The 63,237-nt window shown below is 31.3% G+C and overlaps 1 protein-coding gene and 1 long non-coding RNA gene across 2 annotated transcripts in view; both read right to left on the bottom strand.

Moving 5' to 3' along the window:
• Positions 1-2,489: 2,489 nt before the first annotated feature.
• On the bottom strand, positions 2,490-21,757 carry LOC132741483 (atrial natriuretic peptide receptor 1-like; the record flags this gene model as incomplete). Its single annotated transcript, XM_060729651.1, is given in 10 exon segments — positions 2,490-2,592; positions 3,985-4,066; positions 5,163-5,298; positions 7,200-7,291; positions 11,278-11,413; positions 12,081-12,218; positions 13,096-13,259; positions 13,739-13,859; positions 14,384-14,634; positions 21,457-21,757. Coding segments are annotated over 10 exon segments (1,524 nt in total), but the record flags the coding sequence as incomplete, so codon positions are not given.
• A 40,132-nt stretch (positions 21,758-61,889) lies between these two features.
• Positions 61,890-63,237, bottom strand: part of LOC132741484 (uncharacterized) — a 6,612-nt gene continuing 5,264 nt past the window's right edge. The window contains exon 3 of the long non-coding RNA XR_009627284.1: positions 61,890-62,765. This is a non-coding gene — a long non-coding RNA (uncharacterized LOC132741484). The remainder of the gene's footprint in view (positions 62,766-63,237) is intronic.

Here is a 63,237-nt window from a genome sequence, read left to right as displayed (position 1 = left end):
AATGGTTGATTTCTTACATAGGGATGGAAACGAGAAAAGGGAGCGTTGGCCTAGTGGTTAAGGTATTTGCCCCTCAACCTGTAGATCATTGGTTCGAGCCCTAATCGGGTAACGACCATGGGTCTTCATATGACTTCAGTACTGGTTGGTTTCAAGAATCGGACTTGAAAGTGATAAATATAAGTTTCAAGAACTTGTTTCGCAATCAAGCTTAAATAAATATGTTGTTCCCAAACGAAAAACAATGTGTAAACAGTATAATCACTAAACACAATCACAAAGACATTAAATGATTGCGTACGAAGCCGAAGTCTTCTATTAGGAACTCTTTTGCTGATATAAAAACTTATAATATTAATAATATCATTCATATCAATATATAGTATAAGAGATTATATATGTCTGAGATACATTTCAAATAAATACTTTTTACGACGAACACATGATCATGACCACACTAAAATCCATAAAGAGAAACATGAATTATGTTGCTCATACCCATACTCATATAACTACTCAAAACGATCGATTGAAGCTACAAACTACTGAAAACAATGGATTTTAGGCTACAAAACCGCTGAAAACAATTGATTTTAGGCTACGAAACCACTGAAAACAATTGATTTTAGGCTATGAAACCACTGAAAACAATTGATTGATGCTACAAAAGCACTGAAAACAATTGATTTTAGGCTACGAAACCACTGAAACAATTGATTTTGGGCTACAAAATCATGGAAAAAAGAATCAACTGTTGATACTTAAAATCACTTTAAACAATCAATTATTATTACCAAACCACTTAAAACATTCGACTATTGATATGCATAACGATTTAAAACATTTAATAATTATTACAAAACCACTTAAAACAATTGATTGTAGGCTACAAACAAATTAAAGTAATCGACTGTTGTTATATGTAACTTCTTTAAGCCTTCAATTATTATCATATATCCATTTTGAAATATAGATTATATCTACAACTATGGAATTTCATTAATACACCACAAGACATCAAATAATTCTGGCAATCAATTTTGAAAGTGATATTTCTACAAGCTAACTAATAATAGTATTGGCGTTTATGTGCATCTTTATCCACTGATCTCTGTTCAGCAGCTATTCGTTGGTAGGCAAGCGATAATATAAAATCAAAATCTAATGTAGTAGAGATTTGTGTTTGATATGAAGACTGACATGTGATACGACCTATCCTGAAAAAAAAAACTTAATTAGTCCCCTACCGGTTTACCGGAGGGGACTTTAGGTTTACCCTCCGTCCGTCTGTCCGTCTGTCCGTCCGTCCACAAAACTGGATCCCGCGATAACGCAAAAAGTACTGAAAATATTTTAATGAAACTTGAAATATGGATAGATGGCAGTATGGAGATTATGCACGTCTTTTTCTTTTCTTCTTATGTTGAAAATTCTGGATGCTATGGCAACAAATAGACTGAAAATATGGCAAATTTTACACATAACCTGGATCCAGTGATAACACAAAAAGTACTGAAAATATGTTAATGAAACTTGACATATGGGTAGATGGCAGTATGGAAATTATGCACATCCTTTCCTTATCTTCCTATGTTGAAAATTCTGGTTGCTATGGCAACAAATAGACTGAATTTCAAGATTTCTTATTCTTATTTTTTAAGTTTTTTCAATATAAGTTCTTTATTTCTTAAAGTATTTTCTTCAAACTTTAAATATAAGTTGTTTGTCATCAATCATATCATATGTGACAAGGTTTACAACTCTAGCACAAAATTTATCAGAATTACCTCCCTTGAACTTAAAATTTTCATGAAAAAAACATTGTTTTTTTTAATAACTTCTTTTTCTGAATGTATCTACTTCAAACTTCATATAAATGTTTCTTATTATCACTCAACATTTGTGAGTGTTCAATACTCTAGCAAGACTATTTCCAGAATTATGCCCCTTTTGAACTTAGACTTTTTTTATGAGAAATTGGTAATTTTCGTTCTACATACACGGTACGAGCTTTTCGTGTCAAATTCAATATCACAGCTTTTAAAACAAATTTATAGTACATTTACTTAATGGTTACGAGGAACGTTAAATGTCTGCTTCAATCATTATAGAATTTTAAAAATGTTATATTTTGATAACAGGGATGTTTAAAAAATAACTTTAGAGTGTCCTTCAGTCCGTCTGTCTGTACAAAAAACACATAAAAACTGTTTCCTGTGATCACTTTTAAAGAACTTTTTCAACAAATTTACTTAAAATAGGAACATAAGTGAATGGCCAATGGCCCTTCAGAATGTTGCTTGGGCTCTTACCGGTAGGGGACTTATGGATTGCTTGCAATACTATGATAATTGCTTGTTTACCTTGCTACGACTGGAGAAGAAAGATGAGTGCGTCTGTATCATAATATATAGCCCGCATTTTTAAGCCACCTTATATAAAAAGATTGTCACGTGATACGAACTATCCTAAAAAAAGTTGTAATTTACCTTACTACGACTGGAGAAGAAAGACGAGTGCGTCTGTATCATAATATCGTCCGCATTTATACGCCACCACTGACTGTATATTTCCGCTTCCGCTTTGAGACGCCTTGAAAAAACAATATTTTACATTTGTAATATAGTCTAACTTTTTATTATTCTTTAGGTTTTTTTGTATCATTTTGATGAATTTACACAAAAGCTAAAATAATTCAAATATTTTATGGTGAAAACAGATCTATGACAGTACGTACACACGTATGCTTGTTTTTGCATTATTTGCAGACATTTCTAAGCTAGCCAGAAATGTTCTATTAACCCGACGGAATAAGAACCAGACCGCCTAAGTCATGGCAATTTGCTCATTAAAAGTGCGTTACAACTTTTTTCTCATTAAAAACCTTTCACCTCATTATCTTGTCAGTCTTGTTCATGTTCTGTCCGCATAAGCTGTGCGCATAGGGCTGTTGCGTATGCCACAACCAATTAAACTTTTACATTAAACTATGATACTTAACTTCAATGGTCTGGTTACAATGACGAAAGGATATGTGATTATTATCTAAGGAACGAGTGGGTACCTTGGCTGTGTGCAGCAGGACAATTTGGCTGAATATCATTCTTTCACGACTGCTATTTCAGCAATGCTAGCAACTTAACTCTAAGTATGATACATACAAATTTTGTTTTAAGAACACGAGGTGTTTTCAATTTTGTTATTTTTAAAACAAGTGAATTTGGATGATAAATATATGTCAATTTAGATGATAAATTTAAAATTCACCTATGCCGTTTTGTATAATGAAGAGGAAAAAAATATTCATATCATCCTTAGACAGAAATTCATATTTACACAGAGTTACGTTTATTTATTCATTAAAGAGGAAACATGGACGTGCAATAAGGGATCCACCTGAATAAGCACCTTAAAACCTATTTATCTACCAGGGCTTTTGATTTACTTGTTTATTATATTAACAATTTCCAGCAAATCAGGATTTTTAGAAACGTGTTGATCGTTTACCAACTCTTTTACCATAGTTAAACGATAACTGTCGAGCATTCAAATATCAGAAAAAGAAAAAAGTAACAATGAGTGCTAGGGAAGCGTTCAACGTATCGCCTTCCATGAAAGACTTTTCCCCATGAGATTTATCATTTGATTGGAAGACCCGTGGGATTCTATTACAAGTCCTTTTGCCCGCAAATATATGTAAAAGAACCTATGAGCAATTTCTTTGCTATATATTAAACTTATTTACATACCACATTCAAGAGCCTATGGCCACGAAAATGTTATATTCAACTTGCAAGCTTTGGGCATGCTTAGTTGCAGTCCACTTTGTGTGTGTTTATGTTTTATTAATGATTAGTGTATTGTTTTATTTAATAATAGAAATTCATTTTGATATAGTTTCATAAGGCAGAAAGTTAAACTTTAATGAAAATCTAATTAATTTTGTTAACGAACTCTAAATAATTAAATTTAATATATTCAAACCTATACACAAAGAATCCCACACCGATGACGAGGACGATTACAGAACACAGGCAAATAGCGACAATAGCCGACTGTGGTAAATCTGTAAATATATATAAATCCATTGTTTGAAATATTGACAGAAACAATATTGATTGAAACAAGTGTATAATTAAACTGTTAAAATTACCGGCGTAAATCATGGCTTGAGAAACAACACAATTGAAATATAAGATAAGATTGTCATGGAAATAATTGTTATTTAACATAACTTTTTTCTCAGAAATGACAAAAGATAGTTGTTAATTCTATTGTATCATTATTTTACAATGTATTGTCAATAATCTGTAAACTTGTCAAACAACAAAAACTACAACGACGACGGTGACAAAACCTGTATCTATCTAGTTATTTTACATTTATAAAATTACTTATAGCATAAATTAATGAGAAGACGTTTATTATCAAAGTCAAATTGCAAATGCATCTCTTAAAACTTTGCTATAATGATATCGGTTTTTTGCTTTTCATATTTGTCATTGCTCTAAAGTTATTTAGATTTGACGCGAACCTTGACACCTGACATGGTACTTATTAATTAAAAATGCATTAGTCATTTGTTGTAAAAAAATGTTTGGAATACTTAATATGTTTAAATTATTTTAACAGTCCATAAAATGTGATGAAACGCAAAATGTGTTAGTTTCTGATGGCATTCCATGAATAAAAGGGACTGCACTGAGGTTTTTCCGACACGACGAGACTGGCGACGGGATTGGAAATATTTTTCTGAAATTTGTTTATCTACTGATTAAGGTCTGGACTAATAACTTGTGTCCCTCATCCCGTTTTGCCGGAATAATATTTTTATTGTAGATAATGACAACGCCGTCCACTTAAATCCGGTTAAGAATAGCATTCAAACGAATTTTCAATTACTTCAGAGTATATTTCTTAGTTATCCTTTGCAAGGTTTCCCATTTTCAAGTGCTTGATTTACATAATAATTGTTAGGTCTTCAATTTTTGTTATTATGGCTTTTGGTCTCAATGGCGTTCTCTTAACAATAAAACTTCCTTTCGTTTACTTCTTCAAAAAATAAAAGTTAAAATTAAATTTCAAAATTAACTAGAGCCGTCAGTGATGACCCGCAACTGGGTACTTATAAAATAATTTGAAACTAAAAATACTTTACATACTGTAAACAACACAGAGCTCTCCGTTAAATCCACAAGCTGGAACGTTTGGTGGAGGGTCACCAGAGCCTGGCCAATGTATTGGAACCCCGGGGATAAACTCAAACTTATGTGTCCATCCTAAATATTGTGCAACCACCTGTAAGTTATTATAGAAATGAATTTGAAGAACAAATTAAACAAATAAGAAGGTAAAGCAGTGAAACTCAACAAATGCTTTTATATATTGAAGCGTGTGTTACGAAAATATCAAATAGTTCAATTCTAAATCTTAATAGGTTATAAAAAGTTCTTGCTTAATTTACTAAGAAAAACATATAAAAGAAGTGTTGATTTAAGGTAGTACACCCCTAATGCATTGTCTCCACTTTGAAGAGTATTCAAATAGGATAAAATCACTGTAAAGTGTATTGAAACTGAGGGGGCGTGGGTTCAAACCCCAGAAGGGGCATTTTTTTTTCTTTCTTTTTTTTCTTTTTAACATTTTTTATTAATCTCTCAGACCCCCTATGGAAGAAAAAAGTGTTTTATTTTAATTATATAATTATTGTAGGTATATATTTACTAAATAATGCCAAATTTAATAGCAAATATGATACCAGATATTTTCAAAGTTCAATAAAATAAAAACTAAACGGTAAAAGTATTTTATATTTTGCAAGATCAACCAATATACATTAAAGAAAATTTAGGCAAACTTTGAAAATAGCCCCTCATTTTGAAAAATTTTAGGGATATTTTAAATAAGGCTTTTTACATAGGGAGATGGTCAAATTAGTGTTTTAAGTGGGTGGAGTAGGGTTACATTTTTATACATATTAAAAACATTTCGTTTAAAAACAATCATTTTGCTTGTTTAATATGTTACCTAAATGTCATTATTTATTTCTTAACAATGAGCAAAAGGAATACATTTTTCATAATGATGATATTATAGATTTTTTTAGAGTTTCCTCATTTCTGAAAAAATCCCTTCTAATGGCAAAGTTTTAGTTCATAAAAATGTCCATAACTCATAAACCACACGGTAAATTTTGTTTAAATTTTGCATACAGGTGACATTTAAGGCATATAACTGTCCTATGTTGTCAAATTTACAATTCCTTATAGTGCCCATTAGGGGTGTACTACCTTAAATGCATATTGACAATGCATTTTCTGCTTGCCTTTTTGTTACAATTTTCTTTAAAGTGGATTTTTACATAAAATATTTATAATCGGGCAATCTTTCACATTTTAGTTATATATTTTTCTCTTCATATATAAAAGACCTATATAATTATACATGATGAATATTGTTTCTAGCGACAAACAAATTTGTATTAGCTAAGGACATAGTACAAATGTATATAATATAGAGCTAGATAAAAGGCTGAATTAAATTGAAATTTAATATCTGTACATAACAATTTTGTAAGTGCTAAAATTTGTAATAATGTTAAAAGCAGACTTTTAATGTTCCTCGTAACCATTAAGTTAATGTACTAAAAATTTGTTTTAAAAGCTGTGATATTGAATTTGACACGAAAAGCTCGTACCGTGTATGTAAAACGAGATTCCTTCATTTATATGAGCTTACGAAAGATATTTTTTTCGTTTAAAATTACAGCAATGCATTAGGCGCTTTAAACAAATTCAGAAGTATTCAAGCGTCTTCAGTTGTTAGGAAATCGTTATACGGTTTCAGGGAAAAGGTGAATATAAAATATCATTGAAACAAAAAAGACATAGTAAATTTCAAAACAAATGTTAACAAACAATGTACGTATTTCACGCCATAATCATTGTTGAATTAAAGCTTATATCTATAACGAGTACCTAGCTTGAAGGGTTTTGTTGTTGTTGTTGTTTTTTGTTGTTGTTATTTTTGTTGTTGTTTTGGTTGTTGTTTTATCATTCTTGTTTTAATTTTGCACAAATTGAATATATTCGCCTATGCAATCTTGTTGTCAATGTAAAAGATAAAAATCAAAATTCTAAAAATGTACCAGAATTGACATTCTCAAAATACATATAAATAAATTAAAATAAATTATTGACCTGGAACTCGCCGGTGTTTGGATTAAGGTCAAGTAGGGTAAAGTCTGTATCTCTGTCACCATTCTCATTAACAAACACTGGTCCACCTATACCTGTTGAGACAAATGTGACACATATAATGAAGGAATAACCACTATTGTGATAAAGGAAAAATTGGAAAACATATCATGTAGGAATAACCACTATTGTTATAAAGGAAATATTTGAAAATATATAATGAAGGAATAACCACTATTGTAATAAATGAAATATTGGAAAACATATAATGAAGGAATAACCACTATTGTGATAAAAGAAATGTTGGAAAACATATAATGAAGGAATTAAAAATTATTGGGATAAAGGAAAAAAATTAATGCATATAATGAAGGAATAACCACTATTGTAATAAAGGAAATATTTAAAAAAAACATACGATGAAGAAATAACCACTATTGTAATAAAGGAAATATTTAAAAAAAACATACGATGAAGAAATAACCACTATTGTGATAAAGGAAATATTGGAAAACATATCATAAAGGAATAACCACGATTGTGATAAAGGAACTATTGAAAAACATATAATGAAGGAATAACCACTATTGTAATAAAGGAAATATTGTCAATCATATAATGAAGAAATAACCACTATTGTTATAAAGGAAATATTATAAAACATATCATGTAGGAATAACCATTATTGTAATAAGGGAAATATTGGAAAACATATAATGAAGGAATAACCACTATTGTAATAAGAGAAATATTGGAAAACATATAATGAAGGAATAACCACTATTGTGATAAAGGAAATATTGGAAAACATATAATGAAGAAATAACCACTATTGTAATAAAGGAAATATTGGAAAACATATAATGAAGGAATAACCACTATTGTAATAAGGGAAATATTGGAAAACATATCAAAAAGGAATAACCACGATTGTGATAAAGGAACTATTGAAAAGCATATCATGTAGGAATAACCACTATTGTAATAAGGGAAATATTATAAAACATACGATGACGAAATACCCACTATTGTGATAAAGGAAATTTTGGAAAACATATCATGAAGAAATAAATACTATTGTAATAAGGGAAATATTAGAAAACATATAATGAAGGAATAACCACTATTGTTATAAGGGAAATATTGGAAAACATATAATGAAGGAATAACCACTATTGTAATAAAGGAAATATTGGAAAACATATAATGAAGGAATAACCACTATTGTGATAAGGGAAATATTGAAAAACATATAATGAAGAAATAACCACTAGTGTGATAAAGGAATATTGAAAAACATAAAATGAAGAAATAACCACCAGTGTGATAAAGGAATATTGAAAAACATATCATGAAGGAATAACCATTATTGTAATAAAGGAAATATTGAAAAACAAATAATGAAGAAATTACCTATATTGTGATAAAGGAAATATTGTTAAACATCTCATGAAGGAATAACCATTATTATAATAAAGGAAATATTGTTAAACATCTCATGAAGGAATAACCATTATTATAATAAAGGAAATATTGAAAAACATATAATGAAGAAATAACCACTATTGTGATAAAGGGAATATTGTAAAACATATAATGAAGGAATAATCATTATTGTAATAAAGGAAATATTGTAAAACATATCATGTAGGAATAACCACTATTATGATATAGAGGATATTTGTTTAGTTCAGTGTATGATCGTAATATATTTCACCGAGTGAGGACCAAAAGGTATATTTCACGAGTGGCGCAGCCACGAGTGAAATATGAACTTTTGGTGTTCACAAGGTGAAATATATTACGATCTTACACTAAACTAAACAGATTTTCTTTTTATTGTATGCAAAGAAAAGTTTTAAAAAGACATTAAACCTAATACTGAATGAAAAGCGCGCCAAATAATAATACAACGTGACGTCATTTACGACGTCACGTCATTAAGTTGGTACCCAGTACTGTGCACGCTGGTATTTCACTGAAACAACGTAAGGGGTTTAAATTCAAAACAGTGAAATTATCAATTTGGTAATTATACTGTTTCAAACAGTGAAACTACCAGTTTTATATCACTGCTATATAGAGGATATTTGTTTGTTTTGTATGTAAGATTGAAATATAATTTCACTGAGTGAACACCAGATGCAATATTTTCACAAGTGGCGTAGCCACGAGTAAAAATATAATAACTGGTGTTCACGAATGAAATATATTTCAATCTTATATGTAAAACAAACAAATTTTCTTTTTATTTTATGCTTTTTAAGTTATTTTAAGTAATGTTTTACTGATTTTGCCGCGCATTCTCCTTAGTGACGTCATTATATCATGACGTCACATCATCATTTTAAAATCTAGTTCCGTTAGATTTCTCTAATTTTGTTATATTTCTAACATGATGTATGATAACATTGACTTTCTTTTCCAAAATAAGCAAAATTTACGTATGACGGCATTTATTTCTGCCAGTTATTCCATTTATTTATGATTTTCTGTTCATCCGCATTCAGATATATAGTCCGGCTACAGTGAAAATTATATTTTATAAATTTCACTAGTGGTTTATCAGAATATAATCATCTGATATATTACAATAAAACACTGGAAAGCATGAAATAAATTTCTATAAACCACCGAAAAGCATGTAATAAAAAGGAAATATTGGAAAACATATTCATTTAATTTTTTAAATTGATTCTATATCTAAACTTACCGACAAATGGTTATGTTGTTCTTGTATTTTGATTCGACAAGAACAGCATATACATACTCAAGCAAATATGAATATAAACTTATATGATGCATTATATTATAAACATGTATCTTATTAAATTAATTCAATACAATGTATGAAGTTCACTTATCTGTAAGTTTTACTAGACAGTGGTAATTTATTTAACATTATGTAAATTTGATTGTCCTTTTGTTCTGATGTTCATTTTAATTGATGATATACATTTTTTTGTATACCTTCTCCATTTACACATGTTATTGTATGTATATGCTTTACACTGTCTTGTCATTTATCATGTATCTGTTTATCCTCATGGGCCATTTGGTCCAATGGAATATTGAAATAAACTTATCAAACTTATCAAACTTATCATGATGGATTAACCATTATTGTAATAAAGGAAATATTTTAAAACATATCATGAAGGAATAACCATTATTATGATAAAGGAAATATTGGAAAACATATCATGATGGAATAACCATTATTGTAATAAAGGAAATATTGTAAAACTTATCATGTAGGAATAACCACTATTGTGATAAAGGAAATATTGTAAAACATACCATGAAGGAATAACCACTATTGTTATAAAGGAAATATTGGAAAACATACCATGAAGGAATAACCATTATTATGATAAAGGAAATATTGGAAAACATATCATGATGGAATAACCATTATTGTAATAAAGGAAATATTGTAAAACTTATCATGTAGGAATAACCACTATTGTGATAAAGAAAATATTGTAAAACATATGTAGGAATAAACACTATTGTGATAAAGGAAATAAAGGAAAACATATCATGTAGGAATTACAACTACTTTGATAACGGAAATTTAGGAATTTCAACTTTAATTGTTATAATGAAAATATCGTTTAACATATCATGTAGGAATAACCACTATTATGATAAAGGAAATATTGGAAAACATATCTCGTAGAAAAAAAACATAATTGTGATAAAGATAGAGGAAATATTGGAAAACATATTTCATAGAAAAAAAAATTATTGTGATAAAGGAAATATTGGAAAACATTTCATAAACATATCACATTATAGTGCAATCATTCCTGGCCATTTTTAAATTAAATTTTGAACAAATACGTAAATATCACAATATAACACCTCTAGTCTATTCTCATAACATTTAATTTATGATATACAGTTAAAATAATTGCTCTTGGTATTGTGCTATAGATAATGTCTTTCTTATAATGTGAGATTGTTTAAAGAGAACTCTTGTGCACATGCAAAGACCACAAAGGACCAGAATAGAAAAACAAATGCGGGACACCGGACGAAAGCACGAAATTACGACACAATGCACGCATCTACTAACCTGGAAACGTTCTATTCCACATCCTTTTAACAACTTGTGCTCCGTCTCTAGGATCTTCTCCTTCAGATAATGTCTCATTTAGCGCATGCGCATACAAGATGAATGAGTCATAGTGGCCGATGTTATAAATACTTACCTGAAAGACAGAACAACTAGAATATATAAAATGGTCTCAGAAAATATCTAAAGTCATGCTTCCATGGGAACTTGCCTTCTCTAAAGTTTAAAAGTGAAGTTTAAACATAGCCATTTTTATATATACTAAGCCATTTTTATATATACTATGATTTTAGGGGTATTGTGATGCATATTCAATACCGACCAACGCTGATGCCATGTCAGAAAACTTTATCGTGACGTTAAAAAAAGTTCAAACCATTGACAAATGATATATGACATTGTTTATTGTGTGCATGAAATATTATTGTGGAAGTTGGGGTGGGGGTGAGGAGTGGGGGGGAATAAAAGTAAAAATATCGCCATTCGTTCATTCTTTTGGGCCTGAAATGCAGATGAAATCATATGAAAATATGAGTCCAAGACAGTTACATAACTGTCGATTGAGTATAAGGTATAATTTCATACTATACTTCGTGACCTTGCCTCCATGTGTAGTAATACTCGGTTTATATATATTCCATACAATACCCCGTGACCATCCCTACATGTGAAGTTATACTAGGTTAATATAATTTCATAAAATACCTCGTGACCTACCCTCCATGTGTAATTATACTCAGTTAATATAATTTCTTGCATATCGTGCCCTCAACTAAATTTGTAGTTATAATTATATACCATACCTCATGACCTTCCCTCCATGTATAGTTATACTCGGTTAATGCCCTTGCTTTCACATCTTGTTCAAATTCAAAGAATTCTTGCGTAATTGGTCGACGAGGTCTGATGACCATGACTGACTGATAAGCCAATCTGGCTTCCTGGAATAAACGAAAATTTCAGCTTGAACGTTGCAGTGTGTTCTATAAAGATTTGACGAAATCATTTTAAATAAACATACACATAAAAAATAAATTAGTTTTTACAAAGATCATAATTTGCCTGTTGATGAACTTTAAATTACAGTACGCTAAGGCTTGTGCTTTAGAATTTGTTAACCATTAATAAATTTAAAGAGAACTGTCTCTTCAAATATCTCGACAATTTATTAAAATAATTTTGCAATAAAACAATCTGTATATCAAAAAATAAAAAGTTGGTCGTCTTTAATTACACTATATTTTTCATCTTTAATTTCCTTCATACATTTTATAACAGTGATGAGAAAACATGTAGAAAGAATTGGCTCAGGCAATTTGAAATTTGAAAATAAAGAGATGTCTTTTAAAAGTGGTTTAGACCTTTTTACGACGCTTTGTTGCATTGTTTTTCAGCTGGAAGTTTTACTTTCTCTCGTATATGTCATCTGCTTATTGCAAGAAAAACATTCATCTACTTAGAAGATTTCTCTTTATATTAGTTATGTCAAAAACGTGAACATTCTGAAATTTATGTATTGTTTTTTTTTTTTCTTTTTTGTTTTTTTTCTATTTATTTATTTTTATATATTTTTTTTCTTTTTTTTTTTTTTTTTGAAAAAGAAATGCAAAAATAGATAAGACCAAATAAATTCCGCTCGGTTTACATGGTTTAAATTCGTTGATTTGCCTATCCTCGAAAATCACGAAAATTAATGCCTAACGAATAATGATGATTTTGCAGTAGGCAACATATTTTGATATGAATTAGAGGTATACAAACTTCAGCAAAACAATGCAAGTAATAAATCTTTTCTTCCATACAATTACCAAAACTCACCGTGTCTAAATCATCATCTCTTCGCCATGTATATTTGCCGACCGGGGGATCTCCGTGAAGTTGAAAATAAAATATAAAAACGTATTCTCCATCCACCAGGCCAGACTGTCGTGCTTTAAGAACCATCTTCCTAAACACATCCCCATGACAAGATACTATGAACACTGAAATAATGAATTCATCGATGGTATGAAATTTTAAATTGAAAAAGAAAACTGAAATAAATAGAGAAAAAATAACAATGGAAACCTTTAATGTCGCGTAATAGGACTTGTGTGATACGAAGAACCAGAATGACTCAAATCCACGGTCACTGGGTCGAAAGACAGGCATTTTAACATCTAGGCTACATCTTCTACATGTATGTGGTCATCAGCGGAAATATTTGATTGAATGCTTTGGAATATACATGTTTAGGCAACGTGCACTGTACGAACCAAGTAATATTTTAAGCAAAAAATATATAACATGCGTTTGTTAACTCATTTGTAATAAACACATTTTACTGTGATATAACTACTTTGGCTAACCTGGAGGCAAACTAGAAGCAAATTAATATAATGTATACTTCAAGTCTAGAAAATGCTATAACGAACTTTAACCGTAATCTATATTATTTTTTTCAAATAGCGAAACATCAAACCTCTAGCTTTCGAAGCAGCCGTCGCTATCGTCCTGGATAATTCTGTTGTCAAATCATCTGAATGTCCGTTAAATGGTACAGGATATGACCTAATATGAGGGGATTCCTCGGAAAAACTTCGCTATAAATTAAATAATAACATCTAAGATCTTTACTTTTCTTGAGTCTAATATACATTTATATACATTTTCACAAAACATAGATCAAAAAAGAAGGGGAAACGGGCTCCTGTTTAAACACTCTGTCCCTTAACAATATATAACTAAATCATAAATCTTAAAATCTGCAGACCAGTGCCAACAAAATATATTATTATATTATTCACATAGGAACTGAATTATTAAGGTTGACACTAGTGTCAACAAGATAAAATTATTATATCATTTACTTGGATACGAGTACCAACAAGATACAATACTATATAAAATACCTGGACACTTATGTCAACAAGATATATAACTTATATTATTCATAAAGAAACTCTATCATATTGTTTACTTGGAGATAAGTGCCAACAAGACGCATAAACCTGGACGCTGTGTTATAACGATACTATAAACAGGTGAGCCAATAAGATATATAGCGCTTTCATCTATCTGTAAAATATTTCCAACAAGGTATATTGCTACATTATAATTTAAATACCTGGAGACTTGTCCCAACAAGGTTTGGTAAATACGTATTTGAATCGTAAATATTGGCTATATAAGTCCACTCAAACGCGTTGAACACCTCAATATAGAACAAGGCGAACACGTTCATCGTGAATGAGAGTCTTGACAACGTGGAAAATTCTTGTTTGTCTCCAAGTGACTCGTCCGTGCCAACATACGTGATATGAGGAATGTTCCATGAGGCCGCCATTCTCGACACCGTTTGTACTGACGGTGTGCAACCTGTAAAATTGTGAATTATATAACGTGGTAATTTTACGCTTTTATGCAAACTACGGAAAGAAAGAAATTATTCAATTACTCACAATTTGAGATACTAACAGTTAAAGGGTGCTAAGATTGCATAGAAATGCTGGATGCACTGGCGCAATTCATGTGAAGCTTAGATTGATCACTAGTGGCGCAGAATCGGTCAAACAACATAATCGACAATCGAATTGTATCAAACATAATCAACCGATTAAAATCGGTAAACAATCGAAACTATTTGTGCATATGCTTATGTGCATCTGCCAGTTGGTTATAGCCACGAAATACTACACTAGTACACTTCTTTTCAAATAAGTATTCTTTTACTTGCTTATAAAATATAATAATACATTACAAACTTAAGACTAGATATGCATATTAATTGTTTGTAAAACCATTTAAAGATCATGTAACTCATTTTTTAAGGTTTTATATCATAAATCTGATGCTCAAATGAAGATTTATCAATATTGTAAGTTCCAAAAAGCATTAATTGTAATTAACATTTCAAAATAATAAAGGGGGGTTATCAGAAATTCATTTTCTATAAAGACTAAGTCAAGTTTTTCAATAAGAAATGAATGCATATATTTTAATGATTACATATAATGTGAACACATATTTGCAATACATGTCTTACATATTCTTCGATGTTTGAAAATTGTGTTAGAAGTTTATATACATATATAAAATATAACTCAAGTGTGGTAACAACCTCAATTACAACATACAGGATCTTTAAAAAAATGAAACCTTTTGGCAAAGCATATACTCGTATTGTGATCACTTTCGGTTTCAGTTAGGGTAAATCTTCTGTAAGTATAATATCTTGGTTTTGTATTTAATATACCTTAGTATTGTATATATAATATCTTTTTAAGAAAACCTGATCAATATCGCACATTTCTGATCATGATAGCAATGTTAAAATATTCCCTACGTATGAGAATAGAAACCCCTTCATAATTACATTTTATTAAAAGTGCCTATATAAGCTCTGTATTGACCAAATAAATGGTTTTATTATATGATCTAAAAATAGCTGCAATCTCATTGGTCCAAACTGTAGTCAACATAACTTTTTATAAAATCATATTCACTGGGTGTAGTATCATATTAACTGGCTGAATTGGATTTTCCAAGTCTAAATATAGATTGAGACTCATATTCAATGATCACACATCGTAGACTGTTAATTACACGTGTAAATTAAAAAATAAATGTCGCGTTTTGTTCTTTATGGCATATTTCTCGATTGAAGTATCATAACTTTACTGTTATACTTAAAGGCTAAACCGCATCGATGAGTATAAACTTGAATTACTTTTGTATGCGCAGCGTTTGCGTAGTCGTTGCACGCCTAACACGTGCGTCTTTTTTCCCGCGCTTCAACGAGGCAAAAATTGTACATGTACATAAGGATGTACTTTTTCGTGATTTTTTTTTATTCTTAGCTAATCATATAATAAAACAATTATTGACTAGTGAGCCATTGAATATGATGTGATATTCAACGGCAGAAAGTCAAATTGACCTCGGCTATCGCCTCGGTCAATATGTCATCTGCCGGTGAATATCACATCATATTCAATGGCTCACTAGTCAATAATTGTATATTATGCCACAATCAAACACAATTCTGCCAAACAAATTATCAAATCACAAATTTCTGACTCTGTTTTTTTTAAATATTCAAACTAAGAAACACTGTAAATAATGTTTTTCAAGAAAATGTTGTTTTATTTCGTTCAAATATTGTTGACGTTTTATTTTTGATTTTTTAAAATGACATAAAACTATATTGTTAAGCAAACTAATAACAATATAAACACTGTTGTGCAGCGGCCTCCTGTAGAGTAATAATCTATTAACAACAAGATAATAAAATCTTTAATTGATATTAACCACCAAATTTCACCTCTCTATAGACCTCTCAGTAACAACCGACATATTTGTCTCAACAGAAGTTGTATTATACATGACAAAAGCATAGTGAAGCTTCCCCCATAAATATTTAAATTGTACCTAATTCTTTGCAAGGTTAGTGTATCTTTGAGGACTTATTTGAGAGATTTATTTCGACTTATTCCATGCATTTTTTTCATGCTGCAGAAAAAGAACGTACTTTAAACCTATTTTACAACAACTGGTAATGATAAAGATTATTTATGAAACAATACAAAAACAAACAGCAATAAGAACTATTCACGATCAATATCTTTAACTTGAATGCCTTTCAGAAATCTGAGATTCACCTACACTTACCTATTATTTACATGTAATATAAACTATATGATAGTTATATAAGTGCACTATCTAGTAAAGAAATATTAACAGAGATTTGATGAAATGCAATAAATGTAATACAATCTTTATTGAAAACGAATTTCATTTCAATTGTGTATGTACTATGTTATAAACAGAATATGCTGGAAACATTTACTAAATTGTTGTCACTGCCCACCCCCCCCCCCGCGCATACACACACTTACAACCCTAAATGAACGCATCTTCATTGCTCTCTGGACAAAACCATTCATTATTATAATGGGAAATTACGAAATATTCCATGCGTCAATAGTGGACTTAGAAGCGGTATACCTGTTTCGATTTCAGCAAGTTCAGAGCAAATGAAAACAATCTTGTACATGCATAGTGATGCATCCGCTAAATTACCGTGTAATATTTTATCTTAATATATATATTATGATATGCCTTAAAGGCACATTATGCCAATGAAATTATTTGTCCTTCTATAGAAATAGCAAACATGTATATTGTAATGTTATTTTTAAGGATATAACATGTGCGATGCAAATCACTTGAAAAAGTATAGCGTTGAACGTGAAAAATGCGGTACAAGTTAACAAAATATAAACAAGATGACCTCAATACCAAATTCTAAATGACTGTAATTAATTAACCAATTAATTAGTTAATTAATTAATAAATTAATTAAAAAGCAAAAGATGCTCATATATGTGGCCAAAGAGAAATTATTGGAAGCTATAACAGAACACCAAACAATAGAAAGCATTTGGGCCTTTAATTCTAATATAAAATATAAATGACAATCAATAATTAATTAATATCTCAAAGCAAAAATCTTTTTCTCAATAATGAAAGATAATATATAAATGTATTATATTCTTTGTAATTTAAGTCTTAATGAAGAATGGTCAAAAATAGCAAACTTATTTGTGCTGTTTTCATAATAACCGGCTTTTAACGTGATATATAACAAAGAAAACATTATCACATCCAGCGCTATTTAGATTTAGAAACAGTCATTTAGGTAAATATCTTATTGACTATCCAATTGTTTTCTTATGAATAATATAGTTATGATTTGACAAGTTCTATAATTACTACATATAATTATAAACAGTAGCGCGTATTCTATATTACATAGAAAATTTCTTTTATCGTGCATTGAATGCCTCACTTTGATAGAATATTTGCACGGAGTGCTCAAGTTCAGTTAGATTCGATATAAATACAAAGGTACTGGTGCAAAGAATTAATTCATTAGGTACATATCATAGTCTAGTAAGCAGTAGCCCTACACCAACCCATCCCATAGGAAAAGAAAAAAAAAACGGGGTAAAGTTGTTACATTCCGTATGTCCCCGAACTTTCGGATCAATGCGGTGGGGCTTGTTTGTGTTTTTTTCCCGAGGAATGACCAATTTGAAGTGTTCGGACTTCGGATTATACGGAAAAAAACGGGTCTTTTCAAGGACATTGAAAATCCAAATGACATGTCGATAATGGGTCTGTATTATAATTTACTAGTGCATTTCCAACTGAGAAAAAGGACAATTCGTTTAAAGAAGACATGCACACTGACAAATTAGACTTCGGACTGACAAATATACACGTGTTAGTTTCGTATATTTCTTCCATGTTAAATATCTTCCATAGACTTCCCAATCTTTCAATATCTAGACAAAACTATTCATCATTTTTTAGGAAATATATCAAAATATCTACTGACTGATTAGCTAACAGTGTAGACCATGCAGATCTCTGCTAATTGCGGCCTGCACTTGTCGTATGATTTGTCGCTGACAGGCTGAGTGTTGAAAATATTCATAAACGAGGCTGATTTAGATATACATCGTTTATACCAGCAATAAGAAGAAACATTTCACTATTTGTTAAAGAATATAAATGTCATCTCTTAAAACGATCTTCATAAAATTTATATTACTATTAGTTTGTTTTCTGTTGGGAGAACCACCGACTTTCGTTAAGCTTGCGGGGTAGCATACTTATATAAAATGATACAGTCCCTGACGGGATTCGAACCAACAGTGGTGATCGAGAAGATGCGAAGTCGTCTGTCTCTCATACAACGCATGCTAGTTGGTGTGCATACGATTGATGAGCTAAAATAAATTCAAGGTCAGCGACTTTTAATATTTGGCCATTTCAAATCATATTAAAATAACTTATAATTGATTGATTGATCGATTGATGATTTAGTTATTTATTAATTTATTTATCGATTAATTAATTGATAACTGGTTCATAATTATGATATTCAAATGAACTTCATTAGTTGTTAATACCGACCAACTGATAAGTGACCTAACTTTATTTTGATGAGATGATAATATTGTGTTTTGAATGACACTTAGATAAAAGAACTATACTAGACGTGTAATTTATACATCGGTCACATATAGGGCACATATCAAAAGTAGTGTAAAATTGTGAATGTCCTGTGAACTCATGTCATTATGAAAATACTAATTAGTCAACTTTCTACAAATTCATAACACAAACATTGTACAATGTTATTGTAGTGCGATATCTGTGAATGACCTAGCACATTTTCTGGCGTTTCCTTTGGAGACCATATAAATTATTTTAGAAAAAAAAAACATGATGTGTCGTTAGCCAGTATCACGTCATAGTCATATCCGTGAATTGCTTTATTCCAGTAAAGTATTGTGTGAAATTCTTATTTCACGACAGTGAACAGTGTTTGACATTAATTAGTTCATGGTGTTTATTTTTGTGTTTCAAGTTTTCATCCCCTAAAAAATCAATGTTATAACTACTTAGAAAATTGACGATAAAATTTTGGAAACAACATTTATTTTACTGTTCATCAGTTTTTTATAAATATCTTAAGATATATATTTTTACCTTTTTATCCTTACAACGGTAAACATCTTAAAATAAATTTGTCCAAATATTAATCTGGACAAAATAACTCACCACCATTAAGGAAAGTTTTAATATATGTACTGACAAATTGAAAACAGTACATATCTTGTTCAGACTGATTTGAGAGCTAATCTTGCCCTGTACTGGTTCCATGGGAAAAGCCAGTCAACGTTTATGATTAAAGTTGTTATGTTCATTATTATTATTTTAAAGCTTACGTATGTGCAAAGGTTAAGAATGTTGTTTTACAATGAATCCATTTCTTCTCGGGGGCAAGATTACAAAAAAAAATACATAATTCTGTTATCAAATGATAAAAATGAATTGATCTGATTCGACTTGCTTAAAATCTAAAAGACTCACTCTTACTAAATATGGAAGAAAACACTTTTCTAACAAAAACTTTGCATTATAACTAATGTATAGATTAAATCGGATATTGTATTATACAATATAATGCGTAAATATACAGATATTTCGATTTTCGCATATTTGTTATAAAGTTAAAATCTTATTCCGTTTAAATGGTGCGTGTAGAATACTAGTTTTATTCAAATTCTATAATTATATCTTAGACTACAGCTGAAGAATTGGATGTGAGGGCATAAAATCAAACAATTTTTAACCTATAATAAAATCATAATTCATTCTGTCTAGAAGACTTTAAGTCTATCCGGCAATTCTTACTTCTGCCCTTATTACTGAAGGGCATAATTTTTTTTCGGTTTGTAATGCAATGATTTCTTCCCATGAGAAGTATTTCTCGTGAAAAGTCTTTGCAATTAGAGTTTTTTTCCATACAAGACCAAACAACATGTTTCATATTCCCGACTATATATCTCATCACTTAGGTTCAGTTTGAAGAATAATACAAAAGTTTCAGAGGATATTTCATTTTTGTTACTGTATATGTTTTCCAAATTGCCTTAAAAGTTGAGGCATCCGATTAAATATGTTCCTGCTTCCACAACTTTATATCTGTGCCGCTAATTAACATTTCTTGTGTCAACATTTGCGGCATTTCTGTCACAGTATTAAAAACGGGAACGCTGATTTGAAGACAGTATTCTAGATTTGAAAAGTGATTAACATTTAAATTAAACTATGTTCAAGAAAGAACTGATATTGCTTCACAGACGTTTTAAAATACAAGATAAACATGTTTTCACTTCACACAAGTCTTTGCTTAACATTATATAGTCATTTGTGGGCACAATATAAATGTATAGTATCATTAAAATTTAAGAAAAGATCAATTTACTTTAGCTGAAACAGGGCACGCAGCTTCCCATACATAGTTTATTAGTTATTAATTTTTTATTCGAATAACACATATTCAGTTAGAATTTCATAGATTTAAATAAATCTTTCATTTTATGGGCTTCAAAAACTTTTTTAACAGCAGCTTTTTTACATTTTCTTTTTCATCTGATGCGGCATTCACGTCATGTAATAGTATATTTAAACGGAAACGCCGAAGACCTTAAGCTATGCAAGGATGAGCATAATATGTCTTTAAAATATCAGATATAAAGCATTTAAATAAAAGCAAGCTAAAGAACAAAGTTACCGTAATTCGCAAAGCTTGAAATCAAAATTAATAATCTAAAATCTTACCTGGACCAATAACCGCATGTGGGTGATATTTGTGGTACAATTCAGAAAACAAAGCTCCCCATTTGGTCGCCACACATGTTGGAACATCACACGGTGTAATCACATACTTTAGATTTGCGAGATCCTTTAACATATATCGCGTTTTATTTATAGCAATGTCTATGAGACCCTTTGTCCTGTTGATAGAAAAAGGGAAATCCAAAATATCCGAACGCTCAACAAGGACGCCGATTGTGATGTTGACACCGGATGCACGAGCCAGCAGAAGTGCACCTGTTACTATAAATAAACACCGTGTCATGATTTTTATTTTTGAAATTTTCAAAATCATAAATGTCTTAAACTTTGTCTTAGATCCGGTACATATAACAAAAACTTGAGATTGTCGTCTGCGTCGTGATCTTTCAGTATTTAATACAAGGTGTACGCAGACTTCAGCAGAATACAGATATTGACAGATATGTATTTTACCTAAGTTATAGAAAGCCACTGTCATTTAATGTATTGGAAAAATAACTTTTCAACAGAAATCATGGCATTTGTATTCACGGGGACGTGAGGACTGTAAATTTTATTTTTTCGCCTTCTTTCAAATGCCATTGTTTCATAATTTAATTAGATTTTATGGTAAACCAGTATCTTATTTCAAAATTAAATTAGCTTTCCATATAGTTTTTAATCATTGTAAACCACTATCTTATGTACAAGGCAATACATTACTTCGGGTTTGTTTTTCCACCAGCAAACACAGAGCAATCGTATATTTATAAAAAAGTCAAAGTATCTCAAACTCTTAAAATGTCTCTTCAAATTAGTAATGAAAGTATTTATAAGTGAAATGTAGACTTTATTAAAGTGAATTGAATTCGGTGTTTCAAATATCGATATATCATTTGAATATTCTGATACATGTAGAGTTCTTTATATGATTTAGAATGGTCGTTTATATAAAAAAATAAAAATGTTTTGCTCTATAACAATTTATTATCTGCACATTAGTTTGGTTAGGTTTAGTCTTTTTGGGTTTTACGTCACATCGACACAGTATAGGTCATATCGCGAAGTTCAAGCTTTACTGGTAGAGGAAGACCTCATGTGCCTTTCCGTGCATTATTTCAGGCACGAATGGGCACCTGAGTAGAACCACCGACGTCCCGTAAGCTAGCTGGATAGCTTCCTCACATGAAAGAATCCAAATTCCCTGTCGGGATTCGAACCCACAGCGGTGAGGGGCAAGTGGTCCACGACCTTAACCACTCGGCCACGGACGCCCTATCTGCACATTAAAGCTGCATGAACAAATATTTCAGACAAATCAAACATTAGAAAAATAAACTAAGATTAAAAAAAAAAGTAAAAAGAAAAAAAAAATATATATATATATAATTAAGATGATAGGTGCGATTTACTTGCCCGTTATCCCTCATGTACAGACTCAATAAATCGAGTCTGCAATATTCATGTAATTTTGTTGTGATTAATGCTTCCGAGGGTCACTTTGTTTCTAGATTTTTATCATCGATTTTGCAATATCCATTTCTTCTTCGTGACTTTTAAAGCAATGAGGGCCTTTTGCATGTTTTGACCTCTTGTAAGTAATTCACGTTATGTGGATTGTAAGTACTGTTTGCAATTAACAGCCACCGGAAAATCTTTGCACCACAGGGATAGTGGCAAACTTCACTACCATTTATACATGTCCTAAACACTTAAAATCATTTCATCCGATAAATTTATGTTAATTATAAATAATTGATTTAATTTGAAGCTATTTTATATTTTTTTCTTATCAAAAATTGTATTTTAAAAAAATTGTCCCGGTGGAAATTCATGTATTCCGCCCGGAATTATGCTGTCCGGCCGGAATTTACTTATATTCCAATTGCAATTTTTTTCCAACATTTTTATTTATTCCAACGGGAATTTCAATTTTTAAAGTATAAAATAACCGATCATACATCCTTTAATGACTTTCTGACTAGTTTTGAAGAACTTATTCTCTAAAATAAAAAAAAATCCCATTTTGAAAGCTGGAAAAAAATCCGACAGGAGTTTTACAGAAAAATTTTAATAAGTATAAAATCGATAATAATTATAGGCAAATGAAAGTTTTTGATAGAAATTAACATAATTATACACGCTGAATTACCAATCCGATTGGATTTATTTCCAATTATTTTTGTTGGAAAACATTCTAACTGGACTTTTTTCCAATAAAAGTTATCTGGATTTTCATCAAATGATTCATTTTCAAATCATTTTACAGTTATCCATTTGATTTCCTTTTAATAAGAGATTACAAATATTTTACAACTATGATGATAAATAATAATAATAATAATAATAATAATAATAATAATAATAATAATAAAAATAATAATAATAATAATAATAATGATTATAATAATGTTATCATAATGATTATTTTTAGCATTAAAATTATTTTAATTATGATTATTATGATAATTATTATTATTATTATTATTATTATCATTATTTTTATTATTATTATTATTATAATTATTATCATTTATTATTGTTATTATTATTAATTTTAATTCTATTATTATTAACATTATAACCATTATTATTATCATCATCATTATTATTACTATTATTATTATTATCAATATTATTTTATTATTATCATTTTAATTATTATTATTAATATTATTATTATTATTGTTATTATAATTATAATCATATATTATGATAATCATCATTATTATTATTATTTTTATCTTTATTACTGTTATTATTATTATTTTTATCATTATTATTATTATAATTATTATTGACGATGATGGTGGTAGTGCTGTTATGACAGGGATGATTATTCTTCTTACTCTTATTATCACTTTTATTATTATTATTATTATTATTATCATTATTATTATTATTATTATTATTATTATTATTATTATTATTATTATTATTATAGTGATTATTTTTTATTTTTAGTATTAAAATTATTATAATTATTATTATTATTATCTTTGTTATTATTATTTTATTTTTATTTTTTTATTATTGTTATTATTATTATTTTATAAATATTGGTATTATTATTATTACTATGTTATGATATTTATGATTATAATTATCATTATAATCATTTTCATTATTATTATCATTATTATTATTATATTATTATTATTATATTATTATTATTTTAATCATTAATTTAATTTTTATTATTATTATTTCTTTTTTATCATTAATAAAATTATTATTATCATTATTATTATTATCATTATAATCATATAGTATGATAATCATTATTATTATTATTGTCATTTTTTAATAATAATTATTATTATTATTATTATAATCATATATTGTGATAATCATTATTATTGTTATCATCATTTTTTTAATTATTATTATTATTATTATTATTGCTGATGGTGGTAGTGCTGTTGCGACAGGGAAGATGATCATGACGATGATTACTCTTATTACTCTTATTATTATTACTTTTGTTATTAGTATTATTATTTTTATTATTATAATTGTTATTATTTTCATATTATTATTATTATTATTATTATTATTACTATTATTATTATTATTATTATTATCATTATTATTTTTTTTATTGTTGTTGTTCTTGTTGTTGTTATTGCTGTTGTTATTATTCCATTCTTATGAAAAAATGTTTGCGAAGCTTCTTTTATAATATTTATATTCTACCAATATCTCATATGTGGTTGCAAAAAAACAATTTATATTGATCAACAAATTATGAAATTATAATAATTATTATCTTATTTAACAATGTATTTCTATACACTATCATAGAAAAGCGGGAATGTATCATTTATCGTAATGTATATACGCCGTATGTTTCCCTACAATAGGATTTATGTTTAATGAAGATACTTTTCTGAATAAATCAACACATAAAAATTAAAAATTATGAAAAACACCGATTTGCTTGTATTGTCCGAAAAATCCCTGCATTTCTGAGGTATAGCATAGAACAACGGACAGATATATCTATAGTCGCGTTTATTTATCTTAAAGAATACATGTGTCCCTAAAATATGGAATGTGTTTCAAAAAGACAACTTTACAAATAAAGTCAAACTTGATTATTGAAAATTATGAAATACACCGATTTTGTCTGAATTTGTCCGACTTTTCTAAAATTATAACTTTTCTCTCCATATATAACTGGTCAGCATTTTCAACATATTATGTAATAATATATTTGAGACTATTCTGTTTATTGTATTTTGTTCGCTGCCATATGAATGCATCTGCGTTTATAATAGACAAATTAAGTAATAACACGTGTGTAAATTGTTACGACATTGGGGCAAGTCAGTCTCTATATTGTGTATTTTGTAGGTGCGAAAAGATAACAAGGAAGTTTTATGCGCAATTTTCATTTATTTTCCAGTCAGACTTCCTAATGGACAGTGAACACACACAAACAAAATAGTTTAAAATAATTTGCAATTATTCCATTAAATAATTAATTTTCCGGCTCATCACAATTGATGAAAAAGATAAAAGAACCAAAACAGACTGGCTGCATTATGTAAAATCCTAAATAAGAACAACCAAAATAAATAACCTGGTTGCATCATAAATAATGCATAAGAAGCTGATCACATGACGAAGTACCTAGATAGAAGATCCGAAATAAAGCCGGTTAAAATATGTATGTACCTTGATATAAGAACAAAATCGAGCTGACCTCTTAAAAGCACCTAAAAATAACAACCAAAGTAAACAAACTGGCTGTGAATGAGAGAAGATTTGAGAACAATGACAAGATGGCCGCATTTTGAAAGAACCGAGATATAAGATCCGAAAAGAAGCTTGTCACGATATAAACAAACCTAGTTACAGGAACCAAGACAAATAAACAGACTGCATTATGAATGGACTTTTACTCTTAAATATTCAGCATGTTACACTTTCTTTTCTTTTGCAGAAATATTGATAGGTATATTGACCACAGGTCAAAAGGTCGCTTGTGAGGTTCTCCCATTCATATGACATTTACAAATCTTCCAAAGCTCTGGCTACACATACAAAATAAATAAAAATAAATGCATGCATGAATGCATCTGCGTTTATAATAGACAAATTAAGTAATAACACGTGTGTAAATTGTTACGACATTGGGGCAAGTCAGTCTCTATATTGTGTATTTTGTAGGTGCGAAAAGATAACAAGGAAGTTTTATGCGCAATTTTCATTTATTTTCCAGTCAGACTTCCTAATGGACAGTGAACACACACAAACAAAATAGTTTAAAATAATTTGCAATTATTCCATTAAATAATTAATTTTCCGGCTCATCACAATTGATGAAAAAGATATATTGTTATACTATACATTACCATATATGTATATATTCTAACTAAAATGCATTTGAAACAAATAATGATATCCTTTTTATGTAAGATCACAATATTATGACTACATTCTCTAAATTTTATCAAATATATATCACATATACGACAATGTGTCTGAGTTAATGTACAGAGGGTCACCTGGTGTTTTATCCTCCACCAGTAAAGTTGGAAAGTCGACATAGGACATCTACCGTGTTGTGAACACCCAATCTATAGACAACTGTACTTACATACAATAAACATATAAGTTCAAGGCAATTACACAATCATAATAAGAAAAGATATGATGAACTACCTGACATATAGTGTTAAATGTAACTTACAGTTCACACATGTACATTTCCTTAGTTGATGTTAAAAACATGATCAAATGGGGTTTTTAGTACATCGCAAATTTTTACGGTATTTCTTGGGTTTTTTTTGAAGAGTTATTTTATTTGTTTGGTCATATACTCTTAGATTTGTTAGTAAAACAGTTATGCCAACATTTGTATTCATATATTTTTATTTATTTTGTATGTGTAGCCAGAGCTTTGGAAGATTTGTAAATGTCATATGAATGGGAGAACCTCACAAGCGACCTTTTGACCTGTGGTCAATATACCTATCAATATTTCTGCAAAAGAAAAGAAAGTGTAACATGCTGAATATTTAAGAGTAAAAGTCCATTCATAATGCAGTCTGTTTATTTGTCTTGGTTCCTGTAACTAGGTTTGTTTATATCGTGACAAGCTTCTTTTCGGATCTTATATCTCGGTTCTTTCAAAATGCGGCCATCTTGTCATTGTTCTCAAATCTTCTCTCATTCACAGCCAGTTTGTTTACTTTGGTTGTTATTTTTAGGTGCTTTTTAAGAGGTCAGCTCGATTTTGTTCTTATATCAAGGTACATACATATTTTAACCGGCTTTATTTCGGATCTTCTATCTAGGTACTTCGTCATGTGATCAGCTTCTTATGCATTATTTATGATGCAACCAGGTTATTTATTTTGGTTGTTCTTATATAGGATTTTACATAATGCAGCCAGTCTGTTTTGGTTCTTTTATCTAGGTTATCTCACAATGCATCAACGTTGAATTTTTTTATCTAGGTTCTTTCATAATTCGACTAGCTCATTTTGGTTCTTTTATCAAGACTCTTTTATAAAAAGACCACGTTACAGTGGTTATTGTATCTTATGTTTTATAATGCGCCCGAGTTTTGTTATAACTAGAAGTGTTTTTAGGTACCTTTATGATAAGGTCAGAATTTGATTTGTATATCTTTACAATCTGTAGTGCACAGCTGTTTTTTTTTTTTTTTTTGCTTTGTTTTAATTTTTCTTTCCAGACACATGCCATACAACATTAATCAAAAGGTTTCTATCATTGTCGTTCTTGTTCATTATATTTTAAATTGAAACCACTCTAATTTTTGGACTAACCAATACTGGTGACTTTTAATGATTATTTGCCCAAAAGGACCCAACATCCAGGCTATAGACCCAAAGTTTACCTTTCAACAAAACTGATTTACGAACAGTTTTGTACATAGTAACTAAAACATCTTTTACATCTTTTACAATTTTATTTCTATTAAGTAAGTATAAAAACTATTTAAACAAGCAATTAATAATAAATTGGTCAATAAGGTTATATTTGAAATCAGATGGGCAATTTTATTTGGAAATATCGTAACAATTGCAAGAACAATATTAACCTTTTGTATCAACGCAGTTAAAGCTTCAGAATTCTTTGAAAACATGACTCAATTTCATTAATCTTATTTTGTCAGAATCAAATATAAATGATAGGAGAATGCTCCTCGACCACTATCATGCCAATGACGGAGAAAAATAAATGGGGTTACCCTTAACTGGGCGCCCGAATTAAAAGTATAATGACTATGATATTATATACATAAAAACCATTAATTCATAAAAATAAAATTATCGTAAACATATATACATGTAATCAGTGCTGACAGTATAATTAAGTAAACACCCTCCTCAATTAACACCATCATCGGTACTTGAGCAAAATTGTCAAATTTTAAATCATCTTTAATCACAAGCGGTTTGTTACAAGTTTCTAAAGTTTCTAAAGGTATGTGTGTATTTCACAATTTTTTTCTGTATGAACTATTCAATATTTAACAGCGGCCTTCAAGTAAGAACTTCCTTTTAAGATGAATATTCTTTTTTAAGAAAACAAATTTAATGTACAAACAATGCAAAAGTTTGCTTTTTTGTTTCAACCAGAAACTAGAATATTGTACAAGGTATTGGTGATGCACTATTTTTAAACAATTCTTTTGGATATGTTTCTGTAAAGCCAGGAACCAGGTGTTAAGTCTTAATATTATACTCTGGTAGAAGCATTGTCAACTTAATAACTGTTTATAAACTCAAACTGATTTTCTGAAAAAAGAAGTAGAAAATACAAAATGTAGAATAAATGAGAAAGCGAAACGTAACATTGTGTAGCAGTGTAGTTAACAAGATTTATTCAGTAAGATAACATATAATAGGGATGTCATTCGGAGTCTGGATATCCGAACGTTCGCATCATGATTCGGATATTCGTATAAAATATTACAGAATAATGAGATCAGTATGTGTAAATTATGAAACACACACATTTAAGGTGAATCGTTGACAGTTCAGGTTAACCTATTGTAAAAAACCCTTGATGTCTCGTTATCATAACATTTCAGACTCGAGTTGATTGCCATAGTAAATCCAAATAATAAACTTCCGTCAGCCGGGTAATTTGAATTCACAGTAAGGAACTAAGTAATTTATGTATAATAGTGGCAATTTTGTACACATATTTTATAAAATAAACTATATAATATTAGGACTTAACGGACATTCCTTAAGCAAATTGAACTGATTTATTTTGGCGCTAGCTCATATCTATATTGAATAATATAGGCATGAGCTAACAAATTCTGAAAAGAACCTCGGACCAGCCGTACAAAATACACCTTTCTTTCCCAAGCCAAATGAAATGTCAATTATTTAAGTATAAGTTTGTATTCGAGTAGAACCACATACCTTATGCTTAAGAGGTCTTAAGTTCAGATGGTATTGAAACTTAGCTTATGGACCTTGGTGTAGTAGTCAATAGGTTTTCAGCAATTTCCCTAAAAATCGTTTGTTCATGAGTCAATTGTCCCTTGCATATTTTAATGGAAGCCTTCTTCGATATTCTATTTTACTATCTTCATTAGGATTTTATTGAGCTGTCAACCTGAAACAAAGGACTTACCTTGTTGAGAAAGGAACAGTATATTTTGTTTGCAAAACATATTTGCTCGAACTGATCTATCATCACGCAATTCTAAAAGTAAAACTCGCCATGAGAAATCCTGCATCACAAAGATTGTTATCAAAGGCCGCTAAAACGAGAAATAAGATACTGAATGAAGGCATATATCTTTTTTATGGAGGAATTTTGCAGAACAATGTTTTATTATTATTAGTTTAATGGTTGTGAACAAAATGATCATGATGACCCTTATATCACCGGATAACAAAGGCCCTAATTGACATGGTGCAAATACAATTGCAAGTTATAAATGAACACAGATATAGATTCTAATTATAAATAAATAATTATTACAAAGTTCATATTTGCAAAACAGTGTAAATTGAAATAAGAGTCACCGCTAGGTTTAAACACATTGAAGAAAGATTATTGCAGTAAAGAAAATTCCTAGAAAACATAATTATCTTGAGCAAATCATATTCAAATTTCATTCTTTCATTCTTGACATTGACGGTCAAGGTAACATGCGTATAATACACTTGAATCCCATTTGAAGAAAGAATAATTGCCAGTTGTGAAGAAATCGTTCTTTTGTCCACCAACAGAAAAATCCATAAATACATAACAAAATTATGTAAATAAAAGAAAATTTCAATAATTTCACATTGATGGTCAAATAATGGTCAAGGTCCTATCAGAATTGATTATATCGCTTTTGTTATAATGGTTCATTTGTCTAAGTATAAATCAAGTCCGTAAAAGAAAAATAAGGGCTGTTTTGTCTACGTCAAGTCCGTAAAAGAAAAAATGTTATGACAATCTATGCTAAATTCGAAAATTCATATTTGATTTTTTTTTCATCAGTCTTGTTACAACTGTTCGTTTGCCCAAGTATAAATAAAATCCATAAATAAATTACAGTAGTTCTTAAAATTAGAAGTTGCAAAGAAAGTCACAGGTTGCTATGGAAAGTCAATTGTTGCTATGAAAAGATAATTTTTGCTTTGTAATACAATGTAATACAATTCTTGCTACTTAAAGTCAATGGTTACTTTGGATGTCACCGGCTGCTATGAAATGTAATTAATTGCTATGGAAATCAAAAGATGATTAAGAAAATCAACAGCTGGTTTGGAAGTCACTGGCTGCTATACAAAATCTATATTTGCTACTGAAGTCAGTAGTTGTTATTAAAGTCAATGTAATATTTAGTGGTTGTAATAGAAAGCCAAAAATTGTTATGGAATTCAAAAGTTGCTAGGTAAAATGTCTATGGAAGTCGCTGGTGGCTATGGAGAGTCAATGTTGCTATGGAAAGTCAATAGCTGCTATTGGATATCTATGATTGCTGTGGAAATAAACAGTTTGCTGAGGAAAATCAATGGTTGCTATTTCAATGGAAGTCAGGGATTGCTAAAGAATTAACTGGTTTCTAAGGGAAGTCACTTGTTGTTATGGATTTGACTTGTTCATACGGAATTTTTTGTCAAGGCTTGTAAAATTACATGTTCCTATGTAAATCAAATGAATGATTTGGAAAGTCATGGTTGCTCTGGTTATTAAACAATTCAATGTTTGCTATAGAAAGGGAAACTGCTATGAAATATAACAATGGCAATGTAAAGTAAATATTTCCAATGGTTGCAATGGAAATTATATGGTTGCTATGAAAGTCACTAGTTGCCAAGGAAAGTCCAAATTTTGCTAAGGTTATCACTGGTTGTCAAAATTTGCTATAGAAATCAATGGATGCTATGAAAAGTCAGAATGCAAATAGCTGTTATGAAACTCATTTGTTGCTTTGGACAGTAAATGGTTGTTATAGAAGTCATTGGTTGCTATAGAAGTTAAGGCTTGCTTAGTAAATATCAATGGTCGTTTGGAAAGTTTAATAACAAATTATCATAATCCATCATCCTTGAGGAGGGGCAATATAAAGACCACGGTTTTATAATTTGAACCTGCTAGAAATTATAAAGTTAAAGTTCATGACAAAAAAAAACATAAGCTTTAGCTTCAACGGATTTACAGAAGTTGATTATTTTAGTTTTTACGATAAACATGTATATGGGTACGCATAAGAAAAAACCCAAGACCCCTAGGCCCCGGTCGAGTTGAGACCGCCAGGGCTATAATTCAAACAAACTTAATATAGGTCCACAGGACAATATTTCATGAACAATTCTGAGTATCTAAGCCTATATGACTTTAGAGATTAAAATTTTATTAAGGTCCCCCAACCCCCCGAGGCAGAACTAACTTTGACTCCAAGGCTTTAAATTGTTTAAACTTGTTACAGGTACACTAGACATTGTTTCATGCAAAATACCTAGGCTTCAGCCCTTATGAATTGAAGTTAAAATTTGCTTGTGACTACAAAGTAATTGTTATATACACTCATGTATAAGGATAAATCCATGACCCTCTTTGAACATATACTAGTAATTGGACAAATTTCAACTTTAACACATATCTAAAATTTAGCCTTAATTGTATTAGGGAAGAAGATATCTAACATGTTAACCATCTACATTTAAGGAAAATATATGACCTCCGGGATGGGGCCAACATAGACACCAGGGCTATAGTTTAAACAAACTTGGTTAAGGTACAATAGATAATATTTAATGCAAAATCCCTCAGCTTTAGCCTTGATTGTTTTATAGAATATAACATTTTAGTTTAATTTTTCCTTTATACTTTCCAGAAAAATATATGACCACCCCTATACCATATACATATATGGAAAAAGGTATGACCTATTTCTCCAGCCCACGGACCTGGCCAATTTAGACCCCAGGTCTATACTGGTATAAACGTATTCACTGCACGATGTGTCATGACAAATATCAAATATTAAGTATTTATAATTTTAGAGGGACTAGTGGACAGGTAATCTTAAATTATAATTTTATGATATTCTTGTTATTAAAGAAGGCGCATTATAATTTAAAAAGTCTAGCAATTAATGTAACAAAAAACAAAATCTTACAAGAAAAGACTTCCGAATATACGAAAGGAAAAACAAACTTGATTTTTAAATTAACACATTTAAAAAGTATTACAGATAATGTAGAGTTATTTAATAACCGGTGTTCACGTATGTATATAGCCTATGTTTAAAAAACACTTTTCTGTTTCGGGAATAAACAATTCATGGACAATATTATAAAGTGGATTTAATTGTATCATTTTTTCATGTTAAAGTAAATATAAGAGTATTGTTCACGTAAATAATCTATTTCAATGCCTATATATACATGTATAACAAAAATAATAAACATAAAATATTCAATATAAAATCGCCTACCTGTGAAAGATTACCATATCCTAATCCAACTTTTATATCCAGTTAGTTCCGTCAAAACTTTCTTAAATTACTTCTATCACTTAGATTTTTTTGTAAGTATAAACAATTAAACTTAATTTATTAATTCAAAACGAAATTACATGTATGTCCTAAATAATGACTAAAGTGTATTTTGCAGAATCGCCATTTGGTGTTCATATTTTTATTGTATTGTTAATTCATAATTATTGATGTAATTTCTTCAGTTTATTTCACATTACTTTCTTGCTTCTTCTTTGCTTGGTTTTATTGTTTTGAACCCAAATGCCACCCGCAACCTGTCGCCGTCATGTATCACATGAAAAGTTTGTGATTTACGAATATTTTCTCTAACACGTTTATATTCTGTTTCCGGTTTAATGTCGTCCATCATTACTGTCACTGACTGTGGCAGATTTTCGAGCACGGTAATAAAGTTCTGTAAACTTCCTGCAGACATTTCTATCTCCCTCAACTCCACACGTTCAATATTCAACATGTCACGTGACAGTAACAATGTATTTTCATCTAGATTGATGTCCCGCAATGTTACATTAACTAATGACGGTGTTGTTATTTTTAAATGTAGCCTCCAAGATAACTCCAGCAATTGTAACTTTGTAAGAGTTAAATGTTGAGACAAGTCCAAGTCCCATCCCTTAGAAAAATGGCGGCAATGTTCTTCACAATCTATTTCCCTCAATGTTAACCCTTTCATTGATCTTTGACCGGAGATAAAATTAAAAATTATTTCCAGTATTTTGTGAGATAACGTGAAGTATTCAATATATAAATATTGTAAGTTTTGTACTCGCGCCAAAATTTCACTCAGATTTTCTTCATCATTTGTCCATGTACCATTACACAAAGTTACGGCCTGTAAACTGGGAAATAATATCCGATTTATTTCGGCCTCTTTCTCCTCATCACCATAATAGTAAAGTTTCTGTATATGACTGAGATCTGTGAGAGAAAATAAATCTATTATTTTACGTAAACTGCTAGAAGTAATGATGGTGTCTATATAAAGTGATTTTATGTTTGTTTTGTTTTGTTTTAACAAACGTTGTAAATGCTTATTGTATACGGCGCGCCAGTCAATGAAGAAATCCTGTAAACAAACTTGATTATTTTCACTTTCAGGCATTTCTTGTAAACACGACATGAACATTTTCTGTATGTTATACAATGGTTTATTGTACATGTACTCGTTACCTGTCCTAGTTCTATAGACGCTTGTTTCCTCGTCTTCATTTACCACAGACATCAAATCATTGGATATTGCACACATCCGGTCAACATTCATTTTACTTATAAATTCACAAATGTTTGACATGTCAAGAATATCTTGAACATTTTTGCATTTTTCTATAAAAGTTTTCTGAGCGCCACTTTGAGAACTTATAAATATGGCAGCAAAGAATTCTTGAACTGTTTTGTGAGAAAAAGATACTATGATCATTTCTTTGATTAAAGTTTTACTTTTACTTTCTGAAAGTATACCCGAGAGAAGACTTAATTTCATGTCGTCTTCTTTGAGATATTTTTCAGCAACCGTTCTATCAAATACCAGCGTGTTTTCTCTGTTTTTGTTTAATAATGTTTGAAAAGCTAGTTCTGCTAATGATGTTATAAGACTGTTAAATCTTTTAAAAAATTCATGACTTTTAAAGTATTCTGGAATTTCACTGGCAGACGATTCGCGAGATGGTTGAACTTCCGGGTGCTTCTTTGACGTTCTGGATAATAGAAAGTCAATGATATTGGTGTAAATTTCATGTTTTGAATTTCCTATAGGAATGTTGTTGCACCATAAGGAAATTATATACATGAGGAGGAGTGGAATCATTTGCATGTGCTTTAGGCCAAGGTCATGTATAGCTTTATTAAAATTCCGTGTTTTACGCTTCAGAACTCTATCATCATGGACACAGGTCATTTCTCTTATAGCATTTTCTTCTAGTTGCTGAGTAGAATCTGCACTTAATTGAACCAATTCTACTTTTTTGTTTATTTGACTTGTTTTGAGATTTGCCACTCCAAGCTTCCACGGTCGAGTTGTCGTTAGGATAACACAATTATCACGTACGTAACGATGTGGGATTTTTTCTGTTACTTCGCTACAGCTTTTATCAGGGTGGGTCCATTCATCAAGACCGTCTAGTATAATTAAACATTTTTCTCTTCGTAAAACTTCATCTAGTATTGCAGAATTAGGAAGTTTTTTAGTAATTTGCTGTTCAATCATATCGTCAATGTGACAAACAGAGGTACAGTCTCTCAATAAAACCAAAAAAATGAACTCAAAGTCAAATAACGTTTTTAACTCGTCATATTTAAAACAGTTGAAGTTGTCATCGTTACAATGAGCTTGACACCAGGCAATTGCAAGATATTTTGAGTAAGCAGTTTTTCCAAAGCCTGCGTCAGCTAATAGATAAATTTCTTGTTGTTCTCCACTTCTGGTTGAAAACAGGTCTTTCAAAGACTTGATCGGTGTTTTCTCCTCTTCATGACAAGTTGGGGACTTCTGTTTTACGACAACTATATCTGGTATCACGTAGAACCCAATTAAAGGTGTCTCTACTTCTTCAAGGAGTGGAGAGAGAGGTACTGAACTACACCTTTTTCTGTAGAATTTAATCAGGTCGCCTTGAAGTTCTAAAAAGAGTTGAAAAAATTTTAATCAAGGACAAAATTTCTGTATAATATATAGGTTACTGAGAATATAAATCTTCAATTTTGAATTGTGAGATTAAGATAATACATACGGCATGGAATAATTAGATATGTAATATTATATTTATCTGGTATGTTTAAAGTGACATTATGCCCATCTAAAGGTATATATTGAGTGAAAAGGTTTTTCATTTTGCCATAATTCCTTTTGATTTAATAATTTACTTCGCATAAACAATAAGTAACAGCTGGATTCAAACGAAATTTCAGTAAATATCATTTACAATTTACCTGTAATGTTCATTTTATAAAAAAGATCGGGGCATTATTTTTATATTTTAGGCAGCTTTCAAATTTTATCATAAACATTTTCCAAAAATACCTGTTGGTCAAACATCATTTTAACAGTCAATCGTTTGAAATATAAAGTCAATTCAGCTAAACTTCACAATGCAAATATGAGCATAATGTCACTTGAACTAAAACAATGCATTTAGCGAAAGCATGTTTTGATAATTGAATAAATTCGTATTCATATTCACGCTTGAAAATATATTTTTTCATCTTCATTCATGTGATCAAAACATAAGAATTTATTTGATAATGTAAATGTAGAATTTCAAAAATGCACAAGGTATCCGTACTATGCACATGTCAATTGTATATATGCGTTAATATAGTTTGGGAATGAATAGACAAATGTTCGCAAATGCATTAGGGGGGAGGTTTGGGAGCTTTAAAGTGAATGTCTAAGTATTGTGAATTATTTTGTCGAATGCTAATCAAAAAGTAAATCCTTATATATACTTGGCATACTAGCAAATTAATAAAATGCTTGTGTAAAAAAAACTGATTTAAAACATGTTATATGCAGGTCGAATCATTTATATGTGGCATTATTACTTTCTTTATATGTCAGTATAAAGCGATATGGCATTGATAGTGTTGTTTTGTTGTTCACTTTTAGGAAATGGGTCTGGTCCCAGGAATATGGGAGTGCGATTGTGAGTGTTTTAACAAGCTAAAGAAGAATTTGTTTCTTCTATAGTTCAATGCATAAACAAACACTTAGAGCGACATTTGGTATATGTTTAACATGTATCAAACAATAAGGTAACTATTTATTATTACGGAGGTGGAATCATTACTCGATAGAGGAAGTTATTCGTTAGATATCAGTGTTTATTCAATGACCTTTACGAAAGTTAATGAAGTACCTGGTCAATATTGGACAATCACATTTATCAATAATATTAAAGATATCATTATCACGGAGGGAAATAAGAAGGGGAAAATTATTTCTCGAAATATGAAGCAATTCCTTCTGATTTGTCCATCATAATAGTTAATTCTAATCAAATTACCAAAACTACGGTTTAATGTTTGATTTAATTAACCAGTAATTTGCATACTGATTATATAAATCTTCTATAGACCTTTGAGGAAAGATCGTGAGATGCACGTCTAAATATGTTTGTTTATGTAAAATAGTTTTACTTAGCATTATAGCGCAATAGAGAAAACTACTGGTCTGTTTTATGTGTTGTAATGTCGAGACCACATAGGTCTATTTTCTTTTAATTTACATTTTCAACATAATGAACTTATAACTGATTTTCTTTTGTTTTTGTTTTGTATGCTTTGCACTTGTTTTGGTAAAGTCTATAGTATTTTAAAAAACATAAAATAATTTATTCAGTCGGATTAAAAACAATATGTGTAAAATAAATACATTTAAACTCAAGGGCCATTAGTAATGGCATGTGTCGCCTCATGATAGCCATACTACAAAAATCATTCAACCTAAAAAATCTGTGGAATTAGCACAATAATTTGAGCTATAGATCAATCCTGTAAAGTTTCATTGAAATTGCATAAGAGGTATAACAGGAGAAGTCCTGACAATTTTCAAACTTTAAATCATGAAAGGAAAAACTCTGACAAAAATCAATGAACCGAAAAATGTTGATGTATTGCACAACTAGACATGATATTGATCATTCCCCTGAAGTTTAGATGACATTGCAACTTCTGTGTAGCTGGCAACACAAAAAAGCACCTTTTTATTTCAAGAACAATAACTCAGCCATAAATAATTTAAGCCAAAAACCCCTGTAATATGCGCAAGTGCTTGACCTACCAATCAATCTTGTAAAGTTCAATTGAAATTGCATAAGCGGTATTAGAGGAGTTTTCCGGACAAACTTAAAAAATAGAAATAATTAAAGGGCCATAATTTGAACAAAATTCATTGAAACATAAAATGCCCAAGCTCTGCACAACTAGACTTAGTACTGATCATTCCTGTAAAGTTTCGATGAAATTGCACCAGTAGTTTTTAAGAAGAAGTCTGGACAACCTTTTGTGTATCTGGCAACAAAAAACAACCTTTTATTGAAGGGCCATAACTCGGCCAAAAATTATTCAATCGGGAAATCCGTGCAATATCCTCAAGGACGTGAGCTACAAATCAATCCTCCTGTAAAGTTTCATTGAAATTGCATTAGTGGTTTAAGAGGAGAAGTCCGGACAAACTTTTAAAATAAAAATTATTAAAGGGCCATAACTCGGACAAAATTCCTTGCACAGGAACATGCTGAAAATATGCACAACTAGACTTGTTACTGATTATTCCTGTAAAGTTTGGATGAAATTGCACAAGTACTTTATGGGGAGTAGTCCTGACAAGTTTTGTGACGGACAGACAGACGGACGGACGGACAGACAGACAGACGGACAAACAGACAATGGAGAAATGATCCCTATATGTCGCCACTACTCCGTAGATGCGACACAAAAATGAGACAAATATTCAAACAATGTTTCGAGTTGCTTCAACCCGTGTCTACATTTTTGTGAACACAATTTGCTGTCAAAATATGCAAAAAGTGATGGAAGAGAAAAAATATGACAACAGTAAGCCTTAGTCTCGGAGCACAGACCTTTCTTATATAAGGCACTCATTTTACCGACTGTAATTTTGCTGATGTGATGACGACTTATGTACTCGTATTGTGCTTATGTGACTTCTCAAAACTTGATGTGTATCTCGTAAATTACACAGAACCGAATTACATCGAATATTTAAATTAAAATTATACTGTATTGATAACTAACAGCTTGATAAAATCAGACTATCAAAGTAGTTCTAACACGACGTGGTTTTCAGTGTAAACAAAAACAGAGAGTGTAATTTTTGATAATGTGAAACGGATATAATATTTGACATCCAAAGAAAAAAAGTCTAGTTTCGGTACAATTTTGTTTGAAAATAATCATTATGTCTGACAACAACGTTTTATTTCAAAATTATCACCGGTGTACAATTATAAACATATTTGACTCTTTGTCAGCAGGTTAGCATTTTGTCTGCTTCTTCAACCATAACAGTATTTAAATAATGTAATTTTTTATTTTATTTCTATGAGTTTACTTAATTTCGGTAGACTTTTAATTGATATATTGAAAAAAAGTCATTAAATGTCTATTTGTTTACATGTTTACTTTCTAAGCGTAGGTTAGACCGAAATACCTTATCAGTTCTGTTCTATTCTAACTGCAGTGTTCGAGGACCAGTATTTCCTTACTCTTATTATTTGATATAGAAATGCAGCAATATTTGCTTACCCTTCTTGCTTTTTTGATACTTTTCCTCCTCTGTCTTCATAGAAGAGACACCTTCGTTATTTTTCTCTGTAATCAAATACATACACATGCAATGTCCGAATAATAGTTTTATAATATTACAATTTTCGAGTCGGTTATAAAATAAACAACAAAATAGTAAAGCATTTCTTATATAAATGTAAGATATTGAAAGCTAAACATGATTTTCTATAGATTAAGATTTACAGATATATAGATGTCTGATTGCTATTTTTCAATCTTTAGCGTTAAAATGCAACTTGTAATAAGCAAAACTAAATTTCATAACGTATGAAGAAAGAGAATCTTTGGATATCTTTATGTCATTTGTATCATTCATAACAATTATAAGTAATGTTATAAATATACGAAACTATAAAAACTGTATTTTTCCGCCTTGCTAAAAGGTACATGTGTGTAATCTGCAATAATCATTGTGTATTTTATTTATTAATTCATCAACACAAATTTACATCTCTCTCTCTTTGATTGTATGATATGGATTGTTCTTTCACCACGCCAGACTGTCATATATTCCAACACCTGCTCCAACATCACGTTCTTCTTACCATTATCATTCAACATTCTAATACTGTATAATCATAATTTCATTCTGGTATGCGAGCAAAAATATCAATAACATACCGTCATTAAGTCGTCTTTTTATCTCCTCTTGTGTCTTCTCAACTTCCGCAACCTTTACTTTTACATCTTTCATTTCTTCTTTCAGACGATCAACATCAGTTTCATAGTCCTTCCATTTTTCTATTTCTTCTTGAACCCTTTTCTCTTTTTCAAGGTCTAGAGGACAGGTTTTGAAATCAGTAATTGTTTGCTGAATATTCAGAGGTGGAGAACTTCGTCGAACAAGTATCTAAGAAGGTGAATTAAACAGCAATCATAACATTGTAATTTAACACCCACAAATTCAATAAGTAAGCTTTTGTGTTTGTTAATTCATTTATTGGTAAATGATTGATTTATCATTAAAAAGTTTACTAAAATGAAAGACAAAAATAAATGATCATAAAGTAAATAAATGCATTGGTTTAAATATATTTAATTAAGCTCGATTAGGCTTCCTGGAACCAACCAGTTTTGGTGTCATATGATGAATCATGGACATGACCCGATTAGGGTTCGAACCCATGATCCACGGGTTGAGAGACAGACCCATCAACCTAAAGGCCACCGCTCCCCTCCAATAAATACATTTTCCATGTACACTATCATGACACTAGCTGATTTTAAAGACAGATTATTATACACAGGTGCACCATTTAAACAGACAAGTTAAGAAAGGATAATTATTTATATCTAAGAAAATACCAAATATATTTTGTAAATGCTTTTATCATATACTAATAAATGAAATGTTGAAAATACATGTATTGATAAAATAAAATGCGTATTTTTTTGTGTATTTTCAATGTAAAAAATATTTTTCACTTGCGTCTTTCCGGACTATTTTTTTTCTTAATTCAGCCAATACAAACAATTCAAAAAGGAATTCTTCCAATTCATAAGATTGAAAAGAGAAAAATAACATCATTAACAGAAAATTCAGTATTTTTTCTATTCAAACAGGATTTATTTTTGTCTTGACAATTTCATTACCCCTCACTTTTTTCGTAATGCTCATTTCCCATAGGCATCTGGGAATTATTTTTACTGTTAATGCAAGTGTACCACGTGACTAAGAATTTTTTTACTGTTACATAGGTAACAGTATTTTTAACAGTATAAAATCTGGTCACGTGGTCTATTTTCTAAATAAAATGGCCGCTATTTTTATCTCGATTCATTCTTATTTTCGACGTTAAACTCCGATAGGACATCAATTTCTTCTCTGGAGTAACAATGACACTCATAAAATTTAGCTGTTAACACCCTGGTGTGCTTTTCGCGTATACAATATCTTTTTGTTGAATAGTGCATTAAGCATGCACTTATGACATATATTTATTTCGAATGCAAGAAATACAGTTAACTTATTACTGATGCATACACCCGTTCTACCTTAACAATATGCTCATCTTTGATTTTTTTAATAGTTTAATTTTTTGCAGAAATTAATTGGAGCTTGGACATTCTTTCTGAACTGTTTAATTTGAACAAGGGAAGGCACAAAAAATATTTTTGTGAGACTTCATACTGTGTTTACCTAAAATGTATAGAGATTGAAACTTATTATTATTATAGATCTTTTCTATTTGTACTAAAAACGTGTTTATTTCACATTTAAAAAAGACTGTATCGCAATATCAGTCTATTTTCTTTCATAAAAGTTGAACACAGTATAGCTTTAAGCAAATCACATGTTGATTAATTAAAGATGTTCTTGAAATGTGAACAGAGACTATGCATGTATTATTATTAAAAATGACATCTAATGACATATTTTATAACTGCATACTGTAGAATATTGTAATCTTTGGGGATGTTGGTCCAAAACATTTCGCAAAACATGTGCTTACCTGTTCGATGTCATTCCACAAAGTTACAAATTCGTTTGCTTGTATATCAGTTGTTTGTGCTTTATGGCTTATCTAAAATATATATCAAATTTTGGCAGTGTTTAAGTGAGAATACTAACGGCAGCTCTCGTGCTTGGAAGGCATTGACCGTTTCAAACATGACTTACCAAAGGAAAATTACAAATGACACAATCTTACAAAAACTACGTATATATTCTGATGAATGTATTTCTACTCAGTTACATCTAATAAATAATGTTAAAACAGGTTTTAGAACAATGTCAATATGGCTTGCTGAGATATAGTTATAGAGCATTTAAATCATTTGACTTATAGTCCAGTAAAAGTATATCATTTCTTTTTTAACTTTGTAAGCTTCTATATAATAATGACTAATAACGTACTAACTTCATTTCGATAAGCTTTTAACCGACATATATCTGCCTCAATTGATACATCGGTTGTTATAGGTGTTGCCTTCCAGTCAAATTTCTTATTGAGTCCAAAATGTCTCAAGCATCTCAGAAGAAAAATGATCATCGTTAAATCCATCTCTGACGTATTTGGAACTTGACCACCCGTTGGAAACAATATGTCATATTGTTCCTGTGTTATTATGCCACGGCTTTTCAAACGTGTTATTGTTGCCTTTTCCTGATTCAAACATGCACTTAGAGTAATGCCTTGAGCAATTAGGGTCTGGTCAATTAAATTCCTCAAGACAAGGAGGCCTCCATCTATAATGAGAATTTGTAAACGGAATAGATGGACACGATTGTCTGGCTTCTGTGACATTTTTGTTCTTCTTGTTTTTATAGCATCATCTGTTGAAAAATAAACAATTAGCTTGACATTTTGGACAAATAAAACTTTCGGATAAATTTCCAATATATTTGGATCAAAACAATAGTCATTAGAGTGTTAACAAAATGTTCTAATTTTAGCTCATGTGACCTCATTTTTCATCCGAGATGACCCATGTTCGAAGTCGTCTGTGCAATTACCTAAACAAGCACCATGGCTAATTTTAAGTACAACTGAGTCATAGATATGACCACAAAAGTGTTTTTATTTTCAGCGCTTGTGACCTAGTTTTTCATCCGAGATGATCCATATCGAACTCATATTGCCTTTGTGCATTATTTCAGGCAAAATGTTGCACCTGCATTTGAAACTAGCTTGATAGGTTTCCCACATGAAAGAATTAGAAGTCCCCGGTGGTTTTTGAATTCATAGCAGTTCAGTTCAAGTGATTTGAATTCAGTAAACATAAACAACTCGGCCTCTGTCGGACACACCTGTCTGATTTGTTTTTTCAACAAAATTTGTTAACGTCAGCTGTACAAATAAGCAGTTTGTTTATTAACATCTGGCGTGAAGCTTTTAAGATTATAAATATTTGAATTAACAAGATATGTTTGTAAAACATGTATGCCCTCTATCAGCAGCCAATTAGTCATGTGATAAGGTTATTATGCATGACTTCTGACCCAGTGATCAAACAATTAATAAGGGTTATAAAGTATCTACTGGTCATGACCTTGACCTTTGACCCCTTGACCCAAAACTCAATAGGGGTCATCTGCTGGTCACGACCAATCATCATACAAAGTTTGAAGATCCTAGGCCTAGGCGTTTTTAGTAAATTGATCAGAAACCGTTTTTACCTACAAGGTCAATGTGACCTTGACCTTTGACCCCTTGACCCCAAAATCAATAGGGGTCATCTGCTGGTCATGACCAATCACCATGCCAAGTTTGAAGTTCCTAGGCCTAAGGGTTCTCTTATTATTGATCGGAAACCATTTTAACATACAAGGTCAATGTGACCTTGACTTTTGACCCCAAAATCAATAGGGGTCATCTGCTGGTCATGACCAATCACCATGTCAAGTTTGAAGTTCCTAGGCCGAAGCGTTCTTTAGTTATTGATCAGAAACTGTTTTTATTTACAAGTTTATTGTGACCTTGACCTTTGACACCTTGATCACAAAATCAATAGGAGTAATCTGCTGGTCATGACAAATCACCATACCAAGTTTGAAGTTCCTAGGCATAAGCCTTCTTGAGTTATTGATCAGAAACCGATTTTACTTACAAGGTAAATGTGACCTTGACCTTTGACCCCTTGACCCAAAACTCAATAGGGGTCATCTGCTGGTCATGACCAATCATCACACAAAGATTGAAGTTCCTATGCCTAAGCGTTTTTAGTTAATTAATCGGAAACCGTTTTTACCTACAAGGTCAATGTGACCTTGACCTTTGACCCCTTGACCTAAAAATCAATAGGTCATTTGCTGGTCATGACCAATCACCATACCAAGTTTGAAGTTCCTAGGCATAACGGTTCTTAAGTTATTGATCGGAAAGCATTTTTACCTGCAAGGTCAATGTGACCTTGCCCTTTAATCCCTTAACCCCAAAATCAATAGGGGTCATCTGCTGGTCATGACCAATCACCATACCAAGTTTGAAGTTCCTAGGCCTAAGGGTTCTTTAGTTATTGATCAGAAACCGTTTTTACCTAAGAGGTCAATGTGACCTTGACCTTTGACCCCTTGAACCCAAAATCAATAGGGGTCATCTACTGGTCATAACCAATCACCATCTCAAGTTTGAAGTCCCTAGGCCTAAGGGTTCTTTCATTATTGATCGGAAACCGTTTTTACCTACAAGGTCAATGTGACCTTGACCTTTGACCCCTTAATACCAAAATCAATAGGGGTCATCTGATTGGTCATAACAAATCACCATACCAAGTTTGAAGTTCCTAGGCCTAAGGGTTATTTTGTTATTGATCAGAAACCGTTTTTACTTACAAGGTCAATGTGACCTTGACCTTTGACCCTTGAACCCAAAATCAATAGGGGTCATCTACTGATAATAACCAATCACCATCTCAAGTTTGAAGTCCCTAGGCCTAAGGGTTCTTTCATTATTGATCAGAAACCGTTTTTACCTACAAGGTAAATGTGACCTTGACCTTTGACGCCTTGACCCCAAAATTAATAGGGGTCATCTACTGATCATGACCAATCACAATACCAAGTTTAAAGTTCCAAGGCTTTAAGGTTCTTTAGTTATTGATCGGAAACCGTTTTTACCTACAAGGTCAATGTGACTTGACCTTTGACGCCTTGACCCCAAAATTAATAGGGGTCATCTACTGATCATGACCAATCACAATACCAAGTTTAAAGTTCCAAGGCTTTAAGGTTCTTTAGTTATTGATCGGAAACCGTTTTTACCTACAAGGTCAATGTGACTTGACCTTTGACCCCTTGACCCCAAAATCAATAGGGGTCATCTACTGTTCATGACCAATCACCATACCAGGTTTAAAGTTCCTAGGCCTTAAGGTTCTTTAGTTATTGATCAGAAACCGTTTTTGCTTTCAAGGTCAATGTGACCTTGACCTTTGACCCCTTGACCCCAAAATCAATAGAGGTCATATAATGGTCATGACCAATCACCATACCAAGTTTGAAGTTCCTAGGCCTTAAGTTTCTTTAGTTATTGATCGGAAACCGTTTTGCTTTCAAGGTCAATGTGACCTTGACCTTTGACCCCTTAACCCCAAAATCAATAGGGGTCATCTACTGGTCATGACCAATACCATACCAAGTTTGAAGTTCCTAGGCCTAAGGGTTCTTTAGTTATCACTCGGAAACCATTTGGTCTACGGACCGACGGACTTTCGGACCGACAAGTGCAAAGCAATATACCCCCTTTTCTTCGAAATGGGGGCATAATTATGAAGAGAATAGCATTTAAATTTCTTATTTCGATATGACTAGCAGAGAAATTTTCAATGTAAACAGAGGGTAATCTTCTGTGAAGTCATTTTATGAAAACTTTAAGTTTAAGTTTTCAGGCAATTCATTATCAAATAAAAATCACACTTTAGTACGAAGGTATGTTAAGATGCCATGTCGCTAGTCTGTTAAATTCGATGCGATAATCTGACCTAAATTTTCTGTTCAATATTGTGAAAACTTCTTCAATACTGTTGAACGATCATGTATGCCTATATCTGTATCAAATTTATCAATGCACAGCGTAAAAAACTTTGCAAAACGGACACCTTCTTTACAAAATAATTTGTAGTTGTATCATATGTAACTCGATTTTGAAAATCTAAGTTTTTTAATGTAAGTGCAAATATAGAAATTACTTTCCGTAGACAATTCCTCATCGGCAATAAAGAAATGCAATACGACAAAATCAGCGGTAAAGTTCCACGGCGCTGAACACGGAACGCATAACCTACTTGCAAAAATATATTGTAGCTTAACCATTTATAATATAATTTTAAAAGTGTAATGTTCAGTTTCAAACAATATCTCACCGATTATTAAGAAAATGAATACAATAAAATCGACATGTAAAAGACATAAGTCATAACGGAATTGACGGAAATTATTGCTAATTACAATTACAAAGGTAGGTTTGCGCAAAGCCAAGAGACCTTTTCAAAATTTGCAATTCTTTCTTTTTCTTTTTTTTAAAAAAAAGGTCATTCCTGATTAATACACTCCTGGGTCCAGGAGAGGTTACACTGGAATATTGAATTTTGTAAAAAAAAAAATGTAATCACACCCATTTCGAACTGACGAGAACAATTTTTGAAGCATGCTAAGGCAACACTGGAACACAGTGTCATATGTGTGTGCGATCACGTGTTTCAACGTATATTGCATTTGATACAGATTTTCGGAATTTGTAGATGCTTATGATAGGTACTAAAATGCGACCGAAAATGCAGCCTTAATATAATTGTATTCCATTTTTATGGAACTAATGAGTGATCTCTGCTTATGACTTAAGTTGTAAACAAGAAATGTTGTTGGACGTTATAAGCATACCTAGCACATAATTTAAAGGCTGTGACTAAAAAAAGGATTGGAGCACCACACTAAATACCGTATTCCGGTATATACCGGACAAGGCGCTTGAATGATAAAATGCTAAAATCTTGTCTTTTTACCCAACGGAATGAACTTTAACAGGTCTAATTCATCTTTTCACACCGAATTAAGTACGATAATCAAGGAAAAATGTAAAAGTCGGCGAAAAAAACGATATTTGTCTAGTTTGTGATGATGATTTCTGCAAGCGTCTAGAGGTACTGCTCCAATCCTGTATTGAGCTAAATCCTAATTTAAATAGTTTAACCAATATGCAGCGTGCAATGAAAATACAACTGCGTCGTATCATATTTTATTTTCAACTGCGTCGTATCATTTCGTAAAAATCATTATTTTCTTGGAAAATAAACATCTCTTTTTAATGAAAGTTTAGTAAATGATGCAAAATGATGTTTCGAAGTTATGGTGAACTCTGAAAACCAGTAAATAATTGATTTCAAGGAAAAAAGATAGATAAAGAGATATGAACTGCATTGTATCCACACAATTTCATAAAAATTTTGCTCCGCTTCGAGTTGCAAGTTCGCTATAACTTTTGTTTTACAAAATAGTTGTGCAAGCAACATATACCGAACAAAGCGGAAAATAGTGTAGCGTGTTAATACATATATCTGGTTTCAAGTCATTTTCAACAAAAAAAGTTATTAACAAAATCATACATTTTTCATTCCAAGATGGCGGCGTTTGTTTACATTTTGTAGGTTACGACGCAGTTTTGATTCCCAGCCCTGAAAAATACTATTTTGACGGAACAGGTTCTGTAAAAAAACAATGTATTGTAACATACATTTTTTTACTAAATTATACTATCCTTAGACATTCAACAGTATCAAGTTGGCACCACATACACTTGGGGCTTTGTAAGGTGGTCCCCATTCTTGTTCAACACATGTGTACACCATGGATAATTTATGTTGCAAGCCGTACTTTTTTGCATCACATTATAACATGCATTGAACATAAAACAATATTTCCTCCATTTTATCATTTTTATAGATATGATGAAATATGACTGTTTACATATATGAAAAATTAATGTCAAATATACATTTAATTTGGATTTTAATGCGTTTGAAGCTCCATGTGTCTGTGGTTGTACAGTAATCACCGGAAATAGCAACTAAAACACCAAAAAAGATCAAGTATGTTGCTCTTAAACCAAACATATTTAGCTTCGTAAATTGTTTAGTTCTAAAAATTCAATTAAGTTATGATGGACCATTACCTCGAGTTAACCAGACGTAAACCTTTTAACTTCCGGTTTCGATGTTTTGAGGGGCTATTTTCGGTGAAAGCAGTACAACAGTGTATATACGCGTACATGCATAAGTTTATCGACTGTCCACTTAATACGCTCCAATATGAAAGGGGATATCTGCCATAGCAAATACAATTTCATTCGTGTAAATTACTTTTTCTTACGTGTAAAATAAATTGATATAATTTTAAATTAATATTTTACTATTCTTTGTGTCTGTGTCCCATTTTCTTATTTGTTTGTATATAAATTCACATTTAATATGTAAATTATGCTGTGAATTTCCGACATAAATAATTCTATATGTGCTAATTTCTTACTTAAAAGTTCACGATTGTAAATTGTTCTTTTAAAATTTCCCTTGTAGTGTAAAACGTATAAAAAGTATCAATTTGAATGTATTCTCGTGTTCACCTCAAAATTGCGACTGTTTTCACTTCAATAATTTTGTTGTGATTATAATGCTTCCGAGGGATCACTTTGTTTCCAGATTCCAATAGTCCGTGTACAAACTTTTTATTCCTTTCATGGAAAACTTGAGACTTTGTAATATAAGCTATTTTTACCCTTTAATTTATATTTGTGTGGCAAGTCGAAGATACTTTTTTTTTATGAAATTTATTGCTTATACTTCAATGTTTCTGCTAACAAAGAATATCATGTTTTTCAAACATGAAAGTTAAGTTTTCGAAATTAAGAAATGAAAATTGCCATTTGAAATTTGAATTCAAAATTCCCCATGTTATGGGACTTAACGACAATGTAATATAAATAGATTTGCGCATTTGTAACAAGGGTGAGTGGAGCACAACATGTGGGGTCAGTGTAAATCTTTATTATAACGGTTGAGATGTGAACCGCCTCTCTGATAGTAGACGCGAATTAGACTTTGCAATTCAACAATCTGTCCAAATATTGCTTTGTAAGTCTGATGAAGAGCAGGCTGTTAGCTCAGAGCTCGGGTGGGTGGATCAGTGATGATCGCATAACTTGGCATACATATTGTGCGAGTGTAGGTTCAGCACTGAATTTATGGAACGAGTTAGCTACAATTATAATGTGCGAACCTCTGGCAACCATATAGTATTAATTCATTCAATGAGTTCAAGAAATTCAATAGTTAATCTACACGAATATAATATTCTATTTATCACATACCCAAATTGCCAGGTAAAGACTGTTTGAAGTGAAAGTGTAACATTTTTCATTAGCGCGCCTATAGTGTAACGTCAAAATGAATGCATATTTTTGGTTGTGTAATACCATTTTTAAGTACTCGTCTTATAATGTAATTGGTTGAGAAAGATTTCATTATTGGTGAGTCTGCTAGCACTACCACTATATATAACACACATTATGAGTGAGAGAAGTACTATATATTATCCTAAAGGTTGAGAGAGAAATCATTATTTTGCATAATGGGTGAGAGCAAAGCACTATAAACACATAATGAGTGAGAGAACTGTTATATTTTATGAGAGATGTCAGCATTTATCCTAATGGGTGAAAAGAAATGACTCATATAACTTTTTAATGAGCGAGAAAACTATTATATATTATACTGAAGGTTGACAAAGGTCATTTATTTTGGGCGAATGCACAGCACTATAAACACATAATAAGAGAGATGTCATTATTTATCCTAGTGGTGAGAGAAATTGATCATATAACACTTTATGAGTGCGAAAATTGTCAGATATAATTATACTAAGGGTTGAGAAAGAAGTCATTATTTTTCCTAATGGGCGAGAGCAAAGCTCTATAAAACAAAGCCTTCAGCTTTGGTTTAAGGATTGTAAATACTCCAGATACGGACATAAGATAAACAATAGTTTCTCACTCATTAGATGTTATATGGTGCTTCTCACAATTATTAAATTGTACAGAAGCATAGTTTATATAATCAAGTCAGTAATTCAACAGATATTTTTATATGCATACTTGCTACGGAATTGACAAAGTTGTCCTCCAGGTAAGAGTCGAGTTGCTATTTATAGCACTAGGAACGCCTGGAAAAACCATTGTGTCGTAGTCACGATTGAAGCACCCTCTGTGTTGAAAGGGAGCCGGTATTTCTGGTTCCTTCTATGTTGTAATTTCTCTATAGCTTGATACCAGTATTATTGGTACCCTTCTAACTTTTTAATATTTCGAGGCAAGTTTCCTATTATAACTACTAAAAGATGTTATATAACTACTAAATGATGTATGAAATTGCGAATAACGACTCGAGACTAAATATACAATTTGTAAAGTATTTTATGAAAATCACAATTATAAGTTCGTGTCCAACTTTATTTGTCATTCAATGAAAACGTTATATTTCTTAAAACTTATGTCTGTTAATTTCCATAGAAGAACAAAAGTCGATACTATATCAAATTCAGTTCAAAGTTGCCTTTTTATTTTCATAGTTTGTCATAGAGCCGCGTTCATAAAATAGTCGTGACATAATAAAGTGAATATTATGAAGCCAAATAAAGCTTGACACTAAGTATGTTAGTATTCATCCGTAGCTGTTCTACAGGAATAAGCACCATTCTCCTGTCGCTATCGCCCCTGTCAAAGTTTCTTATTTATAAAGAACAGAACGGATGAACACTAACATATACAATTAAGACACAGAGAAGGAAATACGGTGTAAAAAAAACTTCAGCATTGACAATTTATAATACACTTACAATATATGTATAATACATTTTGCGTTCAGGATTTGTGTGACAAAATGATATGTTTCACACTTTTAATTATCTAAAATTCCATACAAACATAAAAGCAAATGTCACATAAGAAATTAGAAAAAAGGACAAAGAATATTTGAAAATAAATTTGCCATAGTATCCATGTAATGTACATGCAAGAATAAGTCATTTAAATGAATGGAGTTCACTTAACAATGTAAGAAAAAGTCATAAATTTACATGAATGGATTTTAATTTAATACAAGAATAAGTAAAGTTCCATAATGGCGGATATCCCCTACCATACTCCCATACTCCAAGGCCGCCATTATAACATTTCCTTCGCATTTAAAGGCGTGTGCCTATCTACAAAAACATCAAAAGTCGATATGTTTAACCTTGAAAACCGAAGTGACCGGAAAATGCCATGATTATGTCTGCTTGAAAAAAAAAAAGAAAAAAAAACACACACAAAAAAAAACAACAAAAAAATTAGTAAATATGAAAATACTGTATATTAAGTTAAAAAATAAAAAAGATACTCGGCCGAAGAAAAACTTGTTAACTTGCATAATATTAGTTCTTAGTTGTTCGTGCAAAGTCATATAGAAATGTAAGCATAACAATGACATAATAGTTTCTTGTTGGGTTATTAATCTTAAGAAATGGAACACTTTAAACTGTATGTGTTTTAGTAAGTGAACTCAATCTAACACCAACATCAACGCAGTCGGTAAGGCAATTTTTTATTTTATAAAAACTCTATTGATATGCAAAAATATATAGAAAATATAAACATCATATCAACTGAAAACATCAATAATCATATAATCATATATTAGACACTTGTTGAACATCATAACCTAACGGTACCTGATAAATTTTGATATTATATTCTCGTTATTTTGGACTAATAGTAAAACTTTGATCTTATGTATAAACTCAGAAAGTTCTTTTACGTAAAATGAACTGTTTACTATAAGTGTAATGAGATCTGAATGCAAGAAGTATTGTAAAACAGGACTTATTAGAGCAATTTAACTAGAAAGTTAAAGAATTATCCTGTACATTTTATTTTAGAACTAACCTTCACATTTTATTTTATAATTACAAGAACTGTCCTTTACATTTTAGTTTAGACCTTTACATCTTATTTTAGAATGGCTAATGAGTTTGATTTCCAAGATTTCATTTTGAAATTCTAAAATAAGCAATGAAAATTCTTCTTATGTTCAGTTCTTTCTAGTCAAAATATATTGGCGACCAAAGCTAGATTATGTCCCGAGATATTTTCGTTCTGGTTCACAATATTGCCCAGACACAAAACATAACAATATCTTGTCGCGCAGTACAATTAGTTGGACTAAGTTTTACAGGAAATCAAATGAAAACAGGCCGGCTTTCGGCCAACAAAAATTACATGATCGATATATAAAAAAAAATATTACTTACGAAAAAATGTCTTCTATAATCCATCCACAGTGTTTTGTAACAAGTGGTACGAAAAGTGTGCATAAGCTTCATCTTTAAAATGTTTTAATTCCAAATGTTGATTAACTGAATCACAAAAAAAATATCTTGCCTTCAGATTTAAAAAGCATGAAAATTCAACAACTCATAAGAAATACCTGCATGAACGCTTCCTTTTTTAGTACAGTCGATATCCCGAACACTTTTTGGCTTCTTGGACCGACACTTCACCCCCCTCTACCTTAAAGCTCATATCCGACACTTTGATAAATAAGCTACTCACACAAGAAAAACATCCTGAAGCGATCAAAATAGTACACGAAATTAGTTCACCTATGAACATGAAGTGTGAGGTCACACATTGGAATACCTGAGTCACGTACGTAGAACGACTGATTAGTAAGAATTAGCGTTTTCTTTGTTATTACTAACCCAATACACTTTCAATGAGCAATTGAAAACTGTATTGATATATTACAGTACAGATTTATCATTGATTCATATAGAAAAAAACTCAACTAAAATAGAACATTTGAGTCATGTAAATATCAATGTAGTTTTTTGTCAGAGGCGCCAATGGGGCAGGGGTAACAAACATTCCCATTTGCAAAAAAAAAAAAAAAAAAAACCCAAAAAACAATAATAACAATAAAATAATGCATGCAATAGTAAAATAAAATAAATTATTAAAAAAAAAATATTAATGAAATTAATTCTATATGTCTTTTTTTAATATTTTTTTTAGTCAGCGTAAACAACTTCAAACAACGGCATTAATGTAAATAGAGAAAAGTACACATGGGTCTTTTTTTGTTTGTTTATTTTTTGTTTCCTGGTTTCTATAACAAAAACTACGAAATTACGATTAAAAAAAGTTATAATAGATGAAACTTGTTAGTTACGGGGGTATAACACTGGGGCGACATCTCTGTATGTTTCTATAAAAAATGAAATTATTTTCGTATCGATCGGATATACTGAATATTTAGGCTTTTTTCATTATTCTTCTCATGACACACAAGAACCGTTTCTTGAAATATAACTTATTAAAGTTGCATAATTTAATGAAATTTCTTTGTTTTAATGAGCATAACTTGTTATTTAATATTTTACAGGTTACACAAATATTATATTCTGTATTTAATATTTTGTAACCACGTATTCAGATCTGTTTAAGTTTTGATTCAGAGTTTCGGATTCAGCAACAATGCTATACATCTGATGAATCCCAAATACAAGAACATAACAGATACAGATAAATACCGATTGATTCTATTGATTTGTAATATGTACTACCAAATATTAAGCGTTATTTCTATGTATTTGTTGTTTCTTGCTATAATAGTAGATTAGAGAATAACTGATTTACTCTCGACATAAGAGAGCTAGTCTAGTAAATAGTCTCAGCCTAACGGTCTCGCCCCAGCCAGTACTATATCCTCGTAACATACTCATTTCATATACTATAATAACTATCATGTAATATAGTTACGGTACGAGGAAAAGGTCTGCATAGTACTTACAGACCGGTTACGCGTAGCGATCGAGGTTTTTAAAAGGCTATATCCGGGTCTGTAAATATTATGTACATGCAGAACTATTCCGAGTGCGGTAACTTTCTTAAAGTGACCTAAATTAAAGAGCGTAGCGGTTGAAATATTTGAATGGCCTTAAAATGGTTTTAAGACTTAATTTGTAAATTTTAGACAGTTTCAAGTTCACTTCTAACTTTAAGTATTTTCATTTGATTTATTTATGGAAATTTCTATATTGAAATGAAGATAGAAAGTTGTTATCTGATACAAACAAATTCGAAATTCACATATAAAAAAACAATTTCACTCCATTCTAAATAAATGATGTCAATTTAAATATATTCTACATAACATTTTATAATACAATGCAATATTCTTGTTAATATATATCTTAAGTCCCAACTTAAATTTGGGGAAAAAAAACAAAACATTTTGGTAAAAGTGGAAGAATGAATATTGTACATAAAGAGTTATCCAGAGGGGAAGATCCCTACATAAATTAACACTTCTCCTTTTGTAGAACAGAAAATGATATGAAATAGAAATGCCCATTTTATAAAAATTTGCATCACTAACGCTTCTGTATTTCTCTATAAAAGAGTTTAAAGCAGCACGCCTCCAGATTCGTGTTAAATTTCATGAAAATTTTAGAAATGTATGTGAAAGTAAAATATTGTAAATTAAGGTGAACAAAAATAGTGATTTACATTTTGCAATCGGCACTTAAATCCAAGAAAAATACTAAAAAGTGGTCATCTTATGCAAAAAAAGTCCTTACAGCGTTAGTAACGCATTAGAAATATGATGATAAATACTGCAAAATCAGTCTTAAACCGCACATTACATGTAAAATATAGCTTGGATCTTTAAAATTTTAGTACATTTTACTCAATATTGATTTTCTTGAAATATTTCGGCTCATCTGGAGGCGTGCAGCTTTAAGTTGATTATCTTTACGGAAAATCATAAACACATTCAAGAGAACTATTTTACCTGTTATTCTATAGAGGGTAAGGGGCTCTTTTCTAAGACTATTTTACTCAGTATAAAGAAGACTCTTGATTCTGCCTTTACACTGAACAAGATCGAGTAATATACTGAAAGCGCCTGCATGACTACGGGGTATATTCTAACAACTTGTGTCGGCAATTGCCTTCAAAGCATGCAGTGTTTTGACTGAAAAGATATTATGACAGGAAGCTGGGCATCTAGCGCCCAGGCTTCAATAAACAAGGATTTAGTGACCTCCATTTTCAGACAAATGTTTCTGATATTTAACTCTTTAAATGTCTTTTTGACAAAAGAAAAAATATATGAAATATATAAACAAGAGGGCCATGATGGCCCTGAGGTCGCTCACCTGTATATAGGCCCCCGGAGCGGGGCCAGTTTAAACCCCAGGGCTTTTATTTGTGCAAACTTGGACGACACCCATTAGAAGATGTTTCATGATGTTAAGTTTTTAATACACACATATAATGAAAAACAATGACCTCCGCCCCCCCCTTTGGCAGAGCCAATTTAAACCCAAGGGCTTTTATTTGGACAAACTTGGTAGACACCAACAAAAAGATGTTTCCTGCTTAAAATCTAACCTCGAACTCACTGGGTTTTTTAAAAGAAGATTTTTTAAAGTTTTTACTATACACATATAGTTAAAAACAATGACACCTCTGGGGCGGGGCCAGTTTTAACCCCAGGGCTTTTATTTGAACAAACTTTGTAGACATTTACTAGAAGATGTTTTATTCTTAATATCTAAACTCTAGCTATTTGATTTTTTCCAAAGAAGATTTTTAAGTTTTTGCCATACACATATAAGGAAAATCAATGACCCCCGGGGCAGAGCCAATTTTAACCCCAGGGTTTTTATTTGAACAAACTTTGTAGACACCCATTAGAACATGTTTCATGCTAAATATCTTAGCTCTAGCTCTTTGGGTTCTTTAAAAGAAGATTTTTTAAGTTTTTACTATATGCATATAGGGAAAATCAATGACCCCCTGGGGCGGGGCCAATTTTGACCCCAGGGCTTTTATTTGAACAAACTTGGTAGACACTCACTAGAAGATGTTTCATGCTTAATATCTAAACTCTAGCTATTTTGTTTTTTTTTCAAAGAAGATTTTTTAAGTTTTTACTATACACATATTAGGAAAATCAATGACCCCCGGGGCGGGGCCAATTTTGACCCCAAAGCTTTTATTTGAACAAACTTTGTAGACACCCATTAGAACATGTTTCATGCTAAATATCTTAGCTCTAGCTCTTTGGGTTCTTTAAAAGAAGATTATTTAAGTTTTTACTATATGCATATAGGGAAAATCAATGACCCCCTGGGGCGGGCCAATTTTGACCCAAGGGCTTTTATTTGAACAAACTGTGTATACACTCACTAGAAGTAGTTTCATGCTTAATATCTTAACTCTAGCTATATTGGTTTTTTCAAAGAAGATTTTTTTAAGTTTTTACTATATGCATATAGGGAAAATCAATGACCCCCTCGGGCGGGGCCAATTTTGACCCCAGGGCTTTTATTTGAACAAACTTGGTAGACACTCACTAGAAGATGTTTCATGCTTAATATCTAAACTCTAGCTATTTTGTTTTTTTCAAAGAAGATTTTTTTAAGTTTTTACTATACACATATAAGGAAAATCAATGACCCCTGGGGCGGGGCCAATTTTGACCCCAAAGCTTTTATTTGAACAAACTTTGTAGACACCCATTAGAACATGTTTCATGCTAAATATCTTAGCTCTAGTTCTTTGGGTTCTTTAAAAGAAGATTTTTTAAGTTTTTACTATATGCATATAGGGAAAATCAATGACCCCCTGGGGCGGGCCAATTTTGACCCAAGGGCTTTTATTTGAACAAACTGTGTATACACTCACTAGAAGTAGTTTCATGCTTAATATCTTAACTCTAGCTATATTGGTTTTTTCAAAGAAGATTTTTTTAAGTTTTTGCTATAACAGTGTACAATATGAAAGAGGAATGTCCAATCATTCCTGTTTATTATGGCTCTTTTGGTCATTTTTAGTGGTTAAACTGGTACATAAAAATCAAGGCAAATTTATATAAATGGACAATTCTTTATAAAATCATTGAAATATCAAAAGCATTTTTATTAACAGATCAAATATTTACATACACAATTCACATTTCTAAATTAACTTCTTATATATCTAACACTTCTTGGCCACAATTATTCTGCTACAACATAATGTTCGGTGCCCGAACATTTTGTGAAATGAAAAATAAATGAATTACTTCATTGACCAGACTAAATCATCAAATCAAAGTTTTAACTAAAAATGTTAGGGCACCGAACAATTTCCAAATTAAAACAAAGATTAACTGACAATAAACCGAAGCATTAAATACAAGATTTCATTCAAAATGTTAGGGCACCGAACATTTTGCAAATTAAAAAAAGATTTACTAAAGATGGACGCAAGTGTTTAGTCAATGTTTTAACTAAAAATGTTAGGGCACCGAACAATTTCCAAATTAAAACAATGATTTACTGACAATAGACCGAAGCATTAAATACAAGTTTTCATTCAAAATGTTCGGGCACCGAACAATTTACAAATTAAATTTTTTTTTTTACTGAAAATGGACTTATAATAAGTGTTAAATCAATGTTTTAACTAAAAATGTTAGGGCACCGAACAATTTCCAAATTATAGAAAAGATTAACTGACGATAGACCGAAGCATTAAATACAAGTTTTCATTCAAAATGTTCGGGCACCGAACAATTTTCAAATTAAAAAAATATTTACTGACGATAGACTTAAGTGTTAAATCAATGTTTTAACTAAAAATGTTCGGGCACCGAACAATTTCCAAAATAAAACAAAGATTAACTGACAATAGACCGAAGCATTAAATACAAGTTTTCATTCAAAATGTTCGGGCACCGAACAATTTTCAAAATAAAAAAAAGATTTACTGACGATGGGCTTCAGTGTTGAATCAATGGTTAACTAAAAATGTTAGGGCACCGAACAATTTCCAAAATAAAACAAAGATTAACTGACAATAGACCGAAGCATTAAATACAAGTTTTCATTCAAAATGTTCGGGCACCGAACAATTTCCAAAATAAAAAAAAAGATTTACTGACGATGGGCTTAAGTGTTGAATCAATGTTTTAACTAAAAATGTTAGGGCACCGAACAATTTCCAAATTAAAACAAAGATTTACTGACAATAGACCGAAGCATTAAATACAAGTTTTCATTCAAAATGTTCGGGCACCGAACAATTTCCAAAATAAAAAAAGATTTACCAACGATGGGCTTAAGTGTTGAATCAATGTTTTAACTAAAAATGTTAGGGCACCGAACAATTTCCAAATGAAAACAAAGGTTAACTGACAATAGACCAAATCATTTTTAAAAATGTTAGGGCACCGAACATTTTGCAAAATTAAAAAAAAATGACTTTGAAAAAAATCATTTTTCAGCACTTTTGCCAAATTATTAAGGAGAAAAGCAACAAAAAGAAATGAATTATTATATGACTAGACAAAAGCATTAAATCAGTGATTTAATTCAAAATGTTTGGACGTAAAACAATTTCCAAATTTAAACAAGAGGGCCATGATGGCCCTGAGGTCGCTCACCTGTATATAGCCCCCGTCCCCGGCCCAATTTTTACCCAAGGGCTTTTATTTGTTTATTTGAACAGACTTGGTAGACACCCATAAGAAGATGTTTCATGCAAAACATCTAAGTTCTAGCTCATTGGGTTTTTTAAAAGAAGATTTTTTTAAGTTTTCACTATACACATATAGTTAAAAAAAATGACATCCCTCGGGCAGGGCCAGTTTTGACCCCTGGGCTTTTATTTGAACAAACTTTGTAGATATTTACTTAAAGATGTTTCATGCTTAATATCTAAAACTCTAGTTATTTGGGTTTTTTCAAAGAAGATTTTTAAGTTTTTGCTATGTATATAAGGAAAATCAATGACCCCCGGGGCGGGGCCAGTTTTGACCCCAGGGCTTTTATTTGAACATACTTGGTAGACACCCATTAGAACATGTCTCATGCTAAATATCTTAGCTCTAGCTCTTTGGGTTCTTTAAAAGAAGATTTTTTAAGTTTTTACTATATGCATATAGGGAAATTCAATGACCCCCTGGGGCGGGGCCAATTTTTGACCCCAGGGCTTTTATTTGAACAAACCTTGGTAGACATTCACTAGAAGATGTTTCATGCCAAATATCTAAGCTCTAGCTCTTACGGTTCTTTAAAAGAAGATTTTTTTAAGTTTTTTACTAATATGCATATAGGGAAAATCAATGACCCCCTGGGGCGGGGCCAATTTTGACCCCAGGGCTTTTATTAAAACAAACTTGGTAGACATTCACTAGAAGATGTTTCATGCCAAATATCTTAGCTCTAGCTCTTTGGGTTCTTTAAAAGAAGATTTTTTAAGTTTTTACTTTATGCATATAGGGAAAATCAATGACCCCCTGGGGCGGGGCCAATTTGGACCCCAGGGCTTTTATTTGAACATACTTGGTAGACATTCACTAGAAGATGTTTCATGCCAAATATCTAAGCTCTAGCTCTTACAGTTCTTTAAAAGAAGATTTTTTAAGTTTTTACTATATGCATTTAGGAAAAATCAATGACCCCCTGGGGCGGGGCCAATTTTGACCCCAGGGCTTTTATTTGAACAAACTTGGTAGACATTCACTAGAAGATGTTTTATGCCAAATATCTAAGCTCTAGCTCTTCTGGTTCTTTAAAAGAAGATTTTTTACGTTTTTACTATAGGCATATAGGGAAAATCAATTACCCCCCAGGGCGGGGCCAATTTTGACCCCAGGGCTTTTATTTGAACAAACTTGGTAGACATTCACTAGAAGATGTTTCATGCCAAATATCTAGCTCTAGCTTTTTGGGTTCTTTAAAAGAAGATTTTTTAAGTTTTTTACTATATGCATATAGGGAAAATCAATGACCCCCGGGGCGGGGCCAATTTTGACCCCAGGGCTTTTATTTGAACAAACTTGGTAGACACTCACTAGAAGATGTTCCATGCCAAATATCTTAGCTCTAGCTCTTACAGTTCTTTAATAGAAGATTTTTTAAGTTTTTACTATATGCATATAGGGAAAATCAATGACCCCCCGGGGCGGGGCCAATTTTGACCCCAGGGCTTTTATTTGAACAAACTTGGTAGACACTCATTAGAAGATGTTTCATGCCAAATATCTAAGCTCTAGCTCTTAGGGTTGTTTAAAAGAAGATATTTAAAGATTTTTCTTTCGGTTGCCATGGCAACCAGAGTTCTGCATGGAATTAAATTCTTTGAACAATTTTTAAAGGTGACCACCAAAGGAACAATCCTGTGAAGTTTGGATGAAATTGGCTCAGTGGTTTATGAGGAGATGTCATTTAAAGCAAAAGTTTACGGACGGACGACGGACGGACGACGGACGCCGGACGAAAAGCGATCACAAAAGCTCACCCTGTCACTTTGTGACAGGTGAGCTAAAAAAAAGATTCACTGACAATAAATTGAAGCATTAAATACAAGTTTTCATTCAAGATGTTACAGCACAGAACATTTTACAAATTAAAACAAGAGCACCGCTAGACGGAGCATTATATGCCCGAAAGTATTTTTTTTTTTAGTAAGGATGACCTTAACCGTTGACCTTTTGACCCCAAAATCAATAGGGGTCTTCTACCCAATATGGACAATCATCCTATGAAGTTTGAACATTGTGGGCCAAATGGAACTTAACATATGCTCTGGCAACTGTTTTCAGTATCAAGGAAATAGTGACCTTCACCTTTGACCTTTTGACCCCAAAATTAACAGGGGTCTTCTACCCAATATGGACAATCATCCTATGAAGTTTGAATATTGTGGGTCAAAAAGAACTTAAGTTATGCGTGGAAACATATTTTTCAGTATCAATGTAATAGTGACCTTGACCTTTGACCTTGTGACCCCAAAATCAATAGGGGTCTTCTACCTAATATGGACAATCATCCTATGAAGTTTGAACATTGTGGGTCGAATGGAACTTAAGTTATCCTCTGGAAACTGTTTTCAGTTATAAGGTTATAGTGACCTTGACCTTTGACCTTTTGACCCCAAAATCAATAGGGTTCTTCTACCCAATATGGACAATCATCCTATGTAGTTTGAACATTGTGGGCCAATTGGAAATTAAGTTATGCTCCGGAAACTGTTTTCGGTATCAAGGTCATAGTGACCTTGACCTTTGACCTTGTGACCCCAAAATCAATAGGAATCTTCTACCCAATATGGACAATCATCCTATGAAGTTTGAACATTGTGGGCCAATTGGAACTTAAGTTATGCTCCGGAAACTGTTTTCAGTATCAAGGTCATAGTGACCTTGACCTTTGACCTTGTGACCCCAAAATCAATAGGGGTCTTTTTCCCAATATGGACAATCATCCTATGAAGTTTGAACATTGTGGGTCGAATGGAACTTAAGTTATGCTCCGGAAACCATTTTCAGTTTTAAGGTAATAGTGACCTTGACCTTTGACCTTTTGACCCCAAAATCAATAGGGATCTTCTACCCAATATGGACAATCATCCTATGAAGTTTTAACATTGTGGGCCAAATGGAACTTAAGTTATGCTCCGGAAACCAAATTGCTAACGGACGGACGGACGGACGGACGGACAGACGGACGGACGGACAGACAGACGGACGCCAGGGGGTATAACATAATATGCCCTTTCGGGCATATAAAAAAAGATTTACTGACAATAGATAGAAGCATTAAATACAAGTTTTCAATGCTTTTCAAAGATTGTTGTGTTCAAGTTGAAGAAAATCCATTCAAAAATAACACAGTTATAGCCCCTTTTAGCAAAATCAAGCAAAATTTCGACATTTGACCTTGAAGATCAAGGTCATTTATGAATGTAGGTCAGGTTTAATCTAGTCTGCTTGACGGTCTTGTCCAAAAGTTGTTATGGCCAAGTAAGAAGACAATACACCAATAGCTCATAAAGTTATGATCAAAGTTCAAGTTTGCGGACGGCAATGGAAAAGCTGCCATTGACTGTAACAATACCTCTATTTTTTTCTTCGAAAACAATGCCAAGCTAAAAATGGTGAAAATACACTAATTTGACATTCAAGTTCAAGACCATTATGAGGCAAATTTAATTTCAATTGCTAAATTTGAGCCACAAATCAATCACTAAAGAACAAACATTTTGTCTGATCTATCATATGAAAAAACAATTGATTAAATGCCTTGGAACTACATTTCACTGCAATGAGATACATCTGTCTATTTAGTTTCACTTCAATAGCTCCAATAGGTAGACAGGCAGACAGACAGACAATCTGACTCTAGTATATCCCACTTATCACTGTTGTTGTGTATGGTTTATAAAAATAGAATATATAGAACAAGCTGCTTCCGTATGTTATATAGCACAATTTTGTTTGTTCATTCAACAGTAATTTGCTTGTACTGTTTTACACTAAAATTGCACCTGTGTGAATTAAACAATCACTCTCAACATCTCTCTCTACAGCTATACAGGTACTGTTAATTAACAATTTTTAGCAACCAAATCGAAGTTTCATTAGAATATGCCCATGTTTAATCCAATTATGTTTCTGCCAGTCTGAGTCATTTTCACAGCAGAATCTGAAAATAAATAAGGAATTCATTCAACTTTTTTCATTCTATTATTGGCTTGCATCTATCACTTCACATAATAATCTTTTCAAATTCTGGTACTTAATGTAAGATACAAGTGAATGCCTTTAAAAGACAGATAAATACATGTATAAAAGGCAAACTAGAAAACTTTCAGATGTTATAATAATTAGTCCCAAATTTGTTTGCACAAATTATTGTTTTCATTTTAAGTTCAAAGCCCTTAAAACTATTCAATGTTAACACAAACCATTTTTAAAACAAAGTTCAAGGCACTGAAACTATTCAGTGTTAACCTTTTGTAAAATGCATATTGCATATTTGTAGCCAAAATTATGGCTTCATACATTTCCACAAAAGTATGAGTGCTGAAACATTCAAGAAAAATAACTTTGTCCAAAATCATTGAACCATGACCAAATTCAAACTTTAACTGCTTATTCCTAAGATGTATCTATAT

Source organism: Ruditapes philippinarum, unplaced genomic scaffold (genome assembly GCF_026571515.1).
Source record: "Ruditapes philippinarum isolate M1 unplaced genomic scaffold, ASM2657151v2 ctg2961_1_1_1_1, whole genome shotgun sequence".
Lineage (NCBI taxonomy): Eukaryota > Metazoa > Mollusca > Bivalvia > Venerida > Veneridae > Ruditapes > Ruditapes philippinarum.
Note: the sequence above shows the minus strand (reverse complement) of the source record. Positions and strands in the feature narration are given on the sequence as shown.